This window comes from Esox lucius, chromosome 13 (assembly GCF_011004845.1).
Source record: "Esox lucius isolate fEsoLuc1 chromosome 13, fEsoLuc1.pri, whole genome shotgun sequence".
NCBI lineage: Eukaryota > Metazoa > Chordata > Actinopteri > Esociformes > Esocidae > Esox > Esox lucius.
The window spans coordinates 8,667,965-8,740,053 of record NC_047581.1 but is presented as its reverse complement, the minus strand read 5'-3'; the positions used below and the strand labels follow the sequence as shown (position 1 = coordinate 8,740,053).

The 72,089-nt window shown below is 39.5% G+C and overlaps 1 protein-coding gene across 1 annotated transcript; it reads right to left on the bottom strand.

Annotated features, from left to right (window-relative positions):
- Positions 1 to 36,046: 36,046 nt before the first annotated feature.
- On the bottom strand, positions 36,047 to 67,812 carry LOC105024690 (calcium-binding protein 7). Its single transcript, XM_010894778.3, has 5 exons — positions 66,770 to 67,812; positions 45,256 to 45,399; positions 44,000 to 44,112; positions 40,578 to 40,728; positions 36,047 to 38,959 (listed from the first exon to the last, which is right to left on the bottom strand). Exons 1-5 carry the CDS (start codon positions 66,879 to 66,881, stop codon positions 38,832 to 38,834), a joined length of 648 nt encoding a protein of 215 aa, XP_010893080.1. The 5' UTR covers positions 66,882 to 67,812; the 3' UTR covers positions 36,047 to 38,831.
- Between the last annotated feature and the right edge of the window lie 4,277 nt (positions 67,813 to 72,089).

Genomic DNA, 72,089 nt, shown 5'->3' with positions numbered 1-72,089 from the left:
TGAGAGAAAATACAGAGGGTTCACCACAAGGTGCAAACTATTCATAAGCTGATAGGAATGATAGGCCGGAATAAAGGTTGCCAAAAAACATCTAAAAAAGCCAGCCCAGTACCGGAACAAGAGTTTTTGGACAAATGAAACTAAAATCAACCTGTACTAGAACAATGGGAAGAAAAAGGTATGGAGAAGGCTTGGAACAGCTCATGCTCCAAAGCATTCCACATCATCTGTAAAACACGGTGGAGGCAGTGTGATGGCATGGGGGGTGGCATGTTTATTGATGATGCGACAGAAGACAGAAGCAGCCAATGAGATTTGAAGTGTACAGGTGCTGGTCATAAATTTAGAATATCATCAAAAAGTTGATTTATTTCAGTAATTCCATTCAAAAAGTTAAACTTGTATAATGTATACATTCATTCCACACAGACTGATATATTTCAAGTGTTTATTTCTTTTAATTTTGATGATTATAAATGACAACTAATGAAAACCCCAAATTCAATCAATCTCAGAAAATTTGAATATTGTGAAAAGGTTCAATATTGAAGACACCTGGTGACACACTAATCAGCTAAATAACCCAAAACACCTGCAAAGGCCTTTAAATGGTCTCTCAGTCTAGTTCTGTAGGCAACACAATCATGGGGAAGACTGCGGACTTGACAGCTGCCCAAAAGAGCTCTGTGTCCAAGCACATTAATAGAGAGGCGAAGGTAAGGAAAATATGTGGTAGAAAAAAGTGTACAAGCAAAAGGGATAATCGCACCCTGTAGAGGATTGTGAAACAAAACCCATTCAAAAATGTGGGGGAGATTCACAAAGAGTGGACTGCAGCTGGAGTCAGTGCTTCAAAAACCACCACGCACAGACGTATACAAGACATAGGTTTCAGCTGTCGCATTCCTTGTGTCAAGCCACTCTTGAACAAGACACACTGTCAGAGGCGTCTCACCTGGGCTAAAGACTGCTGGTGTTGGTCCACTGTGTTTTCTGAGGTCCAAGGTCAACGCAGCCGTCTACCAGGAGGTTTTACAGCACTTCATGCTTCTTGCTGCTGACCAACTTTATGGAGATGCTGATTTCCATGGTATCCCTGTTCTTAATTGGCCAGCAAACTTGCCCGACCTTAACCCTATAGAAAATCTATGGGGTATTGTGAAGAGGAAGATGCGAAACACCAGACCCAACAATGCAGAAGAGCTGAAGGCCACTATCATAGCAACCTGGGCTCTCATAACACCTGAGCAGTGCCACAGACTGATCGACTCCATGCCACGCCGCATTGCTGCAGTAATTCAGGCCAAAGGAGCCCCCACTAAGTATTGAGTGCTGTACATGCTCATACTTTTCATGTTCATGCTTTTCAGTTGGCCAACATTTCAAAAATAACTTTTTTTGTATTGGTCTTAAGTAATATTCAAATTTTTGGAGATACTGAATTTTGGATTTTCATTAGTTGTCAGTTATAATAAACACAATTAAAGGAACCGTATGTAAGAAATCTATTTCAATAAATCATAAAATGGCCCTGATGTGTCACTAGACATTAAGAAATCATGTTCATTTCAAATACTTATATCACTGACAACAGTAGTCTGGCCAGAATAGGTTTTACTGTTATGAATGGATAACGTTTGTAGCTAGTCTGACCATTGTTAATGTAGAGCAAGGTAGCTAACTCTAGCTTTAGTAATGTTAGCAAATTCATAAATTATTGTTGTTGCTTTCTCTTTGGGGCCTTAGGCTGGGTGTCATTATAAGAACCTTTTGACTGCTGAATTAAAATGGGCTTTATAAAATTAATTTGATTGATTGATAAAGCTGGCTAAAATGCTTTTGATTGAAATTGGACTCAACTTCCCACTTCCTGTCAATTCCTTTCTGTTAATTATTATCGAGGATTGACTATTTTCTTACCTCAAGTGCTGTTAAATTACTTTTAATAATAACTGCCTTCAGAATGTTTTCAGACCCTTTCACTTTCTCCATGTTGTGCGTTATAGCCTTAAGGTATACTTCATGAAATGTATTACGTTTTGCCAACAGTCTTCACACATAACATATTTATGTAGACTTATTTTAAATTAAAAAATGAAATATTTCAAGTGCATAAGTATTCAGACCCTATGGCATAACACTCCAAATTGAAATCAGATTCACCCTGTGTCCTTTGTAGCAAATTAAATTGATTTGTCATGATTTAGAAAGGCATACACATGTCTACATGAAGTCCCACACGTGCACAGAAGTGCAAAAGCTAAGCTCAAGGAAATCTCTTTGGACCTCAAGGAAAGTTCCTAGGAGCACAGCGGGGTCTATCAACCACCAAGACCCTTCCTAGAGCCAGTCATCTGGCCAAACAAGTAATTAGGCAAGAAGGACCTTGATCAGGGAAGTGACCCAGAACTCAATGGCCATTAACAGAGCTTGAGAGTTTCTCTGCAGAAATGGGAGAACCTGTCAGAAGGACAACCATCTCTCCAGCACTCCATCAGTCAGGCCTTAATGGCAGAGTGGCTAGACTGAAGCCATTCCTGAGTAAAAGGCATATGAAATACCACCTGTAGGCCTACAAGAGCATGAGGAAAAAGGCGCGATGGTCTGCTGACACCAAATCGAACAGGCAAAAACGAGGTACCGTTTATCACCTGGCTAAAACCACCCCCAACAATGAAGCATTTTGGTGGGACATCATGCTATGAGGGTGGCAGGGACTGGGAGACTGGTCAAATTGAGAACCTGATCCAGAGCACACAGGAACGCAGATTGGAGCTACAATATATCTTTCAATACAAAAATCCACCCAAAGCACCCAGCCAAGACAACAAGTCTCTGAATGCCCTTGAGTGGTCCAGCCAAGTTGAATTGAACTGAATGGCAGTGGGGAGTGGGATCTGAATACTTATGAAGGTACTGTAGGTAGATTTTTTGTTTTGTTTAAAAAAGTATGGTTTTGAAACAAACCCTAGTACATTCGTGATAGCAGTTACTTCAATCATGGCAAAATAAATCCCACTCTGAACAGTTACTTTCCCCATGTGTCCCTCAGCAACTAGCCATCTGTCCCACCATGACTAATAAGACTAACCTCACCACATCAAGCCTATTCCAAAGAGTTCACTATTTACTATATAGCTGCACCATATGGCACTCATACACCAGCATGTAGATAGCATTGCACACACTGAAACCGTAAATGTCTACGTAATGTTTAGTACATTACACACAAACCGCATAATACACCGCCTAGAATGCAATTATCTTTTAGGCTCATATGCGATTGTCCTTCATGTATAATTGTATATAGATTTTGTGTATTCTGTTTTACACTTGCAAGTTCCCAAGCTGCAATGTGCCAACGTTGGAGAAATAAGAATTGACCTCTCAATTCGTCTTGTAAAACTATAGTAACCAGGTGATTCCTCTAATGCCTCTGTTGTGAGAAGACAATCCCAAACAAGATATAACGTGTCCTGGATCATTTAAAGGCTCAGTGACTCATGGTAGCTTTGATTCCAGCCCCTGGATACAGAATACTTTTTTGCACCAGTCAACAGAAGGCATACTAATGTACAGATGTCTCCCGAAAAACACTACTTGAGGTATGACGAGAGCTGAATAGGTTTTCTTTGGAACTGAGAAGTCTTAATTTATTCGAAGAAGTCCCGCTACAAAAAATGGGACAATTAGTCGTGAAATAAACAGTTACAAAACTGGAAAGCTATAGAGCAGTTGAAAAGTACAAGCATTTGAAGCTTGCTGCATACATCAGCGATACATATTAAAATTCAGAATATTCAAAATGCCAGGGTGAGGAATTGTTCTTTTCTACAAAACATTGCTAGTGTGAGATGGTAACTACACAATATAACACACACACAGCCCCACTGGGAGGTGAGAAAGAGGCTAAGTAAATGCTTTCTATAACATTGTTTGAAACCCCAGTCTGTAACAGCTGTATTCAGGTAACCAAATACCCAAAAGGCTATGACAGAAGTGAAGCCCATTTTAGCTCATTATTAATTCTGTATGTAGCTAGTAGAGGGATGTGTTGGGAATACTGTATTATAAACAAAATGTGGTACAATTTAAAAGTACAAAGTTCCTCCTACCTCATTTTAAAGAGCACTGAATAGAATCTTGCCTCTAACCAATAACACAAGTCCTGCTCCTCCTCTTCCTTTACCAAACGAGATCAGTATCGTACTAGCTTGTCCAGGGTAGGTGTAACGAGATTTTAAGGCAATAAAAACTGAGAAAGTTAAAATGGGGAATATGATCAGTCACTCTGATTAACTTTGTAGAAAATGATTATTTGATAAGAAAACTTGAAACATTAACTGCAGACGTCTACTCATTTTTGCTTGTTTTTATGTTAGTAGTACAGTAAAAATACAAATACACATACTTCCAATTTTGGACCAGAAGAAATATATATTTCTTATGCATATTTCAATGGGCGTGGTAGATGGCCATTAATCCAACAGACTCTGCCTCAGAGTCAACATCTGTCCGAGTGATACGTATTTGTTTTTCAAATATATCTGTTAAATTGCTTCTCTCCCTGTACCGTTGTCTTACCCCTAAACCTGACCAATTTTGGTTTCACATTTAGAGAATTTGATCCCATAGCATCTCAACAAAAAAAGGTTTATTTCAAGATTAGGGATGGTGCAAAACACCATGTCCAGCAAAATTCCTTCAGTCCCTTGTGCTTTATGGCATACATCAAATCATTATCACCTTTCAGTTTGTGTCCAATCCATTTATCCTATTGATGTAAGCTATAGGGCTATAAAGATGTATATATAGATATAGCTACCTATCACAATTTCTTACCTTTGAAATTTGTATAAGGATTGTGATTTTCCTTCATTCCAATCTGAGATTTAGAAAGTGTTTGTTACCAAGGACATGGGGGGAGCCAGCAATCTCTATCACTAAGCAATACAGATTAAGGATTGCCCTGCATGCTTAGTGTGTGTGTGTATGTGTGTGTGTGTACGTGTACATGTGTGTGTTTGTTTATAGAATTTGTAATCCACACCTGTTCCTCTAACCCTGCAAAATGAGTCTGTGATAAAAATCTCTGAAAAAAAGAGATGAATCATATACATGGACGTTTAATCTCTGCGTTTCACCTATACTGTTTAGAACTCAATGGCAGGTCTTTGATAATAATATAGCAACACAAAACCTTTCTTCAGTCCACAGCCTGCTGTTTGATTAATTACATGTTTTCTCACAGGCTTTGCAAAAGGTCAAGTTCATTTGCAAACAGAGATGGAGCTAACGGTCACAATACCTTAGATATATTGTAAAATTAAGTTCTTTGCAACATCAAAGTGGCAACCAACCTACTCAGGGTCTAGGTTCAAGAGAGTTGGGCCATTAACCAAAATGTAAATCCCAGAGCCAACATGCTACAACCAGTCTGATACTGTGCTCTTTAGCAAGGTTCTTAACCCTTATTGCCTTGCAGTTGCTGTGTATAAGAGTGTATAGGAATGATGAAAGACGTGACCCGAAACAAGTCTGGGATGCGTTCGTATGTGATGGGAACAGAAGGTGCACGGCACGGTGCCGCTGTTCTAAATGGTGTACCCCAGGGCTCTGTACTGGGTCCACTCTTGTTCACTATTTATATAAATGATCTAGATAAAAATTTACAAAATGCTGAACTCCAATTTTATGCAGATGACACTGTTATTTATTGTTGTGTTTTGACCCTAGAGAAAGCTTTTCAACATTTACAAACTGCTTTTAATGCTGTTCAACATACCTTGTGTCAATTGAAACTTGTTCTCAATGTGGACAAAATCAAACATATGTTGTTCTCTAAAATAAAAAAGAAACCTCTAAATCTTCCATGTATTACTACCTACCATGGTAATGTGATTGAGACAGTAACTTCATATAAATATCTTGGAATTTTAATTGATGATGACTTGTCCTTCAAACTGCATATACTTCAACTTGCAAAAAAACTTAAGTTGAAGTTGGGATTTTATTTTAGGAACAAGCCTTGTTTCTCTTTTAAAGCCAGAAAAAAACTTATTTATGGTGATATTTTATATATGAATGCCTCTGCTCAGTGTTTGAGATCTATTGACACCCTTTATCATGGAGCATTGAGATTTATCTTAAACTGTCAGGCACTTACACACCATTGCACTTTATATGCTGGAATTGGATGATCTTCCCTAGCTTACCCTTGTTTACAAAGCCATATTGGGTTTATTGCCCTCATATTTATGTTAATTTATCCGTAGAAAATGTGGAGAATACTGTCTCCACTCACAGGATGTTATTTTACTTACTGTGCCAATGGTCAGAACAAATTTTGGGAAAGTGCCTTCATGTACTCTGCTCCATCAGCTTGGAACACCTTTCAAATGTCACAGTACGGTGAGCAGCAGCGCTAGATCATCTAGATCATTTATATAAATAGTGAACAAGAGTGGACCCAGTACAGAGCCCTGGGGTACACCACTTAGAACAAACAATGAATCAGATGCAAGCCCATTCAATTGCGTGCACTGAGTTCGATTTGATAAATAGTTGTCCAACCAAGAAACAGCGTGCTGAGAAAGACCTATGTTTGATAGCCTTTGCTCCAGTGTAGTGTGTTCTACTATATCAAAAGCTTTTGAGAGATCGATAAAAAGTGTGACACAATGTTTCTTATCCAGAGCAGTAGCCAAGGGTGACAGCTTTGAAATTGGCCTATAGTTGTTTAAAATAAATGGTAAAACAAATGCTGACTTCAATATCTCTGGTATTTCATAAAGTTCCAGAGTAAGATTGAACAAATATGTCAATGGTTCAGCTATAAAATCAGCTGCCAACTTCAGAAAGCAGGGATCAAGAAGATCAGGACCTGCAGGTTTCTTTTAGACCTAGGGACTTCAGGGCTTTATGGATTTCCTGGACTGAGAATGGGTGAAAACTGAAAATCTTACCAGATATCATAGCTTCCTCAATACAAGGTAGATCAGAAACAGTAATGGAATCAAACAATTTACCAGTTGATACAAAATGTTCGTTAAAACATTTTAGCATTTGAGTTTTGTCATACACAGCAATCGAGTCCTTCATAATGCATGATGGTAGTTTATTAGCATAGCTATTAGCAGAAATCGACTTAATAGTTTTCCAAAACATCTTAGTGTCATTTAGGTTTTCAGTAATTACTGGAAGAAAATACTCAGATTTGGCATTCCTGAGCCACAAAGAACATTTATTACGCAGCTGCCTAAATAAAAGCCAGTCGGCATCAGAATCGGAGTCCCTTGCCTTGGCCCATACTAGATTGTGCTCATTAATAAGAGAAGAAAGCTCAGTGGTAAACCATGGATTATCACGCCCTCAAACTCTAAATTGGCGGAATGGGGCCAGCTGAGGTGGCTTTATGAAAAGCAGTTTCAACATCCAGAATAAGTTCAATCCTTCTCCAGTCAAAATGAAACAAATCACAAAAAAAGGCCTGCTCAGCAACATTTCTAAAATTCCTTTTAGAAATTAAGTGTGGTTTTGTTTTCGGGATCTTGCCTTTTTCTAACAGCTACAATAGCACAATGGTCACTCAAATCATTACAAAATACACCTATTGAGGAGTATTTATGAGGCATGTTTGTCAATATTAAATAAATTAGAGTAGATTTTTCTGGACATTTAGGATTTGGGCGAGTGGGTGTGTTGAACAACTGGGTAAAATTAATAAAATTTAGACAACACCATTTAAGATCACAGACAAAAAGAATTTCTCCGTAGTGAAGTTTAGACATGAGGTGCATGAAAGAAGAGAATGCATTCCCAGCTGCAGAGGAAGGTTTATAACAGCCAAAGACAGTTAATGAGAACCTATTTGAAATCTCAATATGCAAGGTCAGAAATTTCAATTGTGTACAAATAGTTTGGGACATTTCAACTTTTACCCGGGATTTACACTTCACATAAATTGCTACACCACCACCTTTCTTCACTCTATCAGTGCGATATACATTTTATCCATTTATACAAATATCATTACCAATGACTGAGGTATTCAACCCTTCCTAAGGGACACCCAGCCATTCCAGTTTCTGATCTATTCCAAAGCTCACCTGAGGAGAGTTGTCAGCTAATCGTAAAGCCCTTGATTAGAGAATCATGTGTGCTTGTTCAGGGCTGCAACCAAATTGTGAACTGTCTGGAGAATCATGAGCAGAAGGTATGAACCATACGTACTGTAGTGGTTGAAATCTATTGCAAAATAGATAATGTAATGTATTGTAACAGGGAGTAAAACAAGGAAAAGACATAGGCTTAATATAATTTTATCCATCCATCCCCTGCTATTTTCATTTTGGGTACCAATATGAAAATAATGAAAATAGTCGAAGTTGCTTTGAGTAACCAAAGTGTTTAGCTAAGAAATATTCTATGTAGTACAAACATTCCTCTCCAACAAGCAGAATAGTTATTATGTCTGATCTATTTTTAGCATTTCTATCAACAACTCAAGAATATTGTGGTACTGAACTGATCATTTGTAGTATTTTAAAAGTTACATTTTGAATGTTGGTGTAAGGACCATCCACAGTACACGCTGATCAAGATTTATAGATTTGTAAAATGCAGATACCATCCGGAATGCCATATTAATCTACTTGAATCTCCATGACATTCACAGTTGATATGTCAATTGTTTAAATATTCCATAATAAAAAATATAACCTTAAATGTAAATTCCCATCATTCAGAAATAACACAGATTTATTCAGACAAGAAATAGGATAGGCCTACTGTTTTCTCAAAAAACATCTAAACTATGCTGGTTGAGAATATTCCACGCATACAATTATAAATGACCTGATGGGTTACAATATTATGAATTGTCAAATTGAAAATAATGACTGATGCACTGATAAAGAACCTTGGTAACCTCAGCAAAAATTCCTTTTTACAAGTCACACTACAATGGGCCATGTATAAGTCAAACATAAAAAGAACATGATATAAATGAGAAAGTTACTCTTTCGCATCTCTCAGAATTGCAAGTGTTTTTATCATCAAACAATCAAACACCTGTGTGCAATTAAGGTATTTCAAATTATTTCTGGTTAAATACACCTGCCTCAGTGATGTGCCACATTTCATACAATTCCTGAGTATAATTCATGAAGGTGAAGGAATATTCAAAGCAAATCCAGAATAATGTTCTTCAAAAGCATCAATATATGAGAACATTTCCAATGGATTGAATATCCCCTGGAGCACAGTAAAAAGACATGGAGAGAAAATGGATTAACTGGGAATTGATCCAGAACAGGTTGTCAGGGATAGAAGGGCTCTTGTCAGAGAGGCCATCCAGAGGCCTATAGCAAAGGAGTTGCTGTCTTCGATGGCTGAGCTGGGAAACACTGTGTATACTGCAACAAGTGCCCTGGGTGCTTCACAACAGTGGCTATCATGACAGAATTTCAAATACTAGATTTCGGACAGAGTTTGCCAGAAGGCATTTAGGAGACTGACACTGAGTAGAAGAATATTCAATAAGAGACTTTTTGCCTGAACAATTTTATAACTGGGAACTCCTTTCATGGTACAGTATTGAATGCAATTAGAAGTTAATTGATTGCTATTTATTGATGTAATGCCTTGTAGAACTAAAACATTCTGGCAAGAAAATCCTGCTTTAGTCTGACACATTCACAGCAGTCAATCTGTATTCTGCCAAGAGACGTTCTAGTCCAGTTGTGGCCACTGAATTATTAAATAAACATGTGTATGCCTAGGAGTAGAAAATGGGCATTGTTTAAAGCTTACTTTCATAACACAAAGTCACACATGATAGCTCCAATAAGCACCCTATGGCGAAGAAGAAACTAAAGATAGACTAAAGAGACTGAAATCATATTTTTTTATTTTCTTTAACCTTTATTTAATCAGGTTAGCCACAATGAATTTAAAAATCTATTTTCCAAGAGGGACATGGCCAAAAATAGCAGCACACAGAAGTTACAGTACCTAAAATCACAACATAAAACATGAATTACCACTGTTCCTAGTTAAGATAAAGATTCAAAACATTTACAGCAGCTCATTTCAGTATCTATCATAGATTTGATTTTGGTCTTAAAATCAATCATAGAGGCTAAATAATTACATTTGAAAGTATTTTGCGGCTCATTCCAGGTGGAAGGTGCACAGCACCGGAATGCTTTTTTCCCTACTTCAGTACGGGTCCTACGAACCATCCATCTATCCATCATCTTCCGCTTATCCGGGGCCGGGTCGCGGGGGCAGCAGTCTAAGCAGGGATGCCCAGACTTCCCTCTCCCCAGACACTTCCTCTAGCTCTTCCGGGGGGACACCGAGGCGTTCCCAGGCCAGCCGGGAGACATAGTCCCTCCAGCGTGTCCTAGGTCTTCCCCGGGGCCTCCTCCCGGTGAGACGGGACCGGAACACCTTCCCAGGAAGGCGTTCCGGAGGCATCCGAAACAGATGCCCAAGCCACCTCAGCTGACCCCTCTCGATGTGGAGGAGCAGCGGCTCTACTCTGAGCTCCTCCCGGGTGACCGAGCTTCTCACCCTATCTCTAAGGGATCGCCCAGCCACCCTGCGGAGAAAGCTCATTTCAGCCGCCTGTATCCGGGATCTTGTCCTTTCGGTCATGACCTACGAACCATCAGTACAATTACGAGAGCGCAAGAAATATTTAAAATTTGTCTCCTAGACAATGTAAGACCAAAAATAAACTGAATGGCCTAAAAAATTACGAATGGGTTAATCTCCATATAGGGTACAGTGATGGGTGAGAGATTCAGAGTTTGTAAGAAACCTCAAAGCCCCATGGTGTACAGTATCAAGCATACGATATGAGTACAAGATATCACCATAATCTAATACAGGCAGAAAGATAGCATACACAAGGCAGTTTCTTATGGGGTGCCGAATGTAAAAGTTCGGTACATTTTCAACATTTAGCTCACTTTCCTCACATTTAGCACATTTTCCTCACATTTGAGAGAGAAATTTTATATATATATATATATATATATATATATATATATATATATATATATATATATATATATATATATAAAAAAAATTTAAATCTAAATGTTATATCTAAATCTAAATGTTAAATATATATCTAATTGTTATATCTAAATGTAAATGTTAAATCTAAATCTAAATGTTAAATATATATCTAAATGTTAAATGTTAAATCTAAATGTTAAATGTTAAATCTAAATGTTAAATGTTAAATCTAAATGTTAAATCTAAATGTTATATCTAAATGTTATATCTAAATGTGTCAAGAGTAAAGCTAAATATTTAGAAAACATTCTGATAACCAGTGACAAAATTGTCATTAAGCTCACTGGTCAGTCATCTTACAACGCACGTTACAGTTGGTTGCTTCACACTTTCACTGTTCTGGCATGACAAACTTGTGTTTTCCTAAATCATACGTATTATTCACAGGTTGGAGACGATTAGAGAAGTGCAAGACATGGAGGTAGGTGGATATACTGAGTCACACAATCAGGAATAAACTGATGTAAGAATTCACAATTAAGATGGATTATTTTTTTTCTCAAAACATGAAAGTGGATAACAAAACTTTAGCTAGCATCCGTCACACAGCAAACTGGCTGGGTTAGCTAACAGTGGCTAACCCCATCCAGTATGCATAAAGAACTCAGTGCAGTGCAGCACGATTTGAAGCCACTGCAGGGGGCGTGGTTTCCTTGGGGATTTGAATATTTTCTAAATATTTAACTTTACACTTGGCGAGACATTTAGATATAACATTTAGATTTATATATAACATTTAGATTTAACATTTAGATATACTGTATATTTAACATTTAGACACATACATACATACACATACATATATCTGTCTATCTAAATGTTATATATGTAAGGAAAAGTGAGCTAAATGTTGAAAATGTATCGAACTTTTACATTCGGCACCCCATAGATTCTTGCCTCATAAGAAACACAACTTATTTCAGAAATCAAAAACCAACTTTAACATCAGTTTCTTTATCAAATGTAAAATGTGTGTGAAGAGAGATTGTGATCACGGCATTGACATTGGCACCTGCCCACCCACCAAATGTGGGTAGAAAAATACACAGGGTTGTGTCTGAATTCAAAGCTCAAAGGCAACAGCCTTCCCGAAATCTCACACCGCCTCAGTGAGTTGGCATGGGAAAACGTAATTTTGCGCTCATACACAAAATACCAGCGAACTACTGCAGCTAAAATTAGGGTAGGAGGAAACTTTTTCCATATTGAGTGTTGCCAGGTGGGGTATGTTTCTGGTCTGGTTTTTTTCTTGAGGCTGCAGCAGAATACAGTTTATGGTCAATGAAATCTGGCAACCTTGCATGCAGGACCACATGGGTCCAGACACCGTGGAGATGAGTAATGTCAGAAAATCTGGTGGATCCTAGTTTTCTTTTACACCCAAGCATGTCAAAATATTTCTTTTTAAATAACATGTTAATAGTTTTAGGTTATGTTAAGAATAAATATATTGCTTGCATATTTTGGTTGATGTTAGGGAGGACATTGTAGTGTGCATTTGCTGCTCAAATGGACATGGACAACAGGTCAGATGTGTAGCCACATTACATAACGTATTTCACAGAGAAGTGTATGGTAGAGTGGGGTACCACCTTTGCCTAATACAGACTGAACCAGTGAACAAGACAGACTAAGATGTAGCACACCATAGTCAAATTTTATCAAATAAAACATAATTCCCTAACAGCAAAATCGTGGTAAGTGAAAATGCTGAGTGGCTAGTAACTTTGGAAAACCACTAGCCACAGTGGCTGGTGAGCAAAAATGTATGCTCCGAATGTATTGCAACGTCTCTGGGAGGATCTATGGATTTTTTTCTTTAACTTTGAAGACAACCTGCATTTTGTTTTATCAGCATTTAGGACTCCAGCTGATTAAATCTTTGTTGAACAATATTGAAAGCAAGGTACAACTAAGAAAGGGCCAGAATTTGAGAGGATGCCAAACAATAATTTACAGTATCATCTTCATAGAAATGAAAGTTAGCTTGGGGTACATCTATGCCTGATATTTATGTAAATTATGAAGTGGATTGGTCCCAGTACCGATTCCTGAGGCACACCCTTTAACACATTCACAGGCTTAGAAGTGAGACCTAAGTCTATTTGATAAATAATTTACAAACCATAAGACAGTTTATACTGATAAGCCTATATCCAAGAGTCTGTGCTTAATCATTTCTTGATCCACCATATCAAAAGCCTTTTGAAGAGGGCTACACAATAAAATAATGAATAACTAATTGTGGTGTTTTTTAAAAGAAAAGCTAAAAAACCTTCAGTTGCTTACTCACAAGTGATTCTAAGATTTTTGCGAAAACAGAAAGTTTGGAAATGGGAATTCAATCCGGACCCGCCTCCATTTCGTATTTCAACCAAGCGTGCCGCACAAGCCCTGAAAAGTGAAGCCAAAACGTCTCGATCGCCCCCTGGTGAGTGGTCCCATTATAGGTCATAAACCCCGCCCTCCCCATGTTATTCAATGGGACGCGAGACCAACTAAACAATTAAATTACCCTTCAAATATCTTTTTTCCGAAGCTGGTTTCTGTCATTTACTGTAGTTTGTATCACGCTAATGTACATTCAAGAGTTTGTTTTTAAAATAAGTTGGTTTTTAGTTAGTTATTTAATGCTCTAAAAGTGGTGGTGTGACGTCGTGATTCACAGCTGTGATTGACAGCTATCTGAGCCGAGGAGCCACTGAATCTTCGGAGGACTGAGGAGATTGGAACTTTACATTTAATCTCTAAATTTCTATAATTGATATAATTTCACACGGACATAATGGGTTGTTTTGCAGTACATTGTGCTAACCGATCTGGCATTTCCAATCGATCTTTGAATTTTTTTCGGTAAGTGAAATTTATAAGCTATTTAATTAGTAAATAAATGTAATGTGCTAGCTAACATTAGCTAATAGACAACAAGCCTCGTTAATAGCCATGTTAATAGCTAGCAGGTGATCGTTAGCTAGAAGTTACCAATTATTTTTGTATTAGGCCTATTCTAAATTAAGGTTAAACATGATGTAAGTTAGGCTATAACATATCGTCTAGGTTTAACAAGCAAAGGACTTGGACTTGCGATTGATTACGGTATGCGCATTCTGCGAGGGAGAGTGAGGGCGGGGCACAGATGTGGGGCCGTTGATTTTGCGGCTTTACTTCCTGCTCGCATAACTACTGCGCAGAACTGGTCCCAAGATCGCTATCTGCGCAGACGCAAGTCCAAGATGTCAGCGCCGTATCGGGACACTGGCGGCTTCAGTTTTCACCAATGGAAAAGAGCGAAAGGGCGTCGTCCATTTTTTTTTACAGTCTATGATTTCAACCATTGACTGTAAAAAAATATGGACGTAGTGTCCGTGACATCACCCGTAGGTTTGCAAAGAGCAGTTTTGAAGCCTAAAGTGGGCGGAGCCAACCGTCGCCATTTTGGCAGCGCGTCAACGCACGTCACTCCTGGATAAACAGAAATGGGCAAAGAGGCGGGATGAGCTCAGCGAGGAGACTGGATGCTGAAATCTAGCTCGACGTGAACGAGTTTGCTCAGGCTAAGCTAATGCTATATGCTACTGGCCTCCCACTATAAGTGACTAACAACAGCTGACTTGAAGTAAAGCCAAAAGTTAAAGTTCATGTTTTTGCCCTTCGAAATACTATTAAGACATAGCTAAAAGTGAGACTGTGTATCGTGATGCTGTATTATTCTGCTAGTTAAAGTGTATTAAGTATTGCTGTGAGCTTGTGTTTCATGCACAAACATGTCATATCAGCCAGCGCGGCATTGCACATCAAGTTCATACAGAGCTTTATTAGTCTGTTCAGTGAGAGCAACGGTACCGCAGAACGAGTGTAGCCTCTATAGCCATCTATAGACGTTTAACATGTTTTTAAATCTGGAATCTCGATACATAAGCAACAAAATTGTCAGACATCCATAAGTGCATGTTCACAGAGGAAAACAACAGAAAAACAGCCCTGGTTGTTCTCTTGATACTCGACAATGACGGAATACAAAGGCGTGGGCGAAGGTATAATGCGTGTATTAAATTGTATGAAATAATCCAGAAAAAAAAGCAAGAACACAGCCTATATGTCCAGTTCAGCAGCTGGAATTAGCTGAGGAAGAAACGTGACGGCTGGCTAACAGCTAACAGCAGACAAACAGCTAGTGAGAGCGAGTGAGAGACCAACAGGAGCGGCAATCCACCTGTCAGTCAACGGAGTGGACCACGCCCTTAATTATGCAGAAATGTAAATATTAATCAACTAAACGGATGAGTTATAAAAATATTCACCCCCCTAACAGTTGTCATGAAGGGCAAAATTAGCTGTATAGACCAAAACAACATACCAGGCTGTAAACACGTTTTATTCTGCTGTAAAGTTGGGCATTTTAACATGGATGAGATACAGATTTGACACACTAGCCTCAAGCGGCCAGTCAAAATCCAGACACTTAAATCAATTGTTTTGCCACTTTTGCACTTGTTATCCATGTATTTTGAATGCAAAAGGCACCTTATTCTTTCATAAAATGAATGTTAATTTGTTATACACGTTTATTAAAAACACATTTTGTAATTTCCAATAGTTCCGGACCTTTGTCATTGATGAAAATTCTGATTTGGACCTTTGAATGTAGACTTTGAGAACCCCTGGCATAGAATATTTAGCCTAAACAGTAGATTATGTTATTAGTGGTGCTATGTCAATGGTTTCCCATTTACATCTTATAAAACAACTCTACTGCAAAAGTGACTGGGCAGAGATGACCAGGCCATCAGCTGTGTCTAACTGTTTAAGAGGACCAGTGCAAGGGATTTCATTAGACTTTATTGCTTTATTGTTCACTAGCATGCAACTATACGTTCAGACAAAAAAACATGCATATTATTAATAGCAATCCCCATAGGCAATGAGCAAGGTACGCAGTACTGATCCCCCACAAACGAAACACAGAAACAAACAGGTGGAGGCAGGGGTGGTGGGTGGATTGTCACCCACATGCTAGTACGACCATCTGCATATCAGACTGAGTGAGTAACCTGATGACTAAACAGATGGGTAAGAAATCTGATATTGTGATAGGAGTGATCCAACATTAGATGATGCATCGTTTGCCAATTACCACTCAGGTTTCCTAGCTGAACTGGCTATGCTAATTTGTATAGTTTTATCATTAGAACCACACTTTTACAGCACTAATGAAGGCCAAAATATCAACGATTCTTGTGTTCCAGAATTCTGTATGATAGGTTTACTAAATTTTGTGTGTCTTCTGAATGCAATTTTAATTGCAAACACACCGCAATATACCATTGCTTACTTTTCTCAGTGCTTCACCAGATATTTTACCCATGCAGAAGCTGGCTTTAAAGGTCAGTCCTTGCAGTTATTCAAATGACTTTCACCGCACTTCACAGCCTAGACCGGTATTTTGTGATCACTTGAATTAATGGACAGAAAAAAAACCTTCTACCACCGTAGATACTTTAGGATAATTGTCCCTGAAAATGTAGGCCTAATCAAAAGTGGAGCTTTTTTGAGTGTCTGGAAGCACAGCGTAACAGATCGCAGTGTACCACACATTTCATAAAATACATTTTCTGCAAAACATAGGTTTCCAATGTATTGGCACCCCAAACATTTATTTTGTGATGCCTCCCCTGGAGTGGATGACAGTACTGGGCCTCTTCACATAAAGAAAGTCCTTTAATGTTGGACCACTCCTCCATACAGCACATTTTAAGATCCTTGACAGTCTTAGGTTTTCACTTGTGCCCCTTTCAATATAGCCCACAGGTTTTCAACAGATATATGTTTTGCCTCTAGGACCACTAGACATCAGTGATCCACCACCCTAGTTTTGCTGTGGGTACCAGGTGCTTTTCCTTTTATACAGTCTTCTTTTTTTACCGATGGTATACATGGCTAAAAAAAACTTTTTTATTTGACCACAACAAGCTATTCCAATTTTAGTTCCAATGTTTCTTTGGCCAGATGAAAAGTCTGAAACTGTGAACTTGTTAACCATGCATGTTATTTACTTAATGTTCAAACTAGTTATTTGTGTTGTGTAGATTTGACTTGACCACCTAGAGGCGGAGCTTAAATGGGTGCGATGTGAGGCAGCCAATCAGAGGGGCCAAAAATAAGTTGAAAAAATCCCAAGCCGAATAAAATTATATATTTTTTGGTATGTATTTAATCGTCATTAGTTGCAATTGAAGTGTTAAACATCTATATTTGTTTTATTATTACAAAATGCATTTTTATGATCGACCAATATGTGACCGTGGGGATGTGAACAGTGTTGCCAGCTGTGGTGGTTTCCAGTAGGGTTGTACTGTATAGAAGAAATAGCGTTTGTGGAGTCCGGATGTTGATTGGCCAGTATATTCTCATTGAAATCTGGCAACCCTGGGTGTAACGTTGGAGCTTAAGTTACAATACGAAAATGGAACATAGATATGTCTGCCACTCAGAGGAAAGAAAAGCAAAACATTATAAAAATGAAATATAATATGTGTCCTCGAGAAACATCTTTAATAAAGTTGTTGAGCAGCAGAAGCATGAGAAGATACATACTGTAGATCTGATATTACAATGATGGGGGCAGCATTGCTACTTCAAGTTAAGGGGAAAATACAGTTATGATCCAGGTCCAACAGCAGCTAGCAGCAAAGTTTTGTTGTAGCCTAATAACAAGCTTATGTTCACCATGGTACATTACATTTATGTATTGTTTTGAATTGTATTAAAATATTGTTTTAAATATTAATAGTATCTGCCTATCTTTTCGTTGGGAAATAAGTTAGAAATAGTAAGTATTCAGTGGCGGAGGGGGTTCACACCCATGCGAGAGAAACCTAACCTCAGCCTCTGTGACCACCTCAAACCAGATCCTAATGTACCTGTCATTCTTCACCATTTGACATTAATCACATTCATTTGACATATTTAATTTACCCATTACAGCACCTGTGACATCATGGTCAGAATTGGAGTTGGTTAGGGGCTTTTAGTTGCCAATAGGCAGATTTGGCATGGACATCTAAGTGAGTCACTTTTGTTAATCACTTTTCCACTCAATGCCAAATTACTCCCTTCCTCTCTGACCTTCATTAGCATGTTTTATTTTTATGAGCAGCTACTTTTGTCCAGGTCCTTCTAACCATAACCCTAATACTCAACCTGGTTAAAAGTGCAATAAAAATAAGTAGGACATTTTACATCTTGGCATCCCGGAGAATAAATATATTATATTGCAGTCGTCCCTCTTAAACTTTTCAGATTGGTCATTGATATTTTTACCAGGCTAGCATTGCATATCACACTCCATTGACTACAAGCAGTTGATTAAAACCCTTCATTTAATATTCTAAAGTCGTATTTAAATAAGAAACTGTATCCAACAATCAAAAGACAGAAATTGGTTTGAGGTAAATTTTTCCCTTGTGGAATTAGACTGTGTCAATCTTGAACCTATCATGAACATTCCACTCTGGAAAATGACTGCCATGCAGCCGTCACTGGTTTAGAGAAACTAATTGTCAAGATATTTTTAGGGTTTTTCTGATGACCGTTGCGAATGTAACCAAAAATGGGACTGAAACAGAAACCAACTTGTAGGCATGTAGCTGGGTAGGAAAATCGCTGTTTTGTATATATCGCATGTCTCTTTAAGTAAGGTTAACTATCACCCACTGTCACTTTTAGTAAGGTTAACCAACATCCACATCCTGGCTAGAGATGTCCCTGGAAATGTCCCCAGTTTGGCCTTCAGAGAAAAAAAGTAACTCTGTGGGCTACATGCGAACTGATTTAATTATTCATTTGGATAGAAGGATGCATATCGTGAAGCCCTGGGGACAACAAGTAAAAGTGATTCCACTCACATCCAACACCATCCCTGATGGAATACATACAGTTACATGACACTGTCATGAGGAGTTAGCTTCTTGCTAACTGGGTTCCAGTTTGTCCATCTTGATTAAGCATGAAAGGCGGCTGCAGAGCCAGAAAAACCTGACAACGTATGGTGCTTGTGGGATCTGAAAGCAGACAGGGGAGGCCTGCCTGGGGTTGCTGTGGAGCTTTAGTAATCAGACTGCCAGGATCCAGGGAACGCTGTATAGCCTTCATACCAACACTGGGGACCCCCTGTCATAATCTCTCTATATCCAGCAACTTTAAAAGACTGTGCCAACAAGAGACTGCTCAAAACTAGGTTTTCTGTATGTATAAGGACTGCTCAAACACATAGGCTTTTCTGTATGTATAAGGCCAGAATACAGAGCCAACATTTTGATTGAGCAGGATTTTATTTTGTAAAGAGAAACAATGTAAAAACCAGAGCATACGGTATATGTCCACAGAATACTGTATGATTTAGAGTTCCTTGAGATCAGGTGGAAAGAATGTGATTTGACTTCAGACAAAGGAATCGGCCTTCTGAGAAGTAGACTATGGATTTGAGGTCTTCACAGATATATCTGAAACTGATAATACAGTGTCCTCCACAAATATTGGCACCCTTGGTAAATATAAGCAAAACAGAAAGTATTTATTGTTTAACATCTTCATATCATAAAACAAAACATTTTCTCAAATATGTGTGGCACAGTTATTGGCACCCCTTTATTTAATATTTTGCGCAACTTCCCTTTGCCACGATAACAGTTCTGAGTCTTCTCCTACAATGTGTAATGGGGTTGGAAAACAAATGGCAATAGATCTGAGAACATTCCTCCATACAGAATCTCTCCAGATCCTTTAAGAGACTGGGATGACCATGGCAAAATCTTGATCTATGTGTCAGTGAACCATGTTTGTGTTTACTTTCAGATGTGCTTTGTATCATTGTCCTGGTGGAAGATCTAACCCACCTTTGGTGTTTGTTTCCAAAAGGCTCTATTTTGTTTTCATCTGACCATAGAACCAAGTTCCACTGAAAGTTCCAGTAACATTTGGCAAAATGTAGGCTCTTGAGTTTGTTGTTTGATGACAGCAAATTGTTTTATGGCAACCCTCCCAAGCAACATGTGGTTATGTAGGTGGCATCTTATCACAGTTTTGGAGACTTTCTGACCAAGACCCCACTAACATCTGCAATTCTCCAGCTGGAATCCTTTGAGATTCTTTGGCAACTCGAACCATCCTCCTGGCTTTACACTTTTTAATTATGGCCCTCATAGTCAAAATGTGTTTTTTCAACAATTGATCTATTGTCTTAAAGCCATTTCCTGATTTGTGCAGCTTAACAACCTTTTGTTGCATACCATAATGATGAATGACTATGGATATTTCTCTTGTGTGTCACATCATATTATAGCGATCGGAAGGGGCAAGTGCTAATTACTCATAGTTGCAAAGGATTATGGGACAAACAGAAGAGAAATTCTGATGTGTTCAACATGAACACACCCGCAGTATTGTGGTGTGTTCGTGTTGAGTTATTCTAGTTAATAAATGTGATTATTGAAGTTATGGGTTGGCTGTGTTCAGGGGATTGGGAAATGTGAGTATCAAAAATGTGGTTACCGTGAACGAGCCTTACATTGCCGGTGTTTCCTTGTTGAATTGTGTAATAAAGTGTGAATTTTCCTGGGGTTGTGCGGTGTAAGGAACACAGGAATAGTATAAAATACCAGTCTCTGTCTAATGCTCTATTCTTTCATGCAAGCACGCCACAAAATTTATACCTCAGTAAAACAGTAAGTCATGGCTTACCACATAAGTGTTCCTAATCACTATTCCCCTTATTCACCGCGCCTCCATCTTGAAATCCAAAACGAGGCTAGGGGTTACACTCTAAACCGGAAGTTCATTGACAGAGCGCAGCAGCGGGCGTCTGTCATCATGGCGATACCTGTGTGGACATCAAATCTTTCATGTCTTCCCGAAATAACAGTGGACGAAAAATGGGCCAATAACACTGCATGATTCCCCGGGCTGTTTTGCTGAAAGGATACAGCAACTGGATCGAGGGATATGTGCACGAAGTGGAAGGTAATACACGGACGATCACAGCTTTTTTTCTGAAATCAACATTAGTTAACGTTACTTTTAAAGTTAGCTTGTTAGCTAGAAAAAACAACAGGACGTGACAACATTACAAGCTGATGCTAAGCATTGTTAAGATACACTCACCTAAAGGATTATTAGGAACACCATACAAACACTGTGTTTGACCCCCTTTCGCCTTCAGAACTGCCTTAATTCTATGTGGCATTGATTCAACAAGGTGCTGAAAGCATTCTTTAGAAATGATGGCCCATATTGATAGGATAGCATCTTGCAGTTGATGGAGATTTGTGGGATGCATATCCATGGCACAAAGCTCCCGTTCCACCACATCCCAAAGATGCTCTATTGGGTTGAGATCTGGTGACTGTACTCATTGTCATGTTCAAGAAACCAATTTGAAATGATACGAGCTTTGTGACATGGTGCATTATCCTGCTGGAAGTAGCCATCAGAGGATGGGTACATGGTGGTCATAAAGGGATGGACATGGTCAGAAACAATGCTCAGGTAGGCTGTGGCATTTAAACGATGCCCAATTGGCACTAAGGGGCCTAAAGTGTGCCAAGAAAACATCCCCCACACCATTACACCACCACCACCAGCCTGCACAGTGGTAACAAAGCATGATGGATCCATGTTCTCATTCTGTTTACGCCAAATTCTGACTCTACCATCTGAATGTCTCAACAGAAATCTAGACTCATCAGACCAGGCAACATTCTTCCAGTCTTCAACTGTCCAATTTTGGTGAGCTTGTGTAAATTGTAGCCTCTTTTCCCTATTTGTAGTGGAGATGAGTGGTACCCGGTGGGGTCTTCTGCTGTTGTAGACCATCCGCCTCAAGGTTGTGCGTGTTATGGCTTCACAAATGCTTTGCTGCATAGCTCGGTTGTAACGAGTGTTTTTTTCAGTCAAAGTTGCTCTTCTATCAGCTTGAATTAGTCGGCCCATTCTCCTCTGACCTCTAGCATCAACAAGGCATTTTCGCCCACAGGACTGCCACATACGGGATGTTTTTCCCTTTTCACACCATTCTTTGTAAACCCTAGAAATGGTTGTGCGTGAAAATTCCAGTAACTGGGCAGATTGTGAAATACTCAGACCGGCCCGTCTGGCACCAACAACCATGCCACGCTCAAAATTGCTTAAATCACCTTTCTTTCCCATTCTGACATTCAGTTTGGAGTTCAGGAGATTGTCTTGACCAGGACCACACCCCTAAATGCATTGAAGCAACTGCCATGTGATTGGTTGATTAGATAATTGCATTAATGAGAAATTGAACAGGTGTTCCTAATAATCCTTTAGGTGAGTGTATATTAACCACACCAGACTGACTGTTATTTTGAGTGTTAACAATAAATTAATTTACCAACAGTCAAGAGGAGCGAGAAAGTGTGAGAGCAAAGTCTTTTCGCTCAATGCGAAAAAACGAGGCACCTTACAACATTCAGGTATCATGACTGTAGATAAACTGCTCAGTTTGTGGAGTGGTGCCACCGCTAGAACAAATACGTTCAAATGTCCATTTTGATCGTTCATATCAACAGTTCATCTTGATCGTTTATATCAAATAGCTTGTTTCCAATATGTCACTACAAAGCAAGGCAGTGTGCTACTGTTGGTTATTAAAATTAATAAATATTAAGTATAAGTTAATTTGTTTACAGGCATGGGTTGCTCAGTTCACATAGCAATGTTATGTAGGGTTGGGGAAGGTACTATTCAGGTCTCACAGGTAACACAGATGCTAATATTTTGCTGTAAGACACGGCTACCCACGGCAGGACGTTAGCTGACCAGGCTAGTAAAAAGAGCAACAACTTACTTAACGTTATCCCCGAATCAGCCCTTCGCTTGTTATAACTTAAAAAGGACCGGTTCGTGGCTAATCAAGTCATGTCTATTTAGCCAGAAGGTTTAGCTAGCTATCTCTATGACAGTTAACGTAAATATGGCTAACGTTAGCATCCTAAACTAATGTTAATATCTTACCTTGAAATGGCGACCGGGATCTCTTCTTATTTTATGAATCCATTCACGGCAAAGTACAGGATCTTTGGGGAAACGATGGAAGGTTTGACCTGTATAGGATTTATTTCTCTTTGAAGACGTACATTTGGGAACACAACAATGCGGCATTGTAGGTAACGTTATGACAGAAGTCTGCAGATGGGCGGGCCAACGTTACTTCCGTACCCCTCAGCCTCGTTTTGGTTTAAAGGAAGTGACGTAGGTGAATAAGGCGAATTGTGACCTTAAAAATTGTAAATATGAATGGGAAAATATTTCAGCTAGATGTAACTCATATGATTTTCTAGGGGTGCTAATAATTCCTGATGTCCTTTCAGGTACTTTAATGGACATTAGAATATTTAAAATCAATGCTAGTTTACATTTTCTTTTCAATGTATATTACTGCCATACTTGCCATTTCTACAATATTCAACACTAATACCAATATTGCTGCTAAAATACAGTACTCTTTTTAAACTGCTGCTATGTATAGTGTTCTGTATATGATCACATTATCCTCTTGATATATTTAAAGCTGTGTGTAAATATTATTCTTAATTCTCACTACGTAGTTGTAGTGCCAGCATTCATAAGCTTATTGAACTCATACATATGTAATATTTTATAACTCTATTCATTGCTGCTAAGTCACACTGTTATGTGTATTACTGCCATACATCTAAATGTTCAATAATACTACCCAGATTGCTGCTCTATCAAAATACTTCCCAGATTACTGCTAATTTACAGTACTCTTTTTAAAATTGCTGCTAGTGTACAGTGTTTGTGTATGCATATTGTTGCTTTCTTTTATTATTATTTTCTGTCCAGTTATATTTTTGCTTATATACTCTTCTTCTTAACTAACTACGTAGTTTGTCGGGTGCCAAGATGACACTGTGTTTGGTGCATTTGACAAAAAAACCTTGAAACCTGAAACCTAATAGTGGCACACATGTTTTGGAGAAAAATAAATACATTTAATTTATTTGAGATTAATCATTTATTGGACCTTTCTTCTATTCAATAATTTAAGTTCAAATAAAGTTTTTTTTGTGTGAATATTTGGAATGAAAGGCCAAGATACAGAAGCTCTGAAGTCCAAGGGAGCAAATTTCTTTGGGGGGGCCCTGAGACTAATTTGAACGAATTAGTATTGAATTTGAATGACTTAGTATCTCGTTTGAATTATTTAGTAAAAGAAATGATGAAAAAAAAAATCTAAACATTTTGTTTTACATTTTTTTGTTTACTACTAACTGTTTTTTTTTTGCTTAATCGTTCAAACGAAATACTAAGTTGTTCAAATTAGATAATTATTAAACACGACTACCCCACTAAAAGTAACATTTTTGCAACTTGAATTTGTTGTAATGTTGCCTGGATTTAATATTTTTTGGACAATCATCATCATCATCTTCCGCTTATCCGGTGCCGGGTCGCGGGGGCAGCAGTCTAAGCAGAGATGCCCAGACACTCCCTCTCCCTAGACACTTCCTCCAGCTCTTCCGGGGGGACACCGAGGCGTTCCCAGCCCAGCCGGTATACATAGTCCCTCCAGCGTGTCCTAGGTCTTCCCCGGGGTCTCCTCCTGGTGAGACAGGACCGGAACGCCTTCCTGGGAAACAGATGCCCAAGCTACCTCAGCTGACCCCTCTCGATGTGGAGGAGCAGCGGCTCTACTCTGAGCTCCTCCCGGGTTACCGAGCTTCTCACTCTAAGGGATCACCCAGCCACCCTGCGGAGAATGCTCATTTCGGCCGCCTGTATCCGGGATCTTGTCCTTTCGGTCATGACCCAAAGCTCATGACCATAGGTGAGAGTAGGAACGTAGATTGTCAATCTCTCGTTCCATCCTTCCCTCACTCGTGAACAAGACCCCTAGATACTTAAACTCCTCCACTTGAGGCAGACACTCTCCACCAACCTGAAGTGGGCAAGTCACCCTTTTCCGATTGAGGACCATGGCCTCGGATTTGGAGGTACTGATTCTCATCCCCACCGCTTCACACTCGGCTGCAAACCGTCCCAGTGCATGCTGAAGGTCCTGGTTTGAAGGGGCCAACACGACAACATCATACGCAAAGAGCAGAGACGAAATCGTGTGGTCCCCAAACCTGACACCCTCCGGCCCCTGGCTGCGCCTTGAAATTCTGTCCATAAAAATTACGAACAGAACCGGCGACAAAGGGCAATCCTGTTTTTGGACAATCCTGTTTTGTATTACATACAATGTTTTATCTTATGAGCAATATGTCATGGCTATCACAGATGTGTGGTGGTGTGCAGGAAAAGGAGCCAAACGCAGGAGTTGTCGAGTATACTTTATCCAAGTGAAAGAAAGTAATACTCCAAAAACAAAAGGATGAACAACTGAACACAATCCGAAATATATTCCCAAACGAAGGGAAAAGCGTCAAAGCGCAAATAAACGGACTGTGTGTTCTGGCAAAGCACTGTACTCTACATAAAACATAGAACAATACCACAGAAAGACGCCCAGGAACACAGGAACTAATATAGGCAACCTAATGAGGGAATGGACACCAGGTGTGTGCAATAACAAGACATGACAGTGCCATGGGAGGAGCGGCTTGACTAGAAGGCCGGCGATGACGCACGCCAAATACCACGTCAGGGGGGGATGGCGCTTGTCTTCCACGCTCGTCCTTGTTACAATGGCACACTTGATGCACCCTCACCTCACGCCAACTAGCCAACATACAGCCAATTGCTCACTGTTCTGACATAATGCTTTGGAGTTCAAACATAGTCTTGCTATAGGGTTTTAAAAAACTATTAATGAACAATGTTAGGCCCATCAATTAGACATACTAATGATTATCTTGTTTGAACAACTTAGCAAAAAAATACAAAATAAAATAAAAACATAAAACAAAAATATTTTTAATAATATTTTACTAAATAATTGAAATGAGATACTAAATCATTCAAACAAGATATTAGGTTGTTCAAACAAGATAAACATAGTCTCTGGGCCAAACATTTTTACAGTGCTTCAGTGCTTTCGTACCAAGACTATAAAAAGCAAAAAATATGTTTTACTCATATTTACCAAAGGGTCCAATATTAGTGGAGGGCACTGTATAAAAATATCACGGATACAATTCAGTTTGGACATACATTGAGGGATCTGATTGTGACCTCTACTCTGGATGTACACCATTACTCATCCTCAATACATTGGTTCAACTCAAGATACCGCTACAGACAACCCTCCAACCTTTCTCCCTGCTAGGACCGAAGATGGCCCATGACAGCCAAGTGGCTGCCACAAGGGATTTCACCGCCACAAAAAGCATTGCATCAGACAGGATGATTAATGTAGTCTCCCACAGAGAAGTTATGAAGTTTTAAAACGACAAAGAAAGTAACAATGTTTAGCATTTTATCCCTCTCCATGTGAGAAACACGCTGTGTGTGTGTTTTGCACTAATGCTGGATAGATTTGCTGAATAGTGTATACAGCAAGTGCCTCCATTCTAATGCCTGGCCATCACCAATGCAAATGCTAAAAAGGAAATTTCCCCCCGTTTTCTTTTCCTTTATATGTCCGTTAACATCGTACTAATTATGTGCCATCAAAATTGTGAATTCCCAAATCGATGCCCACATAAGAGTTCCTAAAATTTATCCTAGATTTATTTGGTTTGGTTCAGAATAATTTTTTGGGATGTCAGTAAATGTGACACCAGTTAAACAGTACTTCAATAAATGGTTCTATTTTTCGTATATTGTTAGTGTAAGATGAACTTGATAAACAAAAATGTTTTGCTCATCTTTACAAAGAGTGACATAAAGTTTTACCTCAAGCTGTCTTTTTTTAAATTAAACTTTGTGAAACCTTCAGAACATAATTTGGGTAAATAACCAAATTAATTAATTCAGTAATTAATAATTAGAGAACCTTTTTTAATTGCACATCTGGCCCAGATGGCATCCCCTGTCGTGTCCTCAGAGTGTATGCCAACCAGCTGCCGGGTATCTTCAACCTGTCTCTGTCCCAGAATGTAGTTCCCATTTGCTTCTTGGATACCACCATCAACTCTGCCAAAGGGTACCAAGGTAACAAGTCCTAATGACTATCACAATGTTGGACTCACCCCGGTCATCATGAAATGCTTTAAGAGTCTTGTCATGGCACAAATCAAATTACAGTCTGAAAGCATCATTAGACCAACTCTACTTTGCCTAGAGTACCACCAAAACAGATCCACAACAGGACCATTTACCTTGTTATTTACACACCTAGAGCAGAACACCTATATGAGAAGGCTGTTTAATGACTATGGTTTAGTTGAGCATTCAACTCAATGGTTCATTTTACAGTTAGCACCAAGCTCAGAGTATTGTGTCCGGACTAAATTCTGTATTACTGGATACTGGACTTTTTGACAGGCTTACCTCAGGCTACAACACCTCCTCTGTGAGTCCTAACACTGGTGAACCAGTGTGACTTTCGGACCATAATGTCTCATACAGTGGATATAAAAAGTCAACACACCCTTGTTAAAATGCCAGGTTCTTGTGATGTAAAAGAATGAGACAAAGATAAATCATGTCAGAACTTTTTCCACCTTTAATGTGACCTATAATGTGGACAATTCAATTAAAAAACAAACTGAAATCTTTGAGAAAAAAAAAAACCTCACAATAACCTGCTTTCATAAGTTTGCACACCCTTAAACTAATACTTTGTTGAAGCACCTTTTCATTTGAGTGCTTTTGCAAAGAGTGGGCAAATATTGCCACATCAAGATGTGCCATGCTAATAGACTCCTACCCAAAAATGTGGTAATAAAATCAAAAGGTGCACAGTGTTCCAAGCATAAAAGACACAGTCCAATGAGGACAGCTTTATCAAATGTGTTAGGTCCCACCCCATTGCATTTGGATGATGCACAACTTCACATCATCCAAATGAAATGTCCATTGCATTTAGACTGCACTCAAGTTTGCACCATCCAATGAAATGTGTATTGCATTTGGATGATGCACGAGTGTACACAATACAAATGCAATGTGTATATATTTATTTATATTTTTAATAATGTAATTATAATGTACTTTTTTTATTATTGTTTGCTTGTCTGCAAAATCTAAATGAAATATATGAGTGGGGCATTCAGAATGATTGAGGTGTTCCCATTCCATTATGTCCGTGCTCACTGAAAACATTGTTACTGGAAACTAAACATTCCACTCCTTGAACAACCTGTATTAACCCAGAATATTGGCTGGTTAACAGATATGGGTCTTGTAGAAATTTTTCGGTACAATTTGTAGGCACCATAAACTTGTATGAAAATATTTTAAATACTGTTCAATTACATCCTACTCAATATTATGCCATGATACATTTGATTGATATTAAATTCTCAGTAAAAAGTGCAAAGCACATCATGCTCTTTTTCTAAACATATAAATGTTCTAAATTGGGGTTGTTTTAGTATTTGAAAAAAAGAAAATTGCAGTAGTAAGTCCATTCAAATGTATAGTTTCTAGGAGGCTACACAATTAGAGAAAGATATTGAGACAACATTGACCACTGACCAACAGTAGCAACCAGGCAATGGATGTTAACGATCTTTCAGTTGCACACCACACATATTTTGGCAACCCTGCATGCTTGTGTTCTCTGCATAATGGTGAAACAAACACAACATACCAGTAGCCCAACTCACAAAGAATAGAAAGGAAAAAGCAATTTTAGTATCTCATTAGGGCCGCTCTGGATAAGGCATGTCAGATTGCTTATGTCTGTGTAGTCTGCCTGATACATTCAGGCCTATTCAGTTTTTGAATGGGTGTTGGGAGTAACGTTTTGTTATTATTTTTAAATCAGATTATAACAGGGAAGTGGAAAACATGACTTAAGTTGTGTCTGTTTTTTCCAGCATGCCCGGACTTGGTCCTTAAAAAACATAAAAACTTTATAGCCTTTATGATTCAGATGTTAAATTTAAACCCAGAAAAAATTGCTTCTGCTCTTTGCGGACTTGAAATCTTAACAGTATTAACCTCTATTAAGTATTTTTTCTTTTAGTATTTTTCTTTAAGCATTTAAGTAAACTATTATTTTGCTAGGACATTTTTTTTTTGATAGGTGAGTACCTACTATCTTACTATCTTGTAGCCTGTATTGCCAATCATTTATTTTAGTTTGTCCACTGTGCATGATGCTTAGCTAAGATAGGGCTATACATTTCATGCCAATTGTGACCTTGAAAGTCACTCAATAGTCTCAGAATTTGAACATTGTGTTTCTTGTGGTAAGGTGACAGTCAGCAGAATACAATACAATTTCATTGCTAGAACTCAATAAAAATGCCCCCTCTTGCTAATTTAATCTGCCTCCTAAGTCATTTCATCCTGTAGCCGTGTCTGTTCTCAACAAACAGTTGTCAAGGTGCAAACACAAACAAGCATAATTAGTCAACAAGCAATCAGGATGTTGGGCCACAGGTAAACTCACCTGTGTTTAGGTACAATGAATGGCAATAAAACAGAGTGAGAGGAAGAGGAGCAATCTCTAATGAGATTCACAACACTGTACTTCACCATGTTCTTATACATGGTATGGCAATGCAGGAAACTGGGCTAAGCATATAGTCAAACCTGAGCCATTTTAATTTTGCTTCAAATGTCTGGACTTTCAGAAATGAAAATGTTAATTATCGTAAACATATCTGACTACATTGCTGACCACCCTGTTTTGTGTAATTTGAATCTGTATGCATTTGCACACACAGTCCAGTACAGAAAAATGATATGAACTTGAGACTTCATATTCATATTTTTGGAAAATTTTGAGGATCCAGTTGGTGTTTGTAGACCATGCATCATTTGAGGTCCAGCAACTATCCTTTGTGAACATGGTTTTTTGAATAAAAACATATAAGTTTAGAGAAATCCAGTCAAGAAGAATAATTCAAGACAATAGCATTTTTCACAGTCCAGACTGGGAGGAAATACAGCCTGAGAATTAAATGAAAATATCTGGCCCAGGTAAAAAACAAGATGAAAAGCTTGAGGTAGAATAAACATTTATTTTATGGCTATAAACTTACACCTGTCTAAAAACACTTTTTCTAAGTTTCAAGTGAGCAATGTGTGTATTGCTATGTGTATATTTGCAGTATACCCGCTAGGCATAATTTCCCGTCTAAAATATCATACCATACCATCATCTTCCGCTTATCCGGGGCCGGGTCGCAGGGGCAGCAGTCTAAGCAGGGATGCCCAGACTTCCCTCTCCCCAGACACTTCCTCCAGCTCTTCCGGGGGGACACAGAGGCGTTCCCAGGCCAGCCGGAAGACATAGAATATCATGTGAAGTGTAAAATTAAGGGGGATTTTTGGAACACATTATAGTTATTGATTCATAAATTCCTTTTAATGACAGTGTTTTCAATAACTCTCACCAGTGTGCAATAGGTATACAATAGTGTCATTGTATTTTATGGTTTGTGTGACTTTTTAGGGCAAAGTTTCATTTATTTTTCAAATTATATGTTTTTGAGTATAACATTTAATTGTCCCCTCCATGAACTGCCACCTTAACGTGGTGGAGGGGTTTGAGTACCCGAGTGACCCTAGGAGCTATGTTGTCTGGGGCTATATGCCCCTGGTAGGGTCTCCCAAGGCAAACAGGTCCTAGGCGACGGGTCAGACTAAGAGCAGTTCAAAACCCCTTAAAATCCAATATAATTCAAAGGGAATGTGCATAAGTTAGGGGTTTTATTCCCACTTCTACCAGTCCCTGGAGTGCCTGTTTTTCTCCAGTTTAAAATGTTCTCTAAATTAAGCATTGACAATTTGTTGTTCATCCTACAGAAAATACACTGATCAGCCATAACATTATGACCTATGACAGGTGAAGAGAATAACACTGATAATCTCGTTATCACGGCACCTGTCAGTGGGTGGGATGTATTAGGCAGCAAGTGAACATTCTTACCTCAAAGTTGATGTGTTAGAAGCAGGAAAAATGTGTAAGCGTATGAATCTGAGCAAATATGACAAGGGCCTAATTGTGATGGCTAGATGACTGGGTCAGAGCATCTCCAAAAGTGCAGCCCTTGTAGGGTGTTCCTGGTCTGCAGTGGTAAGTACCTATCAAAGTGGTCCAAGGAAGGAAAATCTGTGAACCAGCGACAGGGTCATGGGCGGCCAAGGCTCAATGATGCACACTGGGAGCGAAGGCTGGTCCATGTGGTTCGATCCGACAGACGAGCTACTGTAGCTCAAATTGCTGAAAAAGTTAATGCTGGTACTGATAGAAAGATGTCATAACACACAGTGCATCGCAGTTTGTTGCATTTGGGGCTGCGTAGCCGCAGACCAGTCAAGGTGCCCATGCTGACCCCTGTCCACTGCCAAAATGCCTACAATGGGCACTTGAGCATCAGAACTGAACCACAGAGCAATAGAAGGTGGTGGCCTGGTCTGATGAATCATGTTTGGGAAGGAGTCAAGCCGGCTGAGGCAGTGTGATGCTATGGGCAATGTTCTTCTGGGAAACCATGGGTCCTGCCATTCATGTGGATTTTACTTTGACAAGTACCACCTACTTGAGCATTGTTGCAGACCATGTGCACCCTTTCTTGGCAAAGGTATTCCCTGATGGCACTGACCTCTATCAGCAGGATAATGTGCCCTGTCACAAAGCAAAAATGGTTCAGGATTGGTTTTAGGAACACAAAAACGAGTTCAAGGTGTTGACTTGGCCTCCAAATTCCCCAGATCTCAATCCGATCGAGCATCAGTGGGATGTGCTGGACAAACAGGTCCAATCCATCAAGGCCCCACCTTGCAATTTACAGGACCTACAGGATCTGCTGCTAATGTCTTGGTGCCAGATACAACAGCACACCTCAGAGGTATAGTGGAGTCCATGCCTCAATGGGTCAGGGCTGTTTTGGCGGCAAAACGGGGACCTACACAATATTAGGCAGGTGGTCATAAAGTTACGGCTGATCTGTGTTTTTACACAGAATATTATCCACATTATCTGTGTTTTTGTGTTTTGATGTTTCTTTTTTTTAAATGCAGTGAAAGTCCCAAAGTGTTTTCACAACACTAATTATTGAAATCAATTAATTTTACTAACTAATCAGATTGTTATTATTGTATTTTTTTATTACTGGTGTAAAATACATTAGGTTTGAATTAGTCTTGTGTTTTAAGTATATATATTTTTTATATATTAAGTATATGACTGCCAATGTCAACTCCAACTGTATGCTAATGTACTCACATACAGCCATTATCAACAAGCAAACACACAACCATGCAGATATCCTCCCTTTACACAGTTCCTTGTCTGCCTAACAACCCAGAAGGATTGCAGGCTCGCTGTTCACTTTCAGTTGCTTTTTCTAAACACGAGGTTACCCTGTTCCACTCTGATACTGGCTACAGACTGCCACCAGATCTGAAGCATTAAATCTCTAATCCCAGCCTCAGCCCCTCAGCCCTCTATTTCACAGGTCAGTGACTGTGAAGCAATCAACAGACTGTAAGGAAACCAAACAATGTTCTGTCTCTAGCCAAGGGGAGATTTCACTTAATTTGACCCAGGAGTTAGCAATGTCTTGTTTGTGTTAGCGGGGATACTATTTGATTTCATCATTGAGGCGAAATAGGTGTTTGGAGAAAAAGGCTTGCCAGTGTGTATCAGTCTATTTCTTAAAGGTGCTCTGGGCAGGTTGTTGGTTATCTGGTTAAAAATTGCTTACCGTAGTAGTGTTGTAGTTTACAGAGATGTATGCCATATTGTTTCTATCATATTTATAAAAAAAACAACAACAACATTAGCAGCATTGAATACGATACATTATGATGTTCTTACTGAAGTTACAATACTTTATTTACTTTAGGCTATTTTCCTTAGGCTATTATGTCCCATTTTAATTCCAACAGCACTGTCACAGTAAAGCCATGACAGCTGCACAAGCCACTATGTGTTATCGACATATGTTTTCTCTCATCCATCTTAAAAGCATTCACAGCGCCATGAATTTTCATGAATGGCGCCTGACTATGTGCTATGTTCCCAATATCTTTCGATCTGTCTGTCAGTCTATTGACGAAGAGTGTGAAGATTATCATGCAGGGCACAGTCATGGACCCAAGCTAGGATTAAAATTTAATCAGAAGTCACCTAACTGTCTGCTGTAATTAAATCAACGCTACTCTCTCCCCAGGACGATGTGGTCTTTAGGTGGAAAATACTAATTGGACAATTGGATATTCATGATTTTATAATTGAGCACTGATATGTGTCTTTTATGAGAAGCTAGCAAAAGAACGTGAAGTAATGTAACATTTGTCTGTTGTATCATCATCACTAGTCACAATTCTATACGTAACTCTTTTTACAGTGTCAAAATGCAAATGAAAATAAAGTAGACTAAATACCATTCCATCGAATAGAGGTCTACTGACAATAATACTAGGTATACTCCTACACCAATTTGTTGTTGGGTTACACAAAATTATGTGTAGCCCCTTCACCCCTAGCAGTTGGGGACCCCCTAGCAGTCTGGGGTCCTATGCAACTGCTTATGTTGCTTATGATTAGAAACCAGCCCTGAACCTATTGTGAAAGTCTTCCAAAAACACACTGTTTCATGAAAAGGTGAACTCACAATGTGTAAACGACCTCACCCTGTCTCAGACATGTCCTAATTAATCACAAACAAAATTAAGTGAAGCAAGGTATTTTGATGTGTTGGAATGCTGTGGGTTCACCCTAACAAAAGAATGGTATGGGCTTTTCATAATTGGCCATTTCATCCTTCTCTAGGGGGTTGGTGAGATCCTACTCAGGAGTATGACATCATTCTTGGCTTTAAAAAAAAGAAATGTCTGCTGAATGTATTTTTTTACTAGAAAATAATGCTTTGGCTGTAACTCTGTGTATGATGCTGTTTGAGCATCAGATGTTTTAAATGGAGGATGTGTTTTTTTTCCTGTGACTTCTACCCTATTGCTTAAAAAAAAAAAAGACTAATGCTGTGTCATGTTTGAACCTTTGACAAACGCGTTCCTTGAGGCAACCAGAGCAATTGATTAAAGGTGTCCCGTTAAAAATGAAATAGGATGTTTTTTTTATAATTTTTATACCCCTGCAGAATGAAACGCTTGTCACGCTGATTCATATTGTGACATTATTTCTATTTTTCCACATTACAGGAGTATAGAGTGTGGCGAGCCTCTTCCTACCAGCACCTCACTAATGCAGAGCGAGAACGCTCCGCCATCGGATGCTCAGGAACAGGGAGATCATGCACTGGGAAAGCATTATGGAGGAGATTGGTAGGACTAGCCCCACCCCTAAACACCTGCCACTCATCAATGCCTATCTGGACAGCTATAAAAACAGGAATTCCCAGAAGGAAAGCTCTTTGCAGTAACTGTTCGTGTCTGTCTCCCTATACAATGATGATGAAGCACCAACGGAACGACCCATCGAATGAGGCGCCAGCCAGGGAAGCCACATGAGCCTAATGTCTGTTCACTCTCATTCTGCTGTTGGTGCGTAACAAAACGCCTTGGGGCTTCTCACACACTATCCGCCTCAGTGTCTTTAGTTTGCTCCACTAAAAGAGGGAAAATATATTTTCCAGAAAATAGCTGAGTGATGATGGGTCAGTAGTCACATTATGGGTGACATTTTACCGATGCAACAATAGACCGTAAAACTAAAACTTTATTGTTTTAACCACTCTGTGTTTACTATGCTCTTGCCAAAGTTCAAATCTATTCCACAATGTCTGGTGAGTGATATGTGCTCTTTTGAATGTAGAAGTGTTAATGTGTTGGTTATCATCTCTGAGATTGGTATTCATAAGCTGGGTTTAAATCGGACTGGGAGAGCTGAAGATCACAGAAATGCTTCCTAATAGGCATCCCACATCACGTGGGTCAACGCGTATGAGGGCATGCTCACTCTCCTATTGACCTCAATTCACTTTGCAGACGAGAATCAACAGAGTGCAGTGATCCCAGGAAATCTCAGCTGGCCGATTTGCATCGGTCCCAGCGTGCTGCACTCAAGACATGATGCTAGACTGCTGTGGTCAGCTTGGTGGTCGATCAAAAAGCACCTTACATAGCTGCGCCAACTTAGATGCCCATAATAAACAGAAATATGTCACCATTCCCCACCAGAGACGTAAGCCTGAATAACCAAGTTTTAACCATGGCACCAGCTGTCTTTAGACACATCTCCCACATGGCTTACAACATCAAAACAACGGGATGGAGAAGTTAATGTCAGACTTGTCATGTCTGATGTCTTTGAAGATTTTGACACGTCAGGGGCCCAGCGCCTACTGTAAAGAAACACCTTTAAATCCATTCCCCAGTCGGTTTTGTTTGAGGGGATATTCCAGTTTGTCTAACCGCGGCCTGACTTCCATCAGAACCTACAAGGGAGCAGATGAAGGTGGTGTGAAGCCTGGAGGATTGATGCTGTTACTGGGCTAGAATACTAAACATTTGGGAGGAATGATAGCTACAGGCGTCATTCTGATCAGCTGGGATCCAAAGATAGACCATGGACTGACAATCAACTGTGTGTACCCACAATTGATATTGCAATGTACTTATTATCAAAGGGAGCTGTTACCTAAGGTCCTAAACCTTGTGGCAGATTGAACAGCTGGGACCAGGAAGCTCAGGGAAATCAAGGACAACTTGAGCTATAGAATAGCAATCCATTGAAATACTGTACCTAATCGAAACCATCAGTATTTAAATTGAGTTCCTTTCCAAAAAGTCAAACAATGATTATTTATGGCTAGTCCATAAAGCTGTGGTTTAAAAACATTGTTAGCTATGGTTGTAGGTGCTGTGAATATTCATGAGTAAATGGTGGTGTTGATATACTTTTATTTATGTGACATACCATTCCACTGACAGATACGTACATCTGGTGTGATCAATGAACATACAGCCACAGGGGGCAGATAATATATTATGTTTTTGCAAGATCTAGAGAAGAGACATCAAGACCTGAATTGAATCTGAAGGAAGGTTTTAGGCCTTGCAGCTTTTAAAGGAAATTTCATATTGGGCTGACATTTAGAGCCTTTAAGGTGAAATGTAATGTTAGAGAAGATTAACTTTAAAAGCTCCAATGCCTCTAAGCCGCTAAAGATTGAATCCAGGCATTAGTATCAAATTGCACTAACAGTAATGGTACTAGAACATTCAGTTGACTATTAACATGTATACAATACAATAGGTTTTGTTTCATACATAAAAAGTAAAGACATGATTGATTTCTACTTTCGTACACCTTTGCTTGGCAATAAACCATGTTTCATAGGAAACACTTTATGTAAATGTACAATGCCCAAGTGTCTCGGAAGATAAGGCAAAGTCTCAGCTAATGGAATCACATTCTTCAGACACTGTTTCAAACAGCAGCACAGTCTCAGCAGAATATAAGAAATAGAGACATTTAACCAGTGCAGTCAAATGTCAGCTAAATTAGTTAACCCTAAAGGCACTGGCACATTTCAACCCCTAAAAGGTATACCCCCAAAACATATTCATTTTTTAAAACACATCCAAGTTCATTGGGTTGAGCTCTAACTTTGGAATGCCCTGGGCTATAAACTCAGTAAAACTGAGACACGTAACAACATGTTGAGTTGTTTTGGTTGACCTGAAAATATACTTTATTGTGAGGCAAAATCTGGAGTAAACAAATTATTGTGTAGAATATCAGCTTTTTTACAGAGGGATTCAGTGGGGCTTGTGAGAAATAGTAGCTTTCCCGCCTAATAGGCCAAATCTGGAGTGGTATTCTAGCCCAGGTGGTCTTTTAAAGGTACATATAGTCCATACTTCGTGCCAAATGTCAAGCTTTTATAAGAACTTTTTATTTTCTATTTCACTATTTGGCCCACGTGATCAACTTAAAACACAAAAGCGATATCGTTTTTCATCTTCTGTGCCAAATGTGCAGATTTTCAAGCCACATTGTATTTTGGTTTTACTATTGCACACATTCACAATATTTGTTTTTATGTCGTAACTTGATGCTTGACTTAAAGTCCTAACCTTTCAAAATGAGAGAAAATAAGGATTTTGACATTGGTTTGTCAGAATGTACACAGGTTAGTGCTTTTAGGGTTATATGTTCTCCAACAGAATCTGAAGGGGTTCATAAACTGCTCTTCCTTTTTATTGTACCGTTACTTTCATGAGAGTAGGATCATTTACAATGAACTATTCAAAACATATGTAAGTACATTTTCTATTGGAACACAAGCATAATGGTGGTGAATTACCCATGTGCACTGCAGCACCTTATTATAAAGTGCTGAATGAAAATAAAAAGCTATTTGTTTACAGTACATGTAAATTGACTCCATCAACTCAGAGTTATGCCTTTGCATAACACACAATTCATTGCTGATACTGACTACCGTGTCAAAATGCAAATACCGTGTTGTATTCAATCACAAAAGATAAAAACCTGACATTACAGCAGTGCCATAAAAGATGATAGTGCTTTTAATGCCTAATTATCTTATCATGTAGTGTGAATGGTATATCCTTTCAATTTAAAAAAGACAGCATAATAAAATAAAATATATTGCTATGGTATGTTTAAAGTCTCCATAGCCAGAGTATTGCATCCCAAGAATAACAAGGACCTACCAGGGGACAGTTATGGACTGAAGGTCATTGCTGCTGCTTCGATTCTCCTGAGCCAAGCTGACCTATGGATGACACTAAAGGATTATATTGATCATATATGGGGTGAAATTACATGTGAGATGTATACTCATGACTTATTGCTCAATATAGCAATGTATTTGGACTGAACACACCAACAGAGAACAAAATACATTCCATTACATCGTTTTCTTATACAGTGCGGACATTCTTCTTTGTATGTTGTTACGTATATATGTCACATATCAAGCATACTGTATGAATTCTCAGTGATATGCTAATACAAGTCCATCACATCTGAGCCTTTTGTTTTTCTATGGCACTAAGAACGGGGTGCTCAGTGAAGCTAATAATCCACAGTATGTCAATAAGAACAGTTCCCCAAAAACGACTTTTACAAGGTGAGCATGTTGTCTATTAAACAGCCCTTCTGTTCATGCAGAACTGTAAAATATTTATTTCATGAAATATTCACTTTTTTGTTTCGTTGTTGATTTGGTACACAGTACAGACGTAAAAATACATAAAAATAAACATCATCACTTCCCTCTCCCGACCCATGAACTTTCACCTATAACCTGATCCCTTGACTTCTGACCCTAACCCCCATTAACAGTAGTGGTCACTGTTGGTCGTGAGTGAATTATAACACGCCTATGTTTGTTACACAGTCATATGGATACACACTGATAACAACATTTACAAGTGTTTCAAGAAACAACCGATTAAATCCATGCACTTCATGCACAGATGATGGTCATCCTCCAGGCAGAGTAGGAGTTTAAGGAGCAAGTTCAGAAAGGGTGCCAATGAAGTCACTTGGATGAGAGCCATTAACACACAAATGCTTTCCTGTCGGTTTATTTTTAATAACACTTCGATTGTCTGTTGTTGTCTCAAAGCTTTAACTCAGTCAGTTGTCCGGGTGTCTTAGAGTAGTCTCTTAGAGTGGGCTGGCATGCCCCTGCCTACTTCATGCCGCTCCGCAGCACCTGATTGGCTGCAATAAGCATGACGCTGATGATGAAGGCGATGGCGAAAGCACATATTAGGCTCTTGCGTACACACGTTTGCTTTACTTGCTGTGTTGGACTAGCTGCTTACCAGGAAAGGGAGGCAAGACAGAAAAGGAAGGTTAGGTATGCAGAGGAACAGAGATACAAATTGTGACAATGGTTCTCATGCACCTGTTAGTCAATTCAATCAATCCTATTTCATGCCCTCTGCACATATCTGAACCCCGATGCGAAGGTGAGTTATGTATATCGTCATTTCCAGTGAGAAATCTCATCTGGAAATGTACAAGAACGTGAACACAATTACTACGGATGAACACTGCTTGGAAATTTGTTCCACACCTGTACGTGCGACATATAATTACATAGATTACAACGCTGATTTTAGTTTCTGCCAAACGAGATAAACAAATGTATCGACATCTGAGGAGAATGTTGTAGTATAGTGGTTCTCAACCCTCTCCTGGGGACCCCACAGCTGTTCCATGTATTTGATGTATCCCAGACCTAGCAAGCCTAAATCAACTCGCCTGATTATTAAGTCCATTACTGATTGATTCATGTGAGCTAGTTCCCGGACAACAACAAAATTGTGAGACAGCTGGGGTCGTTTTGATTAATCTTTATAGTATTTTGTATCATAGTTTTGTCAATAGGTTAGACAGCCAATTCCGGCTATGCGTTTGTCCACCATGGGATATCTACAAATCTATCTACCACCTGTTAATGCCATTTGGTTAACTTCTATGCCTGTCTCAAAACAACCATTCAAATTGTATTACAATGTGTAACCAACATCTGTTAAAGTCTATATATGTAACTGAGACGCACAAAAAACAGTTCACGTCCATTGTCTTGCCCATGAGACAGTGTGACCCTAAAATGATCTGTTATAAATACAGTATCTCTGTGTGAGTATTGCAATAGAAGTTCTCTATCTTTTCTGTCAGGCTCTTCTATGTCCACTGCTATAAGCCATTCATGCATAGAAATGCATAAGACTTGGTTAATGTAATGTTTGATCAAAATGACATTGTGACATTTTTGTCATTTAGCAGATACTTGTCTAGTGAGTTACCTTAAGTGCAAACATTTTAAATTGTTAGGTGAAACAACCCCACAGCAGAATAGTAAGTACATTTTGATCAATGAATTCATTGGCATAAGTAAGTGCTGGCAAGGAGATCATACAAATAAATTAACATAAAATATGAAACACTTACAAAAGACAACAGAGGTGGTGACAGTGGAGCTATTTTAGGTACTTGGGTACATTTTCAGATGTTTTTTGAAGACATGCAGAGATTCGCTATCCTAGCCTCCGAGGAAAGCTGGTTCCATTATTTAGGTGCTGAGACAGAGAAAAGTTTTGATCGCCATAACGGGAACTACCCCAAAGGTTAAACTACAAATTGTAAAAGTGTAGGCAACGTGATCATCTTTATAGTCGTTACTATATAAGAATTTCACCTGATAAAAACATTACTTCCGGACCTCGGCGTCAGAGTTAGAAATAACAGTCTCTGTAGTCTCTAGAACAAGACAGTTTATCACAACCCTTTGTTGTATATCGTATCTCCTAAAACCTGAAATTAATAAACGATCCATTGTATGACCATCAAAAATCAATAGCATATCTTAGCTTAAAGATATTGAGGGCAAAAAAGTGATTTATGTTTTTATTATAAGGTTCCTTACTGTCTATATCCACCTGGCAGGCCCCTGGATTCTCTATGTGACTCTCCTCAGTCATGATGATGTTCTCAATGTCCTTCATAGTTAGGTGGTCACAGAACGTATCATACAGCAGCCTCTTCAGCTCCTCCACTGTCAGCTTCTGCATATCGGTCTGGACATATACAAACACACAAACACACAGGAAAATATGTCACTGTGATTATACTGTTCCTAGGTTGTTCCTATTGTTTTTTCAACCCAATGGATATGATAAGGATTTGGGCATGGTAAGAGAACAGGGCACTTACAGTGGGGAGAACAAGTATTTGATACATTGCCAATTTTTCAGGTTTTCCTACTTACAAAGCATGTAGGGGTCTGTAATTTTTATCATAGGTACACATCAACTGTGAGAGACGGAATCTAAAACAAAAATCCAGAAAATCACATTGTATGATTGTATCATTTTATTGCATGACATAAGTATTTGATCACCTACCAACCAGTAAGAATTCCGGCTCTCACAGACCGGTTAGTTTTTCTTTAAGAAGCCCTCCTGTTCTCCACTCATTACCTGTATTAACTGCACCTGTTTGAACTCGTTACCTGTATAAAAGACACCTGTCCACACACTCAATCAAACAGACTCCAACCTCTCCACAATGGCCAAGACCAGAGAGCTGTGTAAGGACATCAGAGATAAAATTGTAGACCTGCACAAGGCTGGGATGGGCTACAGGACAATAGGCAAGCAGCTTGGTGAGAAGGCAACAACTGTTGGCGCAATTATTAGAAAATGGGAGAAGTTCAAGATAGCGGTCAATCTCCCTCGGTCTGGGGCTCCAATGCAAGATCTCACCTCGTGGGGCATCAATGATCATGAGGAAGGTGAGGGATCAGCCCAGAACTACACGGCAGGACCTGGTCAATGACCTGAAGAGAGCTGGAACCACAGTCTTAAAGAAAACCATTAGTAACACACTACGCCGTCATGGATTAAAATCCTGGAGCGCATGCAAGGTCCCCTTGCTCAAGCCAGCGCATGTGTCCAGGCCCGTCTGGAGTTTGCCAATGACCATCTGGATGGTCCAGAGGAGGAATGGGAGAAGGTCATGTGGTCTGATGAGACAAAAATAGAGGTTTTTTGTCTAAACTCGACTCGCCGTGTTTGGAGGAAGAAGAAGGATGAGTACAACCCCAAGAACACCATCCCAACCGTGAAGCAGGGAGGTTGAAACATAATTTTGGGGAATGCTTTTCTGCAAAGGGGACAGGACGACTGCACCATATTGAGGGGAGGATGGATGGGGCCCATGTATCGCAAGATCTTGGCCAACAACCTCCTTCCCTCAGTACGAGCATTGAAGATGGGTCGTGGCTGGGTCTTCCAGCATGACAACGACCCGGAACACACAGCCAGGGCAACTAAGGAGTGGCTCCGTAAGAAGCATCTCAAGGTCCTGGAGTGGCCTAGCCAGTCTCCAGACCTGAACCCAATAGAAAATCTTTGTAGGCTGCTGAAAGTCTGTATTGCCCAGCGACAGCCCCGAAACCTGAATGATCTGGAGAAGGTCTGTATGGAGGAGTGGGCCAAAATCCCTGCTGCAGTGTGTGCAAACCTGGTCAAGAACTACAGGAAACGTATGATCTCTGTAATTGTAAACAAAAGTTTATGTACCAAATATTAAGTTCTGCTTTTCTGATGTATAAAATACTTATGTCATGTAATAAAATGCAAATTAATTACTTAAATCATACAATGGGATTTTCTGGATTTTTGTTTTAAATTCCGTCACTCACAGTTGAAGAGTACCTAGGATAAAAATGACAGAGTTCTACATGCGAGAAACACTGCCGATTTTACAGGTTATCAAATACTTGTTCTCCCCACTGTATGTGTATGCCTTATTCAATGACAGTCTTGATTTCCAAACCCACCATAAGATGTGTGTGTTTGTTCTATATTGAACACAAACTCATAGCTAGAGCAAGGCATAGACATGGGAAGATTAAATCTGTCATGCTCCTGCATACGAAAAGAGTCCTCCGAATATCCCGGGAATGTCAAAATGTCCTGAGGACATGCCCTGTTTTCTTTGTAAATATATATATTTTTAAATTTTCACTGAGAATAACAAAAACAACACCTGATTACAATAAATCTAAATGGATTTCATAAGTAACTCTGACAAGACTTCAAACGCCTTACCGGCTGACACTGTCCTATTAACCATCTACCAAGTCTGCCAATTAAATGTTTTCTTCCCTATTCAAGTCAAAAGACCCCATGCTATAGATAGTTTCACAGATGACAGCTAATACATTTTGATCACCCAGAAGATTTTTGCTTCAGCTTGTCAGTGATAATAAGCAGGAAGGAAGCGATTGAGTCATCCTTAAATTACTGTGGGATTTGGTCGCGGTATTTTGGAAGAAATTAATTATTTTCAATATCTTTGGTAAAAATGTATTTGGGTACATTGTCACATTCTAAATTGACAAATATGGGAGCTTAATGACTTGAAATTATATTTTTGCACTAATGATGGAAACACCATGGAGATATTCTTTAGGGAAATGTGGATTCTAATAAATGGATGACAGTCAAATCTATGTTCATCAATCCTTTTTAAAAAAGAACTTTCCATAGGGACATGATTAATAAATTAATTAGATAAAGGCAAAGTCTTCAAAATAATAACTATTTTCTTTTTACGGCTTTACATAACCAAAACATTTGGCTCAGCGATAGCAGTTAGCTCACAGTAATTATCAAGGCAGCAACACTAACTGCATAAAACTAAGGGAAAACAACATGTGTTATAAAGAAATAGGTATCACAAAAGCCTTTGTTTTATTAAACTATGCAATATATTAAATACATTTACACTGTATAGCATCACAAAATATACAGCTTCTGAAAAAATTAAGAGACCACTGCACCTTTTTTCTTTCCTTTCCAAAGAATTCAAAAAGGAACAGAAGGGTTAAAATTAAGAGACCTCTGCAAATTGAACACTTCTGTTCCTCACTCAAAACTTTCCTTTTCAACTTTTCTGGAAAGGAAAGAAAAAGGTGCAGTGGTCTCTGAATTTTTTTCCAGAGCTGTGTACTCAATATCTCCAAAACATGTCAGTACACGGTTCCACTCTAAACACTTTCAAATGCATTTAATGTAGGAAATGCCCATTACAAGAAATGTGATTGAGCATCTACATCACCAGTGTGACAAGCCAATTTGCGAGAACCCAGTTGGTTCTAAATTGCATACAAATCGATGTTTTGCAGTATAAAGGGCTTATTATTCAATAAAATTTTAATAAAAATAAGAAATGTGTAATGAGTCATGTTCTTGTCATTTTAAAGTTATTTTACATGGTGCCAAAGTCCAAGGAACACAGTTCCCACCTCAATTCAAGAAAGCCAGGGTAATGATTACTTGCCTTCCAGAATACAGAATCAAAATCGGTTCCATGGAACTTGTCAGGCATTCCGGCTGCTGTCAGCTTTGGTCCAAGGAGAGTGACAAACTCCTCAAAATCCACCTGACCATCACCTATTGTTGATAAGTGGTAGTTACAATGAGTACAGAGGAGAAATATGCCATGTCTAAACATCCTGTAGTTTGGACTGTAAAAGTTATATATCCTAATTCTGTAAAACTCAAATTTAGACCCTTGTTGCTTGGGTCAAATAAAAGGGTCTACAAGCCTATTCACACTACAGTTATGAGGACAACATTTCAATTAAAATAAAATATACATAATATGTAAATACACTTCTATTTCAACAAAATTGTTGGAATAGGTGGAAAAGATGAGCATGTAGCACATTGCCCTGTTATAATATTATCTGTTTCTTTGTGCAACAGTTGGCTAGTTTTATAGTTTAGTTGGTTAATTTAGATATTTAACTTAAGTTTGATTTCAATAGAGCAACAATTTACTATAGTCACATGGATTAATGAATAAAGCCTAAACATTTTGAAACTGACTGCAGTTACTGATTATTGTTTTGGGCTGACTAAATTGGTGTCGGCCAGGTACCAAGCTAAAGCTATTGCACGCAATCCCAATTTCAACACACACAGAACCCTATAATATTATAATGTGACCTGTAAAATCCAAGCTTAATCAAAACGTAATCAAACAAAACAGCATTGCATGGAAATCAGCATCACTTTCTAAATGAAGTTTGGAAAGTGACAGTCATGGAAAGTAGCATTCTAGCTGTTAAGGAATTGTAGCTGAGCGAGCTTATCAAACATCCTATTAAATAAACAGTAATAGGTGTATGGGTGCTGCTTAATAGTGCAGCATGCATAATGTTAAATATGTTACCCATAATACAGTGCTGCTTGAAAGTATGTGAACCCTACAGGGATGGTCATTATTTTTGTATAAAATATTAAGATAAATTCACACAAATGTTCTCTAAATTCATAGTAAAGACATTCCAAATAAAGGACACAAACAAAAACATATGAATCATATTAACTGTTAATTGGCCTGCTTTTCTGTTCAAGAATTCCATCAGAATTCATGGTTTCCTAGATGATGGAAGGAGGAAAATCAACACAAGCACCACACATCTTGACATTCCCACCGACATGATTGACAAGTGCTTTACAAGTTCAAGACCCATACCCCGGAGACTAGATTAAAAATACAGTTCCAGGTTGTGTGTGTTGGTGTCTCACCGTCCATGTCCAGTCTTTGTATGATGACCTCCAGCTCCACCTCATTGGGCATATAACCCAGGGACCTCATGGCCATACCTAGCTCCTGCTTGGAAATAAACCCGTTACCATCGCGGTCAAACACCTTGAAGGCCTCTCGAATCTCTGCAAAGACACACACACACACACAGACAGATACACAAACACATAACACATAAAAGTGTTACAAAACAACCTTAAACAACAACAATTCTATTACACTTTATTTTAACAGTCGTAATTTCCATCTGTAGATGCTCTATGGATAGAACTACAATCATTAAATGACGAACTATCTTGATAAGCAACTACTTGCTAAAGGTTAGGAGTAGGGTTAAGTTTGGAATAAGGTTTAGTAAAGGGGTTATAGTTTGAATAAGGATTATGGTTTAGGTTAGTATGTGGTTAGCTGAAATGTGTCCAAAGGAAGATATTAAGGCACTCTATATAAAGTAAATAAAGTGTTACCAGTGATTTTTACAAACTCATAGCAACACTTGCTGGTGACAATAAAAAAAAACAGTGATTCTAAATCTACTGGTTTCTCTAAAAGTAATGTGAGGTCAACAAACTATGTATTCACTTTCACAGATGTAGATTGGATTTGAGAAATATGCGTATGTTATGTAATCAGAAATTATATAAAAAATGTGAGAATAATTTAACTGGAAAAAAAATATTCTTCTTTTCCAGAAGGTGTTCTACTTTAAATTAATTTAGAACATAATGACCTGTTCTACCCTTTAATACTTTTGACATTGACCTGAAAAGCTTTAAAGCCTCTATGAGTCATTGATTCCCATCATTAAATGCGTCAGCAGATATCCGCCCAGTTATATAAAATGTTCTACTAGTCAATTGATATATCCAACAACATATTGCAAAATATGTATCGTACAGGAAATCAGTTCAGGTGATTTGTCTTTCTGATGCATAGATTTAGGAGTAATATTTTCTCTTTCTGCCGACAAGAATCAGAAAGCACATTGGTAAAATAATCATGTATGTAAGATTTGTTTCAAATCCATTGTGAGCCTATGTAAATTGAGAAGATATGGTATCCAAACCTGATTTGACTATGAATTACTTAAAACAAATCTGTATTTGGATATAAGCCAAATTTAACTAGCTCATGATCTCAAAGATACTAAAACTGTTTTCAATTTCTTAAATGTCTTAAAGAATTCTAGTAAGATTGCAATTTTTTGACCGGTCCAATTATATGAACTAATTCATGTAAAAATACAAGGAAGAATATTTTATTCTTTATTTGATTATTCTTTTTTTTTTTTATGAATTACAAGTGAAGAGATTTATGATTCTGTGTTCGTACTCACAGATCATTGTTAGTGATATGCTGTCGAGTGAAGGTGATTTGCTATTGCGTTGATGGAGCAGGGTGTCAGAATTGGGGATGTATGGGCAAGTCTGGCCAAAATAAACCCCTGACACCTATGACAAATAGTTAGTGTGAGAAAAACAATAACAGGAAGAAAGAATGATGACAGAATGTGTTGTGCGTTGTAGGTCCACACGTACTGCTGGATGTTGCCATGGCTCGGGGAAATATTGTTTTTGAAAGGAGTAGAATAGAATGGATATCCGTGCACTACAAAGGACAGAGCAAGTTAGATATCATGCATTTCAATGAAATACAATGTGACACCTAATTTACAAGGTGGAGCAGAATAACATTTTACTCCAGCAATTTTTGTATTTATCCAATGTCTTAGGCGAGGTATGGGTTTGACTTATTTAATGCCTCTGGGTAAATTGTTTAACCTTTACCCCAGGCCAAAAAACATTGTTTATATGCTTCAATAACAACACCCAGGAATCCACCTGAGGTCCCTGCCTCCAGCTGTTTGCTGTATCAACAGCACTGCAGCAGAGTAGACATCTATTTTACTAAAATGCTCCTTTGCTACCTCTCAGGAGGGCCAGTCTTTTAGAGAAGGTGCCAGAACCATTTGGGCTGGAAATGCACTGCATACAAAATCATTCACTGCACATGAATAAATTACATTTGCGCATGCCTATCCGAAGTTTTCAAGAAGCAAATAATGTCGATGCATTTCACAATTATATGTTGTAGATATGATGCTGGATTCACTGTTCTACCAATGTCAGTAGGATGTGTACTGTTTACTGGGCTTATATCTTACAATGCACTTTACGTACAGAATTAATAATGGCCATGATGAATAATTGTTCTTTGGGGAAACTGTATTTGTTCAAGTTGGACTAATAAAAACAGGCCTGATGATAAAATAATTAAATTTGCCTGGGTTAATTGTAATGCAGCCTAATATGTTTATTTTACTGGTACATATACGTTTAAGTAAAATGTTTGAACACAGATTGAAGTGAAATGGAAAGTGTATCTACCTTTTCGACAAGCACTGTATATCATGTTGCAGCACATCTAACTTGCATTTTCAGAACATGCTCAAAATCAATTATATTTGTAGTCAGGGCCGTGCACAGGCCTTTCAGAGGGCACACGCCAAAATGACACAAAAGGGCTCCTTGCCCGTCTGCTTCCTCATGACTGCCAGCTTTTGCGATGCGAATTATACAGACGGACAACGCATGCTGGTCTGCTTGAATGACGCTGGTCATTCACAGGCACTGATAAACACTGACATTCGACCCCCCCCCCCCCCCCCCCGCCAATGTGCAAGTGCCTTTATGTAGTTAAAATCGTAGACTCTCCAATGGACACCTCCAACATCGACCACTAGGGGCAACGTGAGCGGTGAAACTGCTCTTCAAAAGATGTTAATAATGATAATGCTGCTTGCAGCCACGCGACATAGCTGAACCCACAAAGAGATTCAGTTCTGTCTTAATTATCCCCTTCTTTTTCTTTTCTAGTGAGATAAAATCAAGTTTTAAGTTGTACAGTATAGGCTGCAAATATCTACAGTTATATATATACACAATTTAGCAGTCAGATTAAAAACTGTCAGTCTTTCTCATGAAAGCCATTATGATTAAGGATTACCATACCATCGGAAACATAGTAAAGAATGAATTCTGTTAAAAAATTATAATGGAGAAGCAAATATAGATGACTAGATGGTGTTCTTATAAGATTCTATAACCAATACTCAGTTAAGGGTAAAAATTACATTGAAAACTGCAATGTCTGTCTGACTCTCCCATGCAGGTTTGTATTTTTAGAATGACTGATTTTGCACATTGTCAGCCCAGGGATTTGATCTAGACACCCTTCAATTACAGGTGAGATGCTCTAACCACCAAGCTAGACTATTGAAATGACAAACTGTCTCAATTTGTCAAAAAAGGAACTCCTCAGTTGTTCCTTGCATTATCCTTAAGTAATATTTCAAACTGAAACGTTGGTGGATCCCTGGTAATTCAAATTGAAACTGTGGAATAACCCTGAACAGAACCCCTTCTTTTCATAGTTCTTCTAAGAATATGCTGACTAACATTTTCCTTGAAGAACCTACAGGGTGTCCCCCAGATTCTAATAGTGAAGGATCCACCAACATTTTATCGTCAGAAGGTACAGTATAGCTCAATATGGAGAAGCATTACCCAAAGAGGAGATCAAGTGTGTAAGCACCTCTTCCTGGCCCTAGCCCTCTCTCAGATATTGTTCCCATGCTACTGCAGATTTCCTGTAACTGGTTTTGACCCTCTTTAAAAAGACCTCTGTTTGTTCCCCTTCCATTCCTTTGTTCCTCTTCACTTCAGTGAGCTTTGGAGGTCCATCCTCATCTCTCTGTAAGCGTGTGCCACTACTGAAGCAAGACTTCTGTTATTTGTACGTGAGTGGCATTTGCTTTGATGTAAAAAGGTGGTTGTTGGGCTTCAAAGATAGATTACTCTTATGTTCAGTACAGTAGGGACCTTGGGGGATGATGAAAAGCATTGGGGAAGAGCTGGAGATCTCAGAGATTTTACAAAGCCATTTAAAGTCTGACCCCACAAGATAAACATGTTCTGGGCTTCTCTCCCCCATAATGTAAATCCATAAAGTAGAAAGCCACAAACGGTGTCTCACCAGAGCTCACAAGTAAGTCAGCGTCTCATCAAACACAAAGTATTTGTGAAAAGGAAAGGTATCTATCAGTTCCACATGAAAGTTACACTGGGATGGCAACGATATTCACAGGAAACTCATATGAGCCGTAATATCAGAAAAGTTGTTTGAACGACTTGGATTGATCTTACTTTCAGGTGATTTTGGCTCAGAATTCAAAGTTGCTTGATATATGAGTGTCAGTGATTGAGCCCACATGGTGATTGGAGATGTGGGCATAGTCAACAAAACATTCAGTATAATAGGATTAGACAAAACAAACAGCAAAATTGCACACAAAAAATAACTCATCCTGCCAACCAGCAACAAAGCACGTTGCATTCCAATCCCGGTTTGCCTCTGAAACTAAGAAGGCTTGATCCTGGTCAAGTCTGGATGGGAGAACAGATACTGCTGGTGTTGGAGGATCAGTTGGAGGATCAGTTGGAGGGAACGCTAAGGGTAAAATTCCAATGCCCTATGGTACTGCATTGCGTAGGTGCCGGTTTTCAGATAAACAGGTGCCCTGAATCTGGTCCACATATCGACATGGCTTCCTGCTCACCCCTAGCTTCCAAAAGGCTTATTCATCCACTCTCCTCCACTTGTAAGACTTTCCTTTATTTATTAAATAAATAACTACTGACTATTCTCAATCAATAAGGTCTGTACAAAAAATTAAATACCCTGATGCGAACAGGTTTTCCAGAAACATAATCTACAGAACGAAGTGCCCTTCAGCCACAATGTGATTGCTATTGATTGCAATGGGATGCTCACATTAGCATATGGTGGTTGTATAACTAATAATAAATGCCTATAGTCTTTCCAAGGTCAAACAAATATTTGCTGAACCCTGAAATAGATTCAAAAACTTGATGTCGGAATCAAACCATACTGGGCAGAACATAACTATTTGAGGCACTGCATCACATGGAGTAAAGCCTAAGGTTCATGCTTTGAGTTGCATTTTTTGTCTGCTGTTCAACTTTGCTAATTACGGGCTGCAGCAGATTTGGGAACTGAGGGCTTTGAGAAATGGGAAGTGGCCTAAGGAGAGGAAATACCCAATCCTATAATCTTGGGTACCACTGCACACATACACAGAGAAACACACACACACCCCCCTATAATCCTGGGCTCCTCTCTGGGAGTGCTCCCTTCTCTGGTCAGTGCATGTGTGTGTGTGTGTTTGGTATCCTCCTCCAGTCAAGCTCCAATCTGCCAGGAAAACTCCCTCACATCAACAATTGCAGCAGACCAACCAACACTTTATGTAAGCCCCTTAAAAATCAATGCTCATGACAGAAACACCTCTTCACTATGTGTGTGTGTATGCGCGCATGCATTTCTATTCCTGCAGATATTTTTACACAGCTACCGCAAACCTAATCCATTGTGTGTTGGAAAGGGGCCTACCCAAGCTTCCAAAACATCAGAATATTACTGTAACAGCATCCGAATATGGCTCTGGAGCGCTCTGAGAGAGGAGGGGGTGCTGCGTATTTCTGGGAAACTCCCTGCCCAGGTTAGGATGGAAACCCTCTCTAGAACTACAGCATATATGATGAGTTCTGAAGGAGCATGTTAGGCCGCTTAATGTGCACCCCCGCTCTCAAGACCATGGCGCTGTGTGACTCAGAGAACGGCACAAGCAACCCCAAGGTCACGCTATGAATTCCTGCAGGGATATCACACTGACTAAATGTGTATGCTCTCGGTGTACAGTTTAGTTGCCGTGGATAAAAGCATGTGCTAAGTGGCCTATTATTACCACGCCACTGTGTTGCGAAGGGGCTTAAAATGAGCGGGAGAGTTTGTTCAGATGCTTGGAAAAAATGCAACCCTACCCTTTTACGAATTCCAATTTGACCGGATAGCGTAGGCCTATATTATTTTGCAAAAAGCTGTGAGATGGATCACTGAGTTGGCATTCATTCGGGTTCTTTGGGATATACGAGAGTCATTGGTCTGACTCCTCTTTTTCCTCTGTTTTTAATACTGTGAGTGTTCCAGTAATCTCACCAGAATAGAGCTGAGCCTGTCCATGTCCTCCAGGCTAGAACCATGAAAACACCCAAAAAGGTCAAATGATAAGATGTTAAGCTTCGCTATGCATGGAAACAAAGGCGTCCAAAGGTTTCTTTTAAATGTATCCAAATGTTTCCCCGGAAAATACACACAATCCTTACCGAATGGATCTAACGGCAAATACAACAAACGTAAAATGTTTGATCGAATAAACAATAGTATGTGTGCACAGTAAATGTAAGTGATACGACACCATGGGGTGTGGTCTTTGGTCAACACAACAGCTAAGAACTGTTCTTTGTCAAAACACGTGGCAGAGTGCATGGACATAGCGTCTAGCAATATATCACAAACCAGTGCCATGACTTATAACTCTTTTAAACAGGTTACCAAAAATAATTATTGCAGTAAAAATGTATGTTATGTCATACATGCAATGTATTTTGTCTCTTATAAACTGAGTGGTTGGCATCCTGAATGCTGATTGGCTGATACCCAGGGTATATAAGCTTGCATACCACACATATTACTTCACATTACTTTTAACTGCTCAGATTGCATTAGTAACCAGTTCATAAGAGTGATCATCTTGGGGCTGATATATTACAACCTTTCCACTGCTAAGCTCTGTGTCCAGGCACAACGTGATGCGTCGTGCCTAAGAACAGCTCTTAACTGTGATATACTGGCCATATACCATACTGACTCGTGCCTTATTGCATACATATACCACAGCGGTCACTCAATCAGTATTGAGGATTTCAACCATCCGGTTTTTAATGTGCAATATATAATAACGTTTTTTTTTTTTTAATGAAGACAAATCATTACTCAGCAGTGAAGTACCTTCACAGTGGCTTCTTTCGTTGAAAATAAATAAGTGGTACACCTCCTAACCTATAGCAATTTATTTCACAGGTGAAGTAGTTTCAGGTTCAATGCTTTCTGTAATTAATCTAAAGGGAAGTAAAGGATATGATTGCACCACAACTGACTGTTATCACATTTTAAAGTTGACTCCTTCATTCATAAAATTCAAAAAGTTTCAGCAACTACATTGAAGAACACAGTTTGGACTATCTGCACAATGAATAACCATCCATGAGTTACTAAAGCAAAAATGTGTGAATCAATGAAACACTAATCAACCTGTTCTGGTCATCACAGGGTGTGAGTTAGTAAATCTGTCCAGTAACCAAAAGGTAGCTACATCAAATCCCCAAATCAGCAAGGATATACATTGGTTGTCCTGCTCTCAACCAAGACAGTGAACCCTAACTCTGAGACTGTGAGTATCTCTGAATTAGAGATTCTGCTAAATGATTACAATGTAATGAGTAAAGCTTTCTTTAGTTGGTGGCTTCTCTTATACTTTGAGTGGAGGAAGACAGGTGCCAAATGTGAAGCCAAGCCTGACTTATGAAAGGACTACTGAGAGTTTTCTAAATTAGGCCTTACTTAACTACTTCCCTGCATGTGAGTATTGACCATCTGGCAATTCTGGGAAATGCCTGTGGCTTAGACAATTCTTTAGTTGAGTCGACTGGTCAAAATGTACATGCAAACGTATACCCTTTCGATAAACCTTTTCAAAATGAACATTTAGTTAGAAATATAAAAATCTAAAGAAAATCGCACAGTTTCAATGCTATTCTAATCTATAATGAGTCTCTAATCTGAGTTGAGGCTTAACAAAGTCACATTCAAAAGTTACATTGATAAAAATACCTACTCTGAATGTCATTATCTAGAACGCACTATATCAATTCTCTAAAAATGGAATGGGTGCCGATGTTGAAAGAGTACACTCCATTTTATCACCTCACTCAAAAACCCCGATTTGGTCAAACAGTAAAGTGCATTTCTGTCATTCCTGTAATGAAAGTGAGTGCCCTGTGCCTGCTATGCCAGAGCTTGTTGCATTAATGAGTGAGCCACTCATCTCTCTCCATGCACTCGAGAGAAAATTGTGTTCTGATCGCATAACGTTTCTAAAGGCAATTGCCGGGAAAAACACTGCTTTGGAAGTTTCATCCCCTTGTTCCTGTTGATGAGAGGATCCTGAGTATTTGCAAAAAGGGTAATCTGCCAGCCATTGCTCTCATTGCATGGGTCTCAAGTGTTTCAATACATTCACTGTTACATTTACTGAATTAATGGCTACTAGCAGACTTTAATATTATCTGAAAGGGTGGGTTCATGTGTTTTGAGATTCCAATTCGTTTGGTGTCCAACCAGATTAATTTGTTGATGATGCTAGTTAGTGAACATAGGGAGTTAGGCCTTTAATTCATCTATACTAAACAAAACAAAAAACAAGAACAAGAAATTCTAGAGTCCTATTTTGACAGTAAAATACTGCCACCGTCATTTACTTGGTAACCGAAAATTCATAAATCCCTGAATTTGCTTGAAAAAGATTTATCTTGATTATCTAAGTAGTTCCTTTATTATAATTAAAAAACATCTATGTACGACTTTATCACACTATTAGACCTTTATTTGGGTCATACCAATATTGTTTAGTGGCACCAATGTCACCAGGGGAGAATGTTAGTCTGGAGGCTTGTAACAGTAATCCGCCCATTGAGTAGTTGATTCAGCAGAACACGTAAGCCAGCCAGGCGCTAATTTGCAATATATATTCTAAGTTGTTAACTTGTATTTGATAACCTGTGAGACTTAAGTAGACAGGCAGAGAACAGAAGGAGTGTAGTGACAATAGAGAACACAGCAACAACAGCAATGCAAACAAAATGGCAGAGGCACATTTTTAATTATAAGTTGTATCTCCAGCTGTTTTTTCACAGTGTTTGTTATAAACATAGGCATGCACATTTCTTCCAGTCCCAAAAGATGATGGATGATGTCACCCTGTCAATCTTCTATGGATTCTAGAAATCCATTGCATTTACTGGATCTTAATCCAGAGGCATGGCCCAAATGTACAGTACATGCTGGCTTCATCACCAGCTATGTCAAGTAGCATTTCTTTATCAGCGGTGACAGATGATGCTTTTTAGGTGACATAATTGAAATGTACTATGCCCTCACAGTCTGTCAGAGAAGCAAGACGTTTCTTACCGGTAGATACAGGATACAGCACACAAGATACAGTATATTAAGTTGTACTGTGAGCCAGTTTATGATTTGTTGTATTGGATGATGGAATGTATCTTCTTAGTGAGGAATAATAAGGTTGCCATAGTAACTTTTGGATTTCTATTTAATGTGCTAGTTCCACAGGTATATATTGCCAATAGGCAGACATTATTAATCTACTTATGTACAAATGTTTGTTCTATTCATCCCTGCTCATCTCTTTTGTCACCTCTTCACCAGAAGAGATTCATTACTGCATACATAACCAAGTGCTACACAAATCAACTAATATGAATGGATATTACAAAATGAATGAATCAGTCCATTCAGAAACAAATCATTTTATACACCATCTGCTAGAAGTTAAGTAATGTTGTCTATCTCAATTCTTAAAATATAAATCAATGATAATTATACATTCATTCTTGATGAATGTTACAAATACCTCACGTCCTACCACATCCTTTCAATGTTTTCACTGTAAGGTTCGTGGACATAGAAACAGAATTATACAGTATGAGCGGACATTACCATTCAGTTTTGTTACATATTCATTTTATATCATTGCATCGAGGCCAGGCAGCGACGTTCCAACCAGCCTATAAAAGGACTAAAATATGAAGTCTCATGAGCCCTTTGCCATATCTTTTCCATTTGGTTGGATGGATGTAGTCTCCATGTCAATCTTCTCTAGATTCTAGGCCCATTCCATTTACTGTCCATTTAAGTCCTGAAAAAAAAATAAAAAAATATCCTGAGGCATGGCCCCGATGTACAGAACAGCGTGATCACCAGCTACACCAGGTATGTATGTCAAGTAGCATTTCTTCATCAGCAGTGACAGACGATGCATTTTAGGGGACAAATTGAAATGTAACCCTCTCTCGCAGCCTGTCAAAGAAGCCATAAATCTCTTACTGGATGAGATGTAGCTGTCAAACGCTAACAGGGGCGGGCGACAGTGACGAGTCTGAATCCGTCGGCGTGGGGTGCGTTATTTCAGGATCTGGAGGATGCTCTCCGGGGGGGGACAAAGATTGCTGTGTCAACTTTTTGATTTCTGTTCAGTTTTCTCATTTATTTAATGTTACCAAGGGACGCTGTTGTATTTACATATTGCTATCTCTCTGTTTCAGAAGACACATTGTCCATCTTTCATGTGCACTTTGAATCCCCCTACTATAAACATGAGGTTAATTTTGCTGCTTGGTTCATCAATAAGCAGAACTACAAAAACATGAATGAGAAAATGGTATTTACCCTCGGTCAAACAAGTTGCAGCCTTTAACCTGTCCGTATTCTACCCTTCAGAAAAGGAGTCATCAAAGCCGTTGTCCAGTTGTTGACTGCAGTGCAAACTCTACTGAGCAGCAGTGACGTCGTTAGGCCTGGGCGTCCGGGGCTATGGCCCCTGTTCTTTTATGAATAGCCCCGGATCTCAAATGGACCAAAAAAATTATAATAAAGGAATAGCCCCTGATCTATTCATCTATAATTCTGATTGTAGATGTCTAGGCCGCTAGCGTGTACATCTAAATGTTCCGCATGTACGTTCAAAACCCTGTACTTTCTGTCCTGGGTGGGGTGGGGGGGGGGGTGCTAAGCCCTGAATGTATTTTGATTTTAGCAACGCCTCTGTTGAGCAGCATGGCATTAAGGTCTCAAATACATCTCTGATGCTGTGGTAGGCAACGAAATAACAACAACCTTTTGATTGATGTACACAAAATAATTCTGAATTACTGACATGTGAAGACACATCTGTTGTCACAGGACTTTGAAAGAAGAGAAAAAGCTTGATGGCCCAGTGTTGCCTGGCCATTAAATAAAATTTATATGATAGAACTTTAACTTCAGTTGCTGTTTTTTATGCTTTATGGGCAACATATTTGTTTCTATAGCAATTGGATACGTTTTGTGGTAAATGGTAATTGGATCTATGGTAACTGGATAAGATAAGTCAAGTTTAAGGTCGACTAAAGTGATGGTAGATTGTCAATGATTAACAAGATGCTATTTTAGAACCTTGCTGTGTGCTTGGTACTCCTGCACTCAGAGAACTTGAAAACAAGCCGACATCTTTGCCACGGATATGGGTCACTGGTATGTTTTTGTCCTCATCACCATGGAAGCATATATTTTCATTGGATGGTTTGACCCCTTGAAAATTCACCCCCGCAACACCCACAAATCTTGCACAGGCATACGTTATGTGCATAATTTCCGCCGTAGCCTACTGAGCGTATGCCAGAGTCTTTAAATATCTTCATTTGTATTCACTCAAGTATTTACACAGAACTGGAAAGCAAACTCTCTCCTTGAGGCTATCAGATGTCAATGTTTCTTCTGCTTCGACGAGTGAGTGGGGCAGCATGAAATTTCAAAATAGCCTCACGGGCTGTCAGTGTTATTGGGAAAACATTGCTACAGGGTGGTTTTGTGCTCTTTTGCAGAGGTAAAATCTACAACCTGGTATAAAATAAGAAAGAGTTAAACAGGTCTTTCCTATAGCTACTTAAAGAGCTGACTAGTATTATGTGACTCATAGATGCTCATAGAGAGTCTTCATATCTGTGTTCTATTTGAAATCACTTTGTATTAGTGCTGCTTTAGGTTCCTGCCTCTGCGGGAAAACACCCAATAGGATCTCATTCTAGTTGACAGCCATTAGGTTTTGTTTGTGAAACAAGGGGAAGCCCATCACCATGCCTCAGGCGTGAAAAGTGCTTCTGTTGATTTGGTTGATTTTGATTTAGATGACTCCGGGCATTTTACTTTGGTCGCGTTTGTAAAACAGTTCATCCCAAAAGTGTCTCTCGATACATTCACTGAGTAAGCATTTTGTTAGACTGACAATAATAAAAGGTTAGCATTGTTTGCCTAGGCCCTGTATAGACGCTACAGTGTGTATGCTAGCTGGCTTGCAGATGGTGTTTAGCGTTTAATGTTATTTTTGGATGTAAGCGAGGAAAAAAAACACAGTAGACAACAATTGGTTTTGGGGCGTTATGCCACTGTAGACCAGCCAACATTGTGCCCATATCCACAGTGATCCCAATGCATCTCATGGTTGATCACTTCAATGAGATATAATGTGTCTTCTCTGCTGTAAAGCACATGAGCAGAACCATGTTGTGTCTCTGCCTTCGGAGATTCACTGTAAACCCAAGTGTACCATCTTTTGTCAAATATTTTTCCCTTCAAATATATTAGTACAGGTAGTGACAATTTTACAGACTCAAACCAATTAAGTCAAACAGGGTCTAGAGTTGTATAAGCTGTATATTGAACTCATACATTTTCTATCTTTTAAGTTCCTAGGCAAATGCTATACATGTTTAACTTTACTGTATATACAAATTTGTATAAAATGCAAATAAACACAGAATGCAATGATGTGCAAATAATGTATACCCTATATTCGACATAAAATACAAACCTGATTCCAAAAGATTTGGGACACTGTACAATTGTGAATAAAAAAAGAATGCAATGATTTGGAAGTTTCAAATTTCTATATTTTATTCAGAATACAACATAGATGACATATCAAATGTTTAAACTGAGAAAATGTATCACTTCAAGGGAAAAATAAGTTGATTTTAAATTTCATTGCATCAACACATCTCAAAAAAGTTGGGACAAGGCCATGTTTACCACTGTGTGGCATCCCCTCTTCTTTTTATAACAGATTGCAAACGTCTGGGGACTGAGGAGACAAGTTGCTCAAGTTTATGAATAGGAATGTTGTCCCATTCTTGTCTAATACAGGCTTCTAGTTGCTCAACTGTCTTAGGTCTTCTTTGTCGCACCTTCCTCTTTATGATGCGCCAAATGTTTTCTATGGGTGAAAGATCTGGACTGCAGGCTGGCCATTTCAGTACCCGGATCCTTCTTCTATGCAGCCATGACATTGTAATTGATGCAGTATGTGGTCTGGCATTGTCATGTTGGAAAATGCAAGGTCTTCCCTGAAAGAGACGATGTCTGGATGGGAGCATATGTTGTCCCATAGATTTTCTATATGTTTAAGGTCAGCCAAGTTTGCTGGCCAACTAAGAACAGGGATACCATGGTCCTTAAACCAGGTACTGGTAGCTTTGGTACTGTGTGCAGGTGCCAAGTCCTGTTGGAAAATGAAATCTGCATCTCCATAAAGTTGGTCAGCAGCAGGAAGCATGAAGTGCTCTAAAACTTCCTGGTAGACGGCAGCATTGACCTTGGACCTCAGAAAACAGTGGACCAACACCAGCAGATGACATGGCACCCTAAACCATCACTGACTGTGGAAACTTTATACTGGACTGGACTGATCTCCAAAGGAAATGCAAAATTTACTTTCATCAGAGAACATAACTTTGGACCACTCAGCAGCAGTCCAGTCCATTTTGTTTTTAGCCCAGGCGAGACGCTTCTGACGCTGTATCTTGTTCAAGAGTGGCTTAACACAAGGAATGCGACAGCTGAAACCCATGTCTTGCATACGTCTGTGCGTGGTGGTTCTTGAAGCACTGACTCCAGCTGCAGTCCACTCTTTGTGAATCTCGCCCACATTTTTGAATGAGTTTTGTTTCACAATTCTCTCCAGGGTGCGGTTAACCCTATTGCTTGTACACTTTTTTCTATCATGTCTTTTCCTTCCCTTCGCCTCTCTATTAAGTGCTCTCCGAAAGGTGTCCCTATGTGAAAAATAACGTGATGAAGTGCCCTCTGGGTGCCCTTCCTCATGGGTGCCCATATCTGTGAGGAAATGTGATGAAGTGCCCTTTATGTCACATTATGAGTTGCAGTGATGAAATTCACACAAGTTGGAACAGCCTGTGATTTCAATCCAGCCCTCAATCAGTTGTTGTTTTTGATTTCCAATGACCGTTGTTACGTCATTTTGTCCGCAACAATGTACAGTAAAGAGTTTGATCTTTAATATAATTTGTTCATCGAGACCCGTTGTGTGATTTTATTGTTCCTCAAAAAAATGTAGCAGTGTATATACTGGTGCTGGTCATAAAATTAGAATATCATCAAAAAGTTGATTTATTTCAGTAATTCCATTCAAAAAGTGAAACTTGTAACTGACAACTAATGAAAACCCCAAATTCATGATCTCAGAAAATTAGAATATTTTGAAAAGGTTCAATATTGAAGACACCTGGTGCCACACTCTAATCAGCTAATTAACCCAAAACACCTGCAAAGGCCTTTAAATGGTCTCTCAGTCTACAAACCTGATTCCAAAAAAGATGGGACACTGTACTATTGTGAATAAAAACAGAATGCAATGATGTGGAAGTTTCAAATTTCAATATTTTATTCAGAATACAACATAGAAGACACATCAAATATTTAAACTGAGAAAATGTATCACTTTAAGGGAAAAATAAGTTGATTTTAAATTTCATGGCATCAACACATGGGACAAGGCCATGTTTACCACTGTGTGGCATCCCCTCTTCTTTTTATAACAGACTGCAAACGTCTGGGGACTGAGGAGACAAGTTGCTCAAGTTTATGAATAGGAATGTTGTCCCATTCTTGTCTAATACAGGCTTCTAGTTGCTCAACTGTCTTAGGTCTTCTTTGTCGCACATTCCTCTTTATGATGCGCCAAATGTTTTCTATGGGTGAAAGATCTGGACTGCAGGCTGGCCATTTCAGTACCCGGATCCTTCTTCTATGCAGCCATGACATTGTAATTGATGCAGTATGTGGTCTGGCATTGTCATGTTGGAAAATGCAAGGTCTTCCCTGAAAGAGACGATGTCTGGATGGGAGCATATGTTGTTCTAGAACTTGGATATAACTGTCAGCATTGATGGTGCCTTTCCAGATGTGCCCATGCCACACGCACTCATGCAACCCCATACCATCAGAGATGCAGTCTTCTGAACTGAGCGCTGATAACAACTTGGGTCGTCCTTGTCTTCTTTAGTCCGGATGACATTTTATTGTTTTTGGAAAAATATATGCTCACTTTGAATTTGATGCCAGCAGCATGTTTCAGAAAAGTTGGGAAAGAGGCAGCAAAAGACTGCAAACGTTGTGTAATGCTAAAAAACTAAACCTCATGGAATATCAAACAACTATTTAGGTCAACTGGCAACAGGTCAGTAACATGATTGGGTATTAAAAGATCATTCCACAGGGGATGGGTCTGTCAGAAGTGAGGATACGGGTGGGTTCACCACTCTGTGAAAGACTGCGTGGGAAAATTGTGCAACAATTTAAGAATATTTCTCAACGTAAAATTTAAAAGAGTTTGGGGATCTCATCATCTACAGTATATTGCATCATTAAAAGATTCAGAGAATCTGGAGAAATCTTTGTACACAAGGGACAAGGACTTTGGACCCTCAGGCGGCACTGCGTCAAAAACAGACAGGATTCTGTAGTGGACATCACGGCATGGGCTCAGGAACACTCCAGAAAACCATTGTCTGTGAACACAGTACGTTGCTGCATCCACAAATGCAGGTTAAAACTCAACCATGCAAAGAAGAAACCACATACAAATAAGATAAGGAAGCGCTGCCACCTTCTCTGGGCTCGAGCTCATTAAAGATAGACGAAGTGGATAAGCGAAGTGGAAAACTGTCATGTGGTCTGATGATTTTTGGGAATCAGACTCCTCGTCCTTCGGCTAAAGAGGAGAGGGACCATCCTGCATCTTATCAGCGAACAGATCAAAAGCCAGCATGTGTGATTGTATGGGGGTGCATTAGTGCACATGGCATGGGTGACTCTGTGAAGGTACCATTAATGCTGAACCATATATACAGGTATTTTTCATGGAAGGCCTTGCTTATTTCAGCAAGACAATGCCAAACCACATTCTGCATGTATTACAAAAGCATGGCTCCGTACTAAAAGAGTCAAGATCAAGATCATTGAAAACATTTGGCGCTTTTTGAAAACCCTATATCAAGCAAGAATGGGAATACATTTCAGTTTCAAAACTACAGCAATTGGTCTTCTCAGTTTCCAAATGCTTACAGAGTATTGTTGAAAGAAGAGTTGATGCAACACAGTGGTAAACATCCCTTTCCCAACTTTTTTGAAACTTTTTTGCCCCGCAAGCTATAGGTTCCACGATCAAATCTCCTCACAGTCAAAACAAAATATGCATTTAGATTTGTTCTGGATAATAAAACACTTGGCTGGCTGTAAGCTTCAGCATCTACATTATAGTAAGCCTAGAATAAAACTATATTAATACAATTATATTGTGACTGATTCTGGTAGTTTTTTGAAGTACGCGTATGTGCATGCTTTTGGGGGTAATAATATAAGCTTTATCAAAACCTCTTGTGCAGTAAAAGAGTTGGGGTTTCCATGATTCTCTTGTCTTTTCACTTGACAAGAAGTCAGTTATCATCACCTATAGTTATTGTATCAATGTCATTCACAAATGATAGAAAAACTAATGTTTTTGTGACATGAAATGAAATAGCTTTGGCAGGGAAAAGTTAATCTTCAGTCTCACCCAATTCTGCTAAATTCTTATGAATATTCCTAGGAAGTTAGTAGATACCAGTAAGCTTGTTACTGGCTAATAAGCTGTTAAAATGGCCAGTGGCAAAAGCCATACATTTCATAGATGCTATTTGTGGTGGAGGAAAACTTAATAAGAAATGTTACTCAGTTACTCAATGGTTAATGGTGTCTAAAGAAATATTCAAACTTGATGTGATGTTAATGCGTGACAGAATGATATAATGTCAAGAGGCTATACCAACACCCAGCAGATGTATAGCTTGGTGGTGTAGTGATTAAAGACACAGCATTTCACGTGGGTAATCCAGGTTTGAATCTCGGGAGGGCCACAACGATAAATCCTTTTTATGGCCCACCGGCTGAACTAGGCTTGACTGGTTTCTTGTTTTACTACATGACTGTATTACATTAAAAACGTGGGATAAACCCTGTTTCCAAATGTGTTTGATATTTGCGTAGCTAAGGTGAATTAATCAAAGTACATGCAAAAACAAGGATAATAATGCAATATTAAAATATCAATATGTAGTAGACCCCGCTGTTCATTTTAAATGTAAAGCATTTGAGAAAAATGTGTTCGCGTATCTGTGCTGGGTGCCACCTTATTCCCTTGAAACATAATTGAGAATGAATTACATAGATGTTAACCCCAATGAGCCCTGTGTCTGGTCTTCCTGGGCATACGCCTGGCTCTCATCATACCTGAGGATGACAGGCTAGGGCGTAGGAGTGAGACAGAGGGGACATGCACACCTCCATGCCCACCCCCACCCCACTACTGGTCCCTCTACTACTAAGATCACTTTGTGAAAAATATTAATTATGTCTGCCTCAATATCAAACTCACTCCGACGCCCACTGAAGACAGGAATCAGTTTTTTGATTGTTGCCTCCTGACAGTGTGGAGAAAATGTCGACAACACCTGGTCTTGTTGTACATTGGCAGTATTTAATCCCACACACATTTAAGCCTTCAGAGCAAGATAAAAAATATATATATTCTCTTCCAATTTTAGCCTTTGACAATCCTCTCAGCCACTGGGAGAGTGATGCTAGTTGCCTCCTACTCCCCTCCCCAATCCCTGGAGTGTCCAAACTGGTAATTGAAAATCAAGCTATTGGCTGTGTGTGTGTCATTAAAAGTCACCCAACCCGTTCTCTCTCCCTTACGCACACACAAGCACACACACGAATGAGCTATTTGACCCGTCGTAGCCGAAGCTGTCTACCTCCCAAATCGGCAGACTGGCGCTGATGCGTTTAACATCTCTGACAACCAGAAACTATTCAGCCCTTATCTCAAGAGACTCTGCATAGGCTACTTGATGCGTTAGCCCAGAGACTTTACATTGCAGAGTTTTTTTGATTATTTAGTCACAGAGAGAGATGGCGAAATGGTGCAATATTGCTTCTTTCAGGAGCTTGACAGATGATTCCAAAATGATTTTGGAATGAGCCTGCAATTGTGATCATGAAGATCAGTGCTCGCTGAAAAGGACGCATTCAGATCATTCTAAAAGACATTGTGATCATTAGCGGCTGAAGAGGATTTCTCTATAATTCTGTCTGTCTGAACGCTACCCGCTGCGGCCATGCGGCTGGCACTGATTTGGGAGTAAAGCTTGAACGGCTTAGTTCTTTGTGAAAGAGTCCGATTGCAGTGAGCCAGTGATTTCCCTTTTGTCTCATATCATTAGAATGAAGCGAAACCAAACAGTGTTTGTTCAAAGACACCAATGGGTTTGTAGACTGCCAACAGAAGAAAACATGAATTACTCGAAAACAACTAGAAATTGTGACCCGTTTGAATTACATACTGTATATTGAAAAAGAACAACAGTCACAGTTTCATTCAACTGAAATCTCCAAAAAAGTCTTAACTTGTTTCAATTGTACATATGCGTACTCCTAAATGATCTGCATGAACACCTCAACCTCAATGTGTTTGGGATAGTGATTGCTGGAGATATGTGTGATATTTTAGAACAGTTGTTTTCTAGGAAGTGGGCGATTTTAATGGGCTGATCATGTTACTTTAGTGGACCTTTTAAAAAAAATTTGCTAATAACCTTTCAAAGCTAATTTGGAATAACTCAATAGGTATGATGCAGACCTGTTTTCTCCCATATGCCTCTTCATGCAATTGGTGTGCAAATACATTTCTATTTGATGTCATGTATTTTCTCTGAAGGAATGTGATACCCTTGGATGTCACTGTTGTGGGAGTGAAAGGGTAGACTAAAGAAAGACAATCCAAATGACACCCCAATGTAACGTATTTCTGAAACTCCTCTTCAGTCTTTTCGAGAACAAATCTACATGGGGTAATCTAGGTGTTAAAGACTCCAACCTGTTTTTCACCACCAATTATCAGGGACTATTCTGCAGGCACCGGATTGAGTTTGTACTGGTGAAATGTAAAAACTATATGCCCAACTATAGTGGCAAGTGAGTTCTTACTGTGTAACCATCTAGTAGGCTGAAGGCTTGCTAGGATTTTGTGGCTGGGGTTGATATGACTTGGACTCTGAGGGTGGCTTATACAATCCTAGTGCTAGCGCTGGGTGCTTGTATTTTTGTTTAATGCTGATTTCTTTTCAGGCTTTCCCAAAACTTTAACCTTAATTTAACCATTCAGAATGAATGCCTAAACTTAACTTTCAAATGGTTTCAGTTTTAATCCCTATGCTTGACCTTAATGCTATATCTTCCTCACTATTGCTGAGTTTGACTGACAGCTAAGAGGCAACACCTTGCGGTGTATTTAAAAATGAAAGCCATAGCAAAATAACAGATACAGTGACACATAGTGAAAATAAAACGTCAAGCCATAGCATAATTCGATTGCTGCAGTTTTGGCACATGTGAAGATTAGGTTGGTATTTGTTGGTTTCTATACTGTCCTATTTGCTACAATAGTAGAGACTGTGACAGAGACATGTATCCTTCAACTACCCACAGCATGGATACATCTTTTGACCTACTCTTTAGATGTAAGATCATTTCTCATGAGGTCAGTCTCTACCACCCATCTTCCCAAACAACATATGATGGTATTCATATTCACTTTCTTTAACCAGCTTTTAGAATTTAAAGTAAAATACGTAACTGAACATGTTTCCTGTGCTGTACCAAGCCCAAGGTGTGTGCGCTTGCTTGTTTTAAAAGGTTGGGGGGGGGGGGGGGTCTGTGCATTCATATTACCCCACATTAAAAAAACTGTTAATCATGTTTTAGTCCCAGGGAATTTCCACACTGGTAACCCTAACAAATCCAAGATCTGTCAAACGAAACACAAATAATATAATATCTAATAAAACAATCTGCTGACACTTTTGCATGCAGCCTTTCTTGATTCACACCAATGGTTTTACAGTACACCAGTAATCACCTTTTCTCACCACAAAGCAGCACAATACTATATCATATTTAAGTCAATGTGTCAAACCTCAACCACACAGACGAATGCTGCCGACCTTAAGTTCCAAGACGGCAGAGGGAGGCAAGTGACTTAAGAACTCCACCCCAAACCCCCACCCTGTTGCACTCAAAACTATAATTGTGTTCCATTTGAAATCCAAGCTAGAAATGAACTTTAGCTGATCCACAAACCTAAATCAGATGACAAGGCCAGTTGTCAGTGGGTGTGTTGTAGTGTATGATTCCACGTTAAGCCGACCAGACACCACAACATGGAATACAGCCCTGGAATAGGAGATGCGTGTTGCCTTTCAGTTCAGGGAGATTGACTTCAGGTGAAAAACTGATTCTAAACAGGTGTAACATTTTGTAGTCGGTTAGAAGCTGCAGCATGTCATACAATGTGTGCATTACTCAGATTTCTCATTCACCAAGATATTCGACTGGGTTTCAATGTTGTAATGTGGGAGTGTTGTAGTGCATACTGTGTGTGAGTCTGTACCAAGCCAGCCACACTGAATGCAGGAGTGCAATGGGAGATGTCGGACACGAACAGGATTCTCTCGTAGAGATGACATCTTCAGGGGATCTCTAGGTGGTTACTTGTCTACTAGGCTCACTGATTTCAGTGGCTGTTCATGTAAATATATACATTATGTCATAGGTAAATGTGTATCAGGGGGTTCCCAGTGACACTGGCCTCTGAAATAGTAGGAATGCCAGATTTAATTTGAGATTGCCTTCTCATTAGAAAATATACTGCTTAGTCTCTGACTGAGGCATGAGTTCACACCAGGTGGGAGAATTCCTTGTATGGCATTATGTCCCCTTCAGATCAGTAATATATGTCCACCGTTTGTCACAGTGTGTCACAATGATAAAATAAATTACATCTCATTATTTCATCAATGTCTTATGAAGCTGTGGACGACCCACTCTTTTCACAATTTCCCGTGAGCCGGCTAACATAACAGGCTTTATTCCCACAAATGTAGCCCAGTGATTAATGATCAAATTAATTTATAAATTCATCGGGTATTAAATTATAAAGTTATGGTAGAAAAGCAACTACATTTCTGTGATTCGCAATCTACAGTGGACAGCTGTATAAAACACCTTGTCAACGCAGTAAGGGTAGGGACTGATTTTAAATACGGACGGTCTGAGCGGCGCTGTCCGTGGTTCTGAACCGAATAGGGACACAGCCTGAAGAAACTCTGCTCGCTCCTTGGTTATTACACACGTTACCTCAACGCCAACCCAAGTAGAACATACTGAGTTAAATAGCTTGAACCTGACACTTACTCATACATCGATAGGTTCATGATTATGTATTGACTGGGCAAACAAATACTCGCAGAGGTGATAACCGAGGAACAGGTAAAATCGAATCCTCACCTTCCACCTCGTCCTCGGGCAGTGTGACCGGTGCTCGGTAGGCGAGCATGTCCGGGATGGTGCAGATGCCCCGGTACATCAAATTGGAGTTGATTGGATGCATGATAGGCATGGCTGCGGTGACGGTCTGGGGTTACCACCTGTGCCCTGGTCTTCATAGAGTGGTTCTTCGGTGAGTCGTTCACAACTTTCCCCCACTTTCAAATAGGGTGCGGATGGTTAAGTCCATTGATAGCAAGTATCCGCTTTGGCCACAGGTTTCAGAGGCAGGAGACAGGATTGGATCATTTAATTCCTTCAGTTGCCTAAACGTGACATGTATGTCACAGTACCTTTTGTATTTCTCTGGAGAGTTAACAGTTGTATGTTACTCGCAAAATGTATCTACCCTAGACGGAAGAAATTAATCTGTAACTATTGAAAATTGGCAACAATGCCACACTAATGGTTAGCTTCTTAACTGAACAAAATACATCACGGCGGCTCCATCTGATGAGACACCGCCAGAGAGGTTTCAGAGCAACAAGCGAATCCAAACAGCGGGTTTTCTCACTGCAGTAAGCGAGAGACAAAGAAAATTAGATTATTAAGCGTGCTTAAATCCTCTGTTTTAGTCCAGTCGTAGGCTAAACGCAGAGTCAGAATATTCATTCAGACACTTGTTGGATCTCTGGGAGTCATTTTCTTGGCACATACTTTCACTTTATCTTTCCTTTGAGCTTCAGTAATAAAATCCTGGTGAGAAACACAAAAAGCGTAGGAATTAAAAGTCCAAATTGACCTTCACTCAAAACATCCAAACGCAAGCCCCCCTCCCCCCGAATTTTTAGAAACATAAAAAGACTGCGTTCATCCAGCGGGCACACTCGCTCAACGCTATTTGGGTCGTTGGCACTGTTCCATTCCCAATCCACTCTTCGTTCCGCACAGGTAAGTGACTCTATCTTGTGAACCGCAGCCCTGGCCCTTGTGTATATTCAGCTCTTCACACACGCGCACAAACACACAAACTCCGCACCCTGAATCCATGTGTGCCTCTTTCTCAGTGTGTTCATTCTGTATTCTACTCAGCGCGCGCACCAAATCCCCGTCTTGTCTGCCACGACAAACGTGCCACCTGAACACAACACAAAAACAAGTGCTGTGATTAATGACCCTCAGGCACCATACTGATGATTTCTCTCCTGACGTCCCTTAAATTTAAATGAATACCCTTTAATCTGAAACCTTCAATTACACTCCAAATGACACACACTCAACAGCCATGTGTGCTACCGAGGTTGTTGACCAGAAAGCCTTTGTACATGAAACAAAACAGGTGTCATTTAAAATGTTGCTGGTGGCTGTCATAATAGGGACAGGCAATTCTATTGAATTGAACTCACAATGGTGACTTTATTAAGCGTTACTGGTTTTTCAGATAGCAAGCTCAACTGGCTTTTCGTTATGTGATTGATAAAGTACAGAGTGTTTTAAAAGATAAGTGAAGTCATATACACTTCATTCCCAAGTGTTCCTGCTGAGGCAGAGCTATTTGCATAACAATGGACAAGGGCATTAACATTAGTAGGTCAATTAGCTTCTGAAAACTTTTATAATCATTAGCCTCTATCACCAATGCACTCTTTCTGGCTCTGTGTCTCTGTCTCTACCATACCTTTGCTTCCTCTCCCTCTGTTTCTCTCCATCTCTTTCTCTCTCCCTTTCCCCTTGTTTGTCTCTTATTCTCCCTGAATTAATTTAATTTCAATGTCATGGGAAACAATTGTTTACCCTGCAAACCAAAAGAACATTAATAAGGATGACATTTTTTTTTTTAAATAAACATAGCGTGAATTGTGCAGCGGCAAAGCTGCTTCCTTGCAATTAGGTCTCTCATTGCAGTATAAGGGTTCAAATCCTGCAGGGACCCACAGAGGTTGGTGCAATAAGCAGTACTGTCCATTTTTCTGGGGTTAATGATCTAATTTGATTGACATGACTCATTGCATTCTACCGCCTCCTTGTGGCAACTTGGATGCCTGAGAAGTCAATTAGGGTAGAAGACCCTGGAGTGTGTTTCCTCCAGCACATAAGTGTCATGGTATAAACCTTGCAGTTGCGCGAGCAGTGTGATAAAAACTGGAGCAGCATCAGATGTGCCTCAGAGCACAAATCTCTGCATTAACCATCCTTAGTCCACTGGGAGTAGCGGAAATGAGGCAGAGCGAAGTTAGGGGGGAGAAAGGGCCAAAAAAATGATTAAATAATCAGAAACTCTAAGCTTACATCACAAACAAATGTTTACAAAGGATAAAGACTTATCAAATGTTATATTTTGACAAACATCGCTGTGATAATTTGAAAATGGTCCAGGTATGAATGGTAAGGGAAAATAAACTCTTATTAGTTCTGTTTAAAATTTGGTTTGTGCTCCACTGGTTACACTCTTCCCATAGCCAGAATTTTATTAATTCTTTCTCCCGTCTCTCCCTTTTCTCTCTTGCACCTGAAAACCGATTGTCAGACCTCTCACCCCTGAATGGGCTTGGCATCTTTAGAGCGAGAGTTTGGAGTCACTTTAATCTCCTCTCAGAAATCTTATTTCAAATACAGTCCATTGAACTCCAGTGTGACCACTATCCTGGTGTTGCTTAGTCACGTTTAACTCTAATTGAGAGGTGATTACATTCCATTAGGAACGTCATCAGTATCCTGCTGACAGTAAACACTGTCTCTGACACACCCACACAGGCAAACACTGTCTCTGACACACCCACACAGGCAAACACTGTCTCTGACACATCCACACACGCAAACACTGTCTGTGACACACCCACACACGCAAACACTGTCTCTGACACACCCACACACGCAAACACTGTCTCTGACACACTCACACACACAAACACTGTCTCTGACACACTCACACACACAAAAACTGTCTCTGACACACCCACACACGCAAACACTGTCTCTGACACCCCCACACACACGCAAACACTGTCTCTGACACACTCACACACGCAAACACTGTCTCTGACACACTCACACACGCAAACACTGTCTCTGACACACTCAAACACACAAACACTGTCTCTGACACACCCACACACGCAAACACTGTCTCTGACACACCCACACACGCAAACACTGTCTCTGACACATCCACACACGCAAACACTCTCTGACACACTCACACACAAAAACACTGTCTCTGACACACCCACACACGCAAACACTGTCTCTGACACACTCACACACACAAATACTGTCTCTGACACACCTACACACGCAAACACTGTCTCTGACACACCCACACACGCAAACACTGTCTCTGACACATCCACACACGCAAACACTGTCTCTGACACACCCACACACGCAAACACTGTCTCTGACACACTCAAACACACAAACACTGTCTCTGACACACCCACACACGCAAACACTGTCTCTGACACACTCACACACACAAACACTGTCTCTGACACACTCACACACGCAAACACTGTCTCTGACACATCCACACACGCAAACACTGTCTCTGACACATCCACACACGCAAACACTGTCTCTGACACACTCACACACACAAACACTGTCTCTCACACACCCACACACGCAAACACTGTCTCTGACACACTCACACACACAAACACTGTCTCTGACACACCCACACACGCAAACACTGTCTCTGACACACCCACACACGCAAACACTGTCTCTCACACACCCACACACGCAAACACTTATTCACACTCAGAACAAAAAGAACCCAGAAGCATGCCAGCTCTTCCTCTAGAAGCCTTTTCAGTTTTAGGCCTCTAAATAGAACCCAAAGAGGTTCTCCCAGGAATCAAATCAGTATGAGAAACACCTGACACCTCTTTTATCTCCTGAAAACACCAGACACTACATTGACGTCTGTCTTGCTATCTTTCTATCTTTCTTTTTCTCTATCACTCTCCTTCCCTCGCTTAACTTCTCTCTCCTTCTATATTTTCCATGATTTCTTCCATTCATCCTCTCCGTGGGTTAAATCAGGGGACCCGGGTAAAAACCCCCCCACCATCTGCCAACCCAGGCCAGTGATTCGCATCCCTCTGAACAAGAATTCAAAGCTTCACTGGCATCCTGTGACTGCCTCTCTATTTCCTTTTCAACTGTCCATCGATCCTCACACCTCTGTGGCTGCCGCCCCCTCCATCTTCTCTAACAGACCTGGAGTCTCACCCTTCAATGTTCAACCATGTATGGTCACAAAGTCAGCCTACCTAGAGCCCACAGGGGGGATATTGAGAGGGTTAGAGTGCTTTTGTGTTGCTTATAGACTACCAATAACCACAGCCTGGTGCTGCGGATTTAAAACGTCATAAACTGTGCCCGGGTCTACAGACCACTGGCAGCTATTCCCCAAAGACAGAAGGCAGCTAGCTGACAGTACCTCCCTCAGGCCCATCTTCGTAGGGGAAAGACACAGGATTGACAGGGACAAAGTGGAGAAAGGAGCCTGGATTTTTTGGGAAGGAGCCTGATTACATTTTGAGGGCAGAGAGAGACAGAAAGAGAGAGGAAAAGAGGGTGAGAGAGAAGGACATTGGGAGTTTGAGACATAGAAAATAGATTTTCAAGCATATTTAGCCACAACACTTAAGGTCATTATCCCAAGGCCTTTAAAGGATAATAATCCAATGTAGTTATTCCATTGCACATTAAAATTAGAGGGCTGAGCTTTAGAAAAAAACTAAACTATCCAGCAAACAATCCACTTGGCAGAGTGGCATTACAAACACAAAAGAAAAATCTGGGGAACAGCCTGTGTGTCATTGCAGGACCGTGTTTTGAAAGTAAAATCTGAAAAACAGTCTGTGTCATATCAGGTACCCCTATTACAAGTAAAATCAAAGTATCACTCTGTCATTGCAGATCTAACTAAATTAAAATAGGTGGAACAGTCTGTGTTTCATTTCAGGTCCCTCAATTAAAAGACATCTAGATCAAACACCTATGTCTATCTGCTCCCTACAGGAATGGATAAGTATGTCCTGTTTGGTTTGTTTGTCAGTTTGGGGGCTAGTACCCTTCCATTACTGTCACATGTGTCCCTGAACCACTCCCTCTCTCTCTCCATCCTGTGGTACCGGCTGTACAGCGAGTAGCAGGGCAGGAGGGAAACTACATGGAAGTGAATAATGGCCCAGGCTGCAGCCTATTCAGCTGCAGCAGGATTAGGGCTGTGCCCAAACTGAAACACTTTCCTCTATATAGTGCATTACCTTTAACCATGCGCATATTAGTGCACTATCTAGGGAATAGCATGCCCTTTGGGACATAATAC

Excerpts from the sequence above, each read along its gene's own strand:
- LOC105024690 (XM_010894778.3), bottom strand. The coding sequence starts at position 66,881 with ATGCCTATCATGCATCCAATCAACTCCAATTTGATGTACCGGGGCATC. Across the intron at positions 45,400-66,769 it reads GCCCGAGGACGAGGTGGAAG|AGATTCGAGAGGCCTTCAAG; the intron begins GTGAGGATTCGA and ends GTGTCTTTGCAG. Across the intron at positions 40,729-43,999 it reads TTGATTCTGTATTCTGGAAG|ACCGATATGCAGAAGCTGAC; the intron begins GCAAGTAATCAT and ends GTATATGTCCAG.